The sequence below is a fragment of the Phyllobates terribilis genome, unplaced genomic scaffold, assembly GCF_046119375.1.
Source record: "Phyllobates terribilis strain yellow unplaced genomic scaffold, ASM4611937v1 Scaffold_8__6_contigs__length_399053987, whole genome shotgun sequence".
Classification (NCBI taxonomy): domain Eukaryota; kingdom Metazoa; phylum Chordata; class Amphibia; order Anura; family Dendrobatidae; genus Phyllobates; species Phyllobates terribilis.
Window position 1 is genome coordinate 313,602,875 of NW_027362768.1, and position 72,089 is coordinate 313,674,963.

The window sequence follows — 72,089 nt, forward strand, 5'->3', positions numbered from 1 at the left end:
GAGGTTTACCCAGAGAAGGCCCGAGGCAGCCGGACAGAAGCGTGGTCACTGGTGGGGTATGACAGGCCAGAGGAAGGATACGCAAAGGGGGTCCTGCGAAGCGCTCCAAAATTATCTGGGAGTTGGCCGAGCCCCCCTCACCTGGTGAACATGGTGCGACGCGGGAAGTCACAGCCGGCCGGAGTAACGTGGAATAACGAACTGTGAGTAAAGATCCTGGACTGCATTACAGAGACTCTGAGTCATTATTCCCGCGCACCATCACCCCCATCATCTACCTACACTGCCCTGGGGCTACACTCCTCCCGTGGGGAGTTATACCATTCCTGTGCTGCTCACCAACACCAGCCCCAGCGGTCTGCCCTGCAGCGGCGGTTCACTCTGACCGCAATCCACGGGTGGCGTAGTCGGACATTTGAAAATAATGAAAACCACATCAATAGACTGCCGCTGGTTTGACCACCCTGAGCCACGGGACCGGGTCATCGCCACGGTGACTACAATCCCCAGCATCCCACAAAAGGCCCGGTTCCGGGTTCCCCACACGGCCCAGGGAGCGCGTCAAATACACACTTGTGTCTTGGGATTAACACCTTAATGTTTGGTGTTCTCTACTCTTTGTGCATACAGTGCTTTAATTGCTCCCTTCCATGCTGGGTTCCACTTCATCCATCCTGCTGCTCCTGAGATTCCTGAATGTGGCAAGTTCTCACTTCCCACATGCCTTTCTGCCTTCTGCACCAATGCCCGGGGCCCCTATCCCCACCCGGACCTTTGGCTTAGAGGATCCACCTCACCATATCAACCTACAAGGTATATTTATAAATACCATCTGATTCTTACAGTGCTAACTTAACTTGTTTTCTGTGGACAATCCCTTCATCAATCATCCTCATCCTCATGATAGCTGTTAACTTATTGATTGGTGGGAGTCCAACTGCTTGGACCTGCACCAATCGGCAAAGCGGGGACCTTTTATCCCCAGCGGGGAATGTTATCCCTGTTGTAATGGAGCAGCAAAGTGGATGCTCGATCGTCACTCCTTCGAGCATCCACTTTTCGTCATTCCTTCTTCATGGAGCTGCCAGAAAAAGTCAAACGCAGCACTGGCAGCCCCATAGGGTATGAATGGAGCAGCATTCAAGCGTGTGCATTGATGCTCCTTTCTATCGGGGTTAAAAGTTCCCCATATTACAGATCAGTGTGAGTCCCAGTGGTGAGGCACCTGCATATCCCATGGATAGATGATAACTTGTTTTCACCTGACAACCCCTTTAAGGTCCCCATGCACATTAGATATGACAGCTTAGCCTTACTATTTCAGGGGGCTGGTGGATCATCTCATCTCATGGAGCAGCTTTCTCTGCTCTCCCTGTTGAAAACACTTGCATGCTCGACCATTGGGGAAAGATGGGAGAGAAAAAAGTCTCAATTTTTTTGTGCAAATTTGCTCCATTACCCCTGGATTATATTTCTTAATTACTTAATTTTTTTTTTTTCCCCAATTGAAAACATGACATGACAAGGGCACAACGACTCCTACTCATGAAATTTGTGTCCCTGACAGGAGTAAGATTTGTGGCGATGCCACTTTGCACCTTGCCAGATTCATTAGAAGGCGTGCGCCTCTTAATGAATGAAGAACCTTTCACTACACACTGCTCCCTCATCAAGGCCGGCATGAAAAAAGCCAGTCGTGATGAATCGTGGCCATTGTGTGCAATTTTGATGAATTTGGCAAAGAATTCACCAAGGTTTAAAAAAAAAAAAGAAAAAAAATCTCTTAAAGAAGCACTCCTCTTCCTATCAAAATGTTATCATCTCAATATATTGCAATAATCATATCATACAGTACTGTGTAATTACAATTGCTCATTTTGCCTTTCAACCCAGATAATTCTTCTCTTTTCCCTGCATGACTCATCATTACTCATAGAACTACAATTCTACATCACTGCAAAGTCCCTGGCAGGGGGAAGAGCGAAGCAGCTGGGTCAGCAGTTGATGATTGGGATGATAAATGCAAGGAAAAGAGAAGAATTAACTGGGTAGAAAAGCAAAATGAGCAATTGTAAGTACACAGTGCTATATAATATGATGACTGAAATATATTAAAAGGATAAACATTTTGATGGTAGTGCTTTTTTTAAAAAGAAGCACAAATGATTTGGGCCTATACCTTTCTATATGTGCAATGGCATACCGCCAATGGCGGCAGGCCCTTGAGCCACGATGCCAATACAGTTGAGAGCAATGTATAAGAGCAGTGGGGGAATGAGGAGTAGAGGTGAGTATTGTATTTTTTTTTAAATCAGTGAATATATTGTGGTGGCCAGAATACTCTATGGAGAACTGTGGGGGTGCATTATATTTTATGGAGAACTATGGTGATGATTTATACTATATGGAAAACTGTGGGGGTGCATTATATTTTATGGAGAACTATGGGGGTGCATTATACTATATGGAGAACTATGGGGGTGCATTATATTTTATGGAGAACTATGGGGGTGCATTATACTATATGGAGGGTTATGGGGTGCATTAAGCTATATGGAGGACTACAGAGTGCACTATATGGAGGACTATGGGGAGTACATTATACTATATGGAGGTCTATGGAAAGTGCATTTTTCTCTATGGGGAGTGTTTTACACTGTATGGAGAACTATGAGGAGTGCATTATACTACAGTATATGGAGGACTATGAGCTATGCATTAGAACTGTGGGGGTGCATTATATTTTATGGAGAACTATGGTGATGCATTATACTATATGGAGAACTGTGGGGGTGCATTATATTTTATGGAGAACTATGGGGGTGCATTATACTATATGGAGGACTATGGGGAGTGCATTATACTATATGGAGGACTATGGGGAGTGCATTATACTATATGGAGGACTATGGGGAGTGCAGTATACTATATGGAGGACTATGGGGAATGCAGTATACTATATGGAGGACTATGGGGAGTGCATAATACTATATGGATGACTATGGGCTGTGCATTATACTATATGGAGGTCTAGGGGAGTGCATTATACTATATGGAGGACTATGAGGAGTGCATTATGCTATAAAGAAGCCTATGGGGGTGTGCATTATACTATATGGAGGACTATGGGGAGTGCAATATACTATATGGAGGTCTATGTGGAATGCATTATACCATGTTGAGGACTATGGGGAGTGCATTATACCATGTCGAGGACTATGGGGCGTGCATTATACTATATGGAGGACTATGGGGAGTGCATTATACTATATGGAGGACTGTGGGAAGTCCATTACACTATATGAAAGGCTATGTGGGGGCCATTATACTATACTGTATGGAGGGCTATGTGTGGCCATTATAATATTTGCAGGGCTATCTGGGGGGGCATTATAATATTTGGAGGGCTATGTAGGGACCATTATAATATTTGGAGGGCTATGTGGGGGGCATTGTAATATTTAGAGGACTATGTGGGGGCCATTATACTGTATGCAAGCAATTGTACAGTGTGAAGGTTTGTGTGGGGTCCATCGTACTGTGTGGGAGCCATTATACAGTTTAGAGGGCTAGTGCGGGCCATTATACAGTGTGGAGAGGTATGAGGCCCATTATACTGCATGGAGGGCTGTGTGGGGTTCACAGTTGGGGGATCATAGTGTGTTAGGGTCACCATATTTTGCCAGGGGTATCACACAGCAGTTGTGGGGCACTTTTGTTAGCATCATACTTTATGGGGGCAATGAAAGGGAAATCTAGGGCTTCATTAGGAGAAAAATTACTTAGTAAGAGCTGCAAAGTTTTGAGATATGCTCTTCTGTAACCACAACGAATATTAATATATTTTTTTTGGGGGGGGTGGGGGGGGTTAGAACTTCTGTCATGGGGTCACATGATTTCACTGTACGCCCCTGCATATGTGCTCTTTTTTACATATATATTCTTTGGTCTTTGACTGTAAGAGAAAATTATGATCTTCAAACCTGTTCGGACATGATGTGTCATTATTAAAAGCCGGTCTGGTCACATTTTTGCAAAACTATGACTTAAGAGTCTATAATAAGCTTTATTCTCCCCACCCAGACCTGTCTATCTCTAGACTTTTAGTATTTGTTACCAATATTGCAGTGTTTTTCCTAATAAAACCCCAATTTTTGCATTTCTTTATTGTATGAAGTGTTTATTATCTTTGTTGAACTAGGTCAAAATCTGATAATGATTATTGAGGGTCCCATCTGAGGATGCCTTCAGCACTGATCAGATTTTTTGGGTGGATTCCATACAAGTGCTGTATTTATACTGAGTGTTATTTCCTTTTCCACAATAATAAAGTTTTATAATTTATTATGACCGCTCGCGGACAGCTGCAGAGCCGGTTGGTCTAGCTTGGAGTCACTCTGCATGCTTCCTATAATGTGACATTACTGGAGCAGTGAGTAAGACGCTGGAGCCGGAAGATGCAGGCAGACAAACACTGAGCAGAAAATTCTTCATATCAAGACTTCTCTCCTGCTCACAGGTAGGTGCTACAATAAATTCCAGAGATGAAGGCACTTTATACCTATTTCTATGTGACTGGTCAGGTAAATTGATGCATTTTATGAAATGTAACATGATAACGTAAATATTTACAGTGTATTTTGCTGTTAGTTGGAATTTTAAGGAAGTACACACTTTCCATCAGCCTCCCATAACTTCCTGAAATTACGTTAACTAAGCTGAATGTTTCAAGTTGCATTAGAAGAAAAGTAAAATGTCAGAATTGGCAACAATCAGCCAGTGTGTAAATCTATGTAGAATAGTCACTCTATGGATGCATTTATTTGCAATGTATATGTGGATAGATAGAAAAACAGATGGATCGATACAGATAGATATAGAAGGACAGATAGATAGATATAGACATAGAGGGATAGATTGAGGGATAGATAGAGGGTTAGATGGATAGAGGGATAGTGATCTATATAGATGGAGATAGATAGATAGATAGAGTTGGAAGGGACCTCCAGGGTCATCGTGTCCAACCCCCTACTCCATGCTGGATTCACTAAACCATCTCAGACAGATGTCTGTCCAGCTTCTGATTGAAGACTTCCATTGAAGGAGAACTCACCACCTCTCGTGGCCGCCTGTTCCACTCATTGATCACCCGCACTGTCAAAAAGTTTTTTCTAATATCTAATCTGTATTTTATCCCTTTCAGTTTCATTCCATTGCTTCTCATGTTTCGATGTGTAAATGAAAATAAAGATGATCCCTCTGACTCTGAAAGTCACAAAGCCTATTTTTATAGGGCCATCAGGCGGCTTTTAGTATTCTAAAAGGGCCTGCAGTCTGCCCTCACTATTGTTAGAGAGCCATCAGCCGGCTATGCTTTGTTGTTCCCATTATTAACGAGTGGGTCTCCTATACTGTTATTGCGTATACAGTGACTGCAACGGCTGCCAAAAATTTGGAGGAATTCCAATGCCCCTTTCAAGAGATGTAGAGGTCGGAGGGTCTCCTACAAAAAATGCTCAAATTATTAGGAAGTGTGTCTCCCATACTGTTTACCTATGCAGTGAAGCAACAGATGACAAAAATTTGGAGGAACTCCAATGCCCCTTGCAAGAGACGTACTGTAGATATGTTGATATGGTACATATGGTGGTGATATGGTGGTGGAGGATGAGGATGCAGAGGAGGAGGACAAGAGCAAATAGACAAAATAAGGAAGTGTATACCCATGTCTGGGTGTGAAGACAGAGGTGCATGGGAATAGAGTTAGACCTCCAAAAAAAAAGACATTGTATTTGAGTTTATGTTACGCTGCTATCATTCAGTGGTGTTGAGAAGTCTGGCCAAATCCAGCCCTTGTTCATTTTTATAAGAGTCAGCCTGTCAGCATTTTCAGTTGACAGGCGGATGCGCCTATGGGTTATAATTCCACCAGCGGCACTAAAAACCCACTCTGACAAAACGCTAGCGGAAGGGCAGGTCAGGACCTCCAAGGCGTAGAGAGCCAGTTCATGCCACGTGTCCAGCTTGAATACCCAATAATTATAAAGGCACAGAGGAATCACGGAGGACGTTGGTATGGTCGGCAAGGTATTCCCTCACTATCTTCTGAAACTTTTCCTTCCTTGGAAGAATACCCCACGCCTCAGGGCCTGTGTGATAGTAGGGTCTGAGAAAACTGTCCCAGAACTTTGACAGTGTTCCCCTGACTCTGCTGGATTGCATTTGTGTCTCTCTCGCCTGTACTCCTTGGTTGTCCAACGAACTATGACCTCTGCCGCCAGCGTTTTCAGATGGGAATTTTTTTAATAATTTCACAACAAGGGCCTTCTGGTACTGCCCCAATTTAGTAGACCTGTCCACCTCAGGAATAAGAGATATAAAGTTCTCCTTGTAGCGTGGGTCTAGAAGTGTCACCAGCCAGTAATGACTGTCACCCAAAATTTGGACAATGCGAGGGTCACGGGAAAAGCAGCGTAACATAAATTCAGCCATGTGTGCCAGACTGCTAACTGTTATGTTCTGCAACTTAGAACTAAGGAATAGGAGGGAAAAGCTGTCCCTGCACTGAGACTCAGCTTTACCCTACGCTGGGGTGGGTGCCCTATTCCTTATGAATAGCCCCACCGAAACTCCTGCACTAAACACAAACAAAGACCTGTAGGAAAGGGAAAGGGGTCCCTAAAACATCTAAGGACTGGGAGCAAAAGCAGGAGACCTCCTAACAGAAAAGTCAGTTGCAGAAATGAAAATTAAAGGAAACAAAACTGGTGGAACAAGAAGTCCCAGGATAACAATATTCAAAAGCAAGAAGAACTAAACCGGGCTACTTAGCCAGAACACGAGCGAAAAAAGCACATGTCCAGCAGGGAATGGGGGCCAGGTGCTGGGAAATAAAGAGTTCAGAGATCACGTGACCAAAAAACTCAGCACCAGAGGAAAAGACTAGAAGCCAGCAAACCACAACAAGATGGCCGATAGTAAAACAACATAGATTCTAACAGTACCTCCCCTTTTACGAGGATCCTCCGGATCCTCTAGGCTGAGCCTTACCAGGAAATCTCCTGTGAAAAGCCTTAATTTGCCATGAGGCCGAGACGTCCTCGGCCTTCACCCAGGAATTATCCTCGGGGCCGAAACCTCTCCAGGACACAAGATACTGTAATCTTCCTCTATGTCACCTGGAATCCAAATTGCGAGAAATTTCAAATTCACCGTCCTCATCAACAAGTGGAACAGTTGGGAACAAGGGAATGCCCAACCTCACAGCTGCCGAGTTGACAATCTGAACCACTTTGAAAGGACCCACAAATTTAGGCCCCAGTTTTTTAGAAGGAATTTTCAAACGAAGATTCCTAGAGGACAACCAAACCATATCCCCAACAGCAAACAAGGACTCCTTTCTTTTTTGTCAAAATACCTTTTTGATCTCCTGTTAGCCTCTTTAAGGTTCAGGCGTACACTGGTCCAAATCCTCTCCAAATCACCAGAAAAATTGTCCTCCTCCGGTATAGCAGCCCCAACTTTGGAAAATGGACCAAAAGATGGATACCTGCCAGTACAACAAAAAAAAGGAGAACAACCAGCCGAGGAAGAAGTATGATTATTAGGGGCAAAGTCCGCAAGTGGTAGAAATTCTGACCACATTTCCTGATTATCTGCCGCAAAACATCTCAAAAACTGCTCGACATCCTGGTTCTTCCTTTCAGTCTGTCCATTGGACTCTGGGTGATACCCCAATGAGAATGACAAATGAATTTTCAATCTGTCACAAAAAGCATGCCAAAAGCGAGCTACAAACTGTGGTCCTCTATCAGAAACAATGTCCGTGGGAACACCATGGAGCCTGACAATCTCCTTCAAAAAAGCCTTAGCAAGAGTCTTAGCGCAAGGTAACTTGTTGAACGGAACCAGATGACACATTTTACTAAACCGGTCCACAACAACCCAGATGGCAGAAAATCCCTCAGATAAAGGCAGATCGGTGATAAAATCCATGGCAAGGTGCGTCCATGGCGAACTAGGAACTTCCAAGGGGCATAGCAACCCCGCAACCGGAGCGTGAGAGGCCTTCGACCTAGCGCACACAGAACACTGAAGCACCCACTAAATGACTTCCCTTTGCCACCCTGGCCACCAGAAACTCCAAACAATAGACTTCCTAGTTTCCGAAATCCCTGGGTGACCCGCCAACCGAGACTCATGACATTCAACAAACAACGCTCTCCTCAAGGCTCTAGGCACAAACAATTTACCACACGGAGTGTTAGTTGGTGCCGCACTGTGAGCTTCCAGGATGCTATTCTCCAACTCAGAATCCAATGCTGCCACCAGCACCCCTCTCTGCAAAATACACTCCTCCCTCTCAGCATTCACCGCTGGAGAGAAACTACGAGACAAAGCGTCAGCCTTAACATTCTTTGTCCCCGGGACAAAGGTTACGGAAAAATTGAACCGGGCAAAAAACAGTGCCCACCTAGCCTGACGGACATTCAAACGTCTAGCTGCTTCCAGATGAATCAAATTCTTATGATCAGTGAAAACCTGTATAGGATGTCGAGCCCCCTCCAAAAAATGTCACCAATGCTCGAACGCGAGTTTAATACCAACAACTCACGATTCCCAACATCATAGTTGAGCTCTGTCTTAGAAAAATTTTTTGAAAAGAAAGCACAGGGATGCACCCCATCCTCACCCTCCTGGGACAGAACTGCCTCTATGCCTATAGATGAGGCATCCACCTCAACCAAAAATGGCTTGGTCTCATCTGTCCGGATAAGAACAGGAGCAGAGCTGAACCTCTCCTTGAGATACTCAAAAGCTTCAATAGCCTCAGTGGACCATTGGACTGTATTAGCACCCTTCTTGGTGAGATCAGTGATGGGTTTAGCGATGACAAAGAAATTCTTTATGAATTTCCTGTAATAATTGGCAAACCCAGAAAACCTCTGTACGGACTTCAAACCCTCAGGCCTCGGCCACTCCAGCACAGCCTGAACTTTCACCGGGTCCATCTCAAAACCATCACAAGAGACAAAGTAACCAAAAAAACTAATTTTCTGGACAGCAAACTGACACTTCTCCAATTTAGCAAAGAGTGTGTTATCTCTCAGTATCTGAAGAACTTTGCAGACTGTCTGCCAATGAGACTCAATATCCAATGAATAAATCAAAATGTCATCCAGAAAAACAATAACACTCCAACCGATCAAGGGTCTCAGAATGTAATTGATGAAATTTTGAAAAAATGCAGGGGCGTTAATAGGCCTAAAAGGCATCACCAAACACTCAAAATGTCCTTCCGGGGTGTTAAAAGCTGTCTTCCATTCATCTCCGTCCTTCACCCGCAGCAAATTATATGCCCCACGAAGGTCAATCTAAGAAAACCATTTAGCTCCAGTCAATTGGTTAAACAAATCCGGAATAAGTGGTAACGGGTAAGGATTGCGCACAGTAATCTTATTAATCTCCCGAAAATCCAGTCATGGCCTAAGACCCCCATCCTTCTTTTTGACAAAAAAGAACCCAACCGCCACAGGAGACGTAGAGGGTCTTATGTGACCTGCAGCTAAACTAGTCTGAAGGTACTCCTTCAAAGCCTCCCTTTCGGGAATTGTCAGATTAAACAACCGGCTCTTAGGGAGCTTAGCATAAGGGACGAAGTCAATAGTGCAATCGTAATCTCTATGAGGTGGTAAAGCTTTCGACTCCACCTCTGAAAAAACCTTCCAAATCCTGAAACTCCCCCTTCACAACAGCCGCAATGTGAACATTACAACACTTACCATAAAACACCTGACCCCAGGATCTTATGGAACCAAACAACCAGTCCAGCAAAGGATTATGCACTGTTAACCAGGACAACCCCAGGACGACCGAGGAAGGCAATTTAACAAGTACAAATAAGTAAATCTGCTCCTGATGTTCCATATTTATAGTAAGCGGAAACCCAGTGGCCTTTCGAAGAATGGTCCCATGCTCCAGGGGATTTTTATCAATCACACAGGAAAAGGAGACGACAAAGGTTCAGAATCAAACTTATACTTTTCAAGAAATTGTTGATCAATCAAATTAAGTGCAGAACCACAATCCACCATAACCTGAAACTCAATCAAACGACTCTGACCCCTGACAGGTGGTATTACCAGGAAAAAGCACCCCAGCAAAACGTAAAAAAAAATGCAATGCGAACGGGAGTGTTATTTCTACTGACCATTTTTTTTTCTATCCTTAAGCGAACCTCACATTGCTTTAAAAAATGATCAGCCTTACCGCAATACAAGCAAAGTCCCTCAGAGAACCTCCTGTCCCTCTCCCTGGAACGGGATGACATTGCCCCGACCTGCATAGGTTCCCCAGTGTCGGCAGGAATATCGTGAGAAACAGAATCCAACAGCACAGGAAACTTCTCCTAATTCCGTCAAGCCCTCAATCTTCTATCCACACGGATAGCTAACTGCAACTTGCAGAGTATCAGGTGCAGGGAATGCAATGAGCAAATCTTTAACCCTTTCATTCAAGGCTGCCAGAAACTGAAACTTGAGTGCAGGGTCATTCCACCTGACCTCTGCAGACCATTGTCTGAACAGGGTGCAATAACTCTCAGCATCAAGAGAACCCTGTTTGAGACGTTTGAGCTCTGCCTCAACTGATGTAACCCGATCAGGATCGTCATATAGCAAACCCATGGCATCAAAAAATGCCTCCACAGACCTCAGACAATGATCATCAGGAGACAGGGAAAACGCCCAGATTTGAGGTTCCTTACGCAATAGAGACATAATAATTCCTACACGCTGTAGTTCACTACCAGAAGATCTAGGTCTGAGCCAAAAATACAACAAACAAGCATTTTTAAATTTAAAAAAATCCTGTCGTTTCCCTGGGAAACACTCAGGTAATCCTATCTTAGGTTCTTCATAGCGTTCTGCAGGATATTTACTCACTTACTGCTGAAGATTGGCAACCTCCACAGTCAGCCCTTTCAAGCATTGAGCAAGCTCCTGGATGGTACACATACTGAAGAAAATCCAAGAAGAGGAGAGAAGAAAAAAAAACCATTTTTTTTTTTCTTTTTTTTTAAACGCGGCTGGACATACTGTTATGTTCTGCAACTTAGAACTAAGGAATAGGAGGGAAAAGTTGTCCCTGCACTGAGACTCCGCTTTACCCTACGCTGGGGTGGGTGCCCTATTCTGTTATGATCTACAACATGTACTAAGAAAAGATAGGGGAAAGCTGTCCCTACAAGTAAGACTAAGCTGAATCCCTACGATGTAGTGGGCTGCCTGTTCCTAGCGAACAGACCCACCTTAGTCCTCGGCTAGTCTGAACGAAGACCTATAGGATTAAGGGAGTGGTCCCTAAAAGAACTAAGGACTGGGACAAAAATGGGACACCTCCTAAATAGAGAAGTTATTGCAGAACACAAAAAGACAAACTGACAAAAGGTTCTAAAGGTCCCAGAAGGACCAAGCGAACTGACAGAGAAAGGCACCGAAGCACCTGGCTAGAGAAACAGTCAAACACTGAAGTCCAGCACAGCCAGAAGGGCGGAGCTGGAATATAAAGGCAGATGGTCACGTGACCGCAAACCACAAGATGGAAAAAACAAACAGGAGGGTTCTAACAGTACCCCCTCTTTTATGAGGATCCTCCGGATCCTCCAGGCCCAGGCCTATCCGGAAACCTCCTGTGGAAAGCTTTAACAAGCCTAGGAGCAGAGACATCATCCGTCCTTACCCAGGAGTTGTCTTCAGGACCACAACCCTTCCAGGAGACAAGATACTGTAATCTCCCTCTATGCCATCTAGAATTCAAGATATGAGAAATTTCATATTCGCCGTCTTCCACCACAGGAGGAACTGTGACTATCAGATACATCAGCCTTTTTCAACAAGGAAACATGAAACACAGGATTAATCTTCCAGGAAGTAGGGACATCCAACCTAACAGCAGACGGGTTAACAAATTGAAGCACTTTAAATGGGCCCACAAACTTAGGACCCAGTTTTTTAGAGGGAATCCTCAACCGCAGGTTCTTCGAGGACAACCAAACCATGTCACCTACAGTAAACAAAAACCTCCTAACGTTTCCTGTCAAAATACTTCTTGGACTTCTTGTTAGCCTCTTGAAGGTTGCACCGTACATTAGTCCAAACTCTCTCCAAATCACGGGAAAAATTCTCCTCCTCCGGCACCGCCGACCCCAATTTGGAGAACGAACCAAAAGACGGATGTCTCCCAGTACAACAAAAAAAGGAGAACACCCAGCAAAGGAGGATGTTTGATTGTTAAGAGCAAATTCTGCGAGAGGCAGAAACTCAGACCACACCTCTTGATTGTCCGCCACGAAACAACGCAAAAACTGTTCAACATCCTGGTTCTTTCTTTCAGTTTGTCCATTAGACTCAGGATGATAATGACAAATGGACTCCCAACCTGTCATAAAAAGCACGCCAAAAGCGAGCCACAAGCTGAGGTCCTCTATCAGAAACAATATCCGTGGGAACGCCATGGAGCTTGACAATCTCCTTAACAAACGCCTTAGCGAGTGTCTTGGTGCAGGGCAACATAATGAATGGAACCAAATGACACATCTTAATAAAACGGTCCACGACCACCCAGATGACAATAAAACCCTCGGACACAGGAAGATCAGTAATAAAATCCATTGTGAGATGCGTCCAAGGCGCACTAGGAACCTCCAGAGGGCAAATCAACCCCGCAGCAGGAGTATGTGAAGCCTTTGACCTAGCACACACAGTACACTGACGCACCCGTTTGATGACTTCCTTCTGCCATCCACGCCACCAAAAACTGGGACTGATAAGTCTCTTAGTCTCCGAAATTCATGGATGACCTGCAGACCGAGACTCATGACACTCCACAAACAAATCTCCCCTAAAGGCTCTAAGCACGAACAACCTCCCATAGGGAGTGCTAGATGGAACATCATCTTGAGCTTTCAGAATCCCATTCTCCAGAACGGAGTCCAATGCCGCTACCACAACTCCTTTCTGTAAAATGCTCTCCTCCTCCTCGGCACCGACCGTAGGAGAGAAGCTGCGAGATAAAGCATCGGCTTCAACATTCTTAGTACCAGGGATATAGGTAACAGAAAAATTAAACCGAGAGAAAAAAAGTGCCCACCTAGCTTGACGGGCATTCAAGCGCTTGGCAGCATCCAGATAGATCAAATTCTTATGATCTGTGAAAACCTGAATAGGAAATCTAGCGCCCTCTAAAAAATGACGCCATTGTTCAAACGCAAGTTTAATAGCCAACAACTCCCAATTTCCAACATCATAATTCATTTCGGTTTCTGAAATTTTTTTCGAAAAGAAGGCACAAGGATGTACTCCAGCCTTGTTCTCCTGAGCTAAAACTGCTCCGACCCTCATCGATGAAGCATCGACCTCGACCAAAAAAGGCTTGGTCTCATCAGGCTGCATAAGGATAGGGGCAGAACTGAACCTCTCTTTGAGATACTCAAACGCTTCAGTGGCCTCAGTAGTCCACTGTACCGTATTCGCACCTTTCCTGGTGAGATCGGTTAGAGGTTTAACAATTACAGAAAAATTCTTAATGAATTTCCTGTAATAATTGGCAAAACCCCAAAATCTCTGTATAGATTTCAAACCAATAGGCCTAGGCCATTCCTGCACAGCCTGAACCTTCACAGGGTCCATCTCAAAGCCCTCGCTGGAGACAATGTAGCCCAAAAAACTAATTTTCTGCACAGCGAACTCACATTTCTCTAGCTTAGCAAAGAGTGAATTATCACTCAATAATTGCAAAACTTCACGTACACTCCGCCAATGGGACTCTAGATCTGGTGAGTAAATCAAAGGTCTCAGGATGTCATTAATAAGGTTCTGAAAAAAATGCAGGAGCATTGGTAAGACCAAAAGGCATCACCAGATTCTCAAAATGACCTACCGGAGTGTTAAAAGCAGTTTTCCATTCATCACCCTCCTTCACTCGTAACAAATTGTATGCCACCCGGAGATCAATTTTAGAGAACCACTTGGCCCCCACAAACTGGTTAAACAAGTCAGGAATTAATGGCAATGGGTAGGAATTGTGTAATCTTATTAATTTCACGAAAATCCAGACATGGACGTAAACCCCCGTCCTTTTTTTTAACAAAGAAAAATCCAACTGCCACAGGAGACTTAGAAGGTCTAATGTGACCAGCAGCCAGGCTAGTCTGTATGTATTCCTCCAAGGCCTTTCTTTCAGGGATAGTCAGATTAAACAAGCGACTCTTGGGAAGAGTAGCTCCCGGAACAAACTCAATGGCGCAATCATAATCCCTATGAGGAGGTAAAACTTGCGACGTATCCTCCGAAAAAACCCTCCAAAAATCTTGAATAGGTACAGGTAATACCCCTTTTTCCACAGCCGCAATTCGACCATTACAACATTTATCATAGCACTTCGGACTCCAAAACTTAATCATATTAGTAGACCAGTCCAGTATAGGATTGTGCAGTTTAAACCAAGGCAATCCTAGAACGACCGGAGAGGGTAAATTATCTAAAACAACCAAGTCCAAAATTTCTTGGTGAACTCCATTGATAGTGAGGGGAAATGCAGCAACCTTGTGAGTAATACATTTCAAGGGAGTGTTATCAATTGCAACCACAGAAATAGGTGATGACAAAGGTTTGGATTTCAATTTAAGATTTTCCAAAAACCCTTTATCAATCACATTAAGTGTTGAACCACAATCCACAAATACCTGAAATTCAATCAAATCTCCCTGCAAAGTAGTACTCCCAGAAAGAAATACTCCTGCACAGCATAAACAAGCTATACAGGCGTAACTGACCTTTTTTTTTTCTTTACTTAAACGACGCTCGCAATACTTAATCAAATGGTCAGCTTTACCACAATAAATACACAATCCCTCGGCGAACCTCCGATCTCTTTCCTGAGAGGAGAGCGACTTCGCCCCAACCTCCATTGGTTCTCCGCCGTCAGAGCAGATTTTCTGGGGACTAGGAACTGACATTACAAGAGTCTTTACCTCATTAAGCCTGCACCTCAGCCTCCTGTCCACACGAACAGCTAACTGCATGGCATCCTGCAGAGTCTCAGGTGCAGGGAATGCAATTAGCAGATCCTTAACCCTTTCACTCAGACCAGCAAGAAATAAACATCTCAGCGCAGGATCATTCCATTTAACTTCTGAGGCCCATCTCCTGAAGTCTGTGCAATAATTTTTAACATCACCTGACCCCTGATTCAAACGCCTGAGTTCTGCTTCAGCAGATGAGATTCGATCAGGATCGTCATATAATAGCCCCATATCAGGAAAAAAAATTCTTCAACAGACCTTAAACACGGATCATTAGGTTGGAGAGAAAAGGCCCACCCCTTTGGTTCATTGCGCAAAAGTGACATAATAAAACCAATGCGCTGTGATTCATTGCCAGAGGACCTTGGTCTCAAATGAAAATATAGCAAACAAGCATTTTTAAAGGAAAAAAAATCTTGCTGTTTACCATAAAAAACATCAGGCAGTTCTACCTTGGGTTCGACAAAATGCACTCCAGAACAGCTAATCACGTGTTGCTGAAGCTCGGCAACCTCCAGAGACAATCCCTGCAGGTGTTGAGCCAAATCCTGGATGGAAACCATACTGATCCCCGAATTTCTTTCCTTTTAGTTTTTGGGCTGGACTTACTGTTATGATCTGCAACATGAACTAAGGAAAGATAGGGGAAAGCTGTCCCTACAGTAAGACTAAGCTGAATCCCTACAATGTAGCGGGCTGCCTGTTCCTAGTCAACAGACCCGCCTTAGTCCTCGACTAGTCTAAACGAAGATCTATAGCATTAAGGGAGGGGTCTCTAAAAGAACTAAGGACTGGAACAAAAATGGGACACCTCCTAAACAGAGAAGTTGTTGCAGAACACAAAAAGACAAATTGACAAAAGGTACTAAAGTTCCCAGAAGGACCAAGCGAACTGACAGAGAAAGGCACCGAAGCACCTGGCTAGAGAAACAGTCAAACACTGAAGTCCAGCACAGCCAGAAGGGCGGAGCTGGAATATAAAGGCACATGGTCACGTGACTGCAAAACACAAGATGGAAAAAACAAACAGGAGGGTAACATATTCCTTATGAATAGCCCCACCGAAACTCCTGCACTGAACTCAAACGAAGACTTGTAGGAAAGGGAAAGGGGTCCCTAAAAGATCTAAAGACTGGGAGCAAAAGCAGGAGACTTCCTAATAGAAAAGTTAGTTGCAGAAATGAAAATTAAAGGAAACAAAACTGGTGGAACAAGAAGTCCCAGGATAACAATAGTCAAAAGCAAGAAGAACTAAACCAGGCTACTTAGCCAGAGCACGAGTGAAAAAACTCTGATGTCCAGCAGGGAATGGGGGCCAGGTGCTGGGTAATAAAGAGTGCAGAGATCACATGACGAAGAAACCCAGCACCAGAGGAAAAGACTAGAAGCCAGCAAACCACTACAAGATGGCCGATAGTAAAACAATATAGATTCTAACACTAACAGGCAAGACTTCCATGTCCTCACCAAGATGACGACTGACCATGCTCTCCTCCTCATCATCCTCCTCCTCCGCTTTATTGTCCTCAGGCCATCCACGCTGAACAGACGGTATGACAGTTGTGCAGGTAGTACCGTCGATAGCGCATGAAACTAGCTCCTGTTCTTCCTCCTCCTCTTCCTCATTGTCACCCAATCCACGTTGGGATGAGATGAGGCTGGGCTGTGTGTCATCACCCTGTATGGTTCCTTGCTCCATCTCATCATGCTCCACCTGCAATGCATCCTCTTTAACTGTGAGCAGAGAGCGTTTCAGAAGATAGAGAGCATCATTGCAGCTCACCATCTTGGTGTAGTCCTCAAAGTTTTGGAGGATGGTACATATGTGTGACATCCATGTCCACTCCTGAGGTCTTATGTGTGGAGTCTGAACTGAATACCGACGGCCTTGTTGAAGCTGGTAGTCAACAACTGCCCTCTTCTGCTCACAAATTCTTCACAACATCTGCAATGTAGAGTTCCAACATGTGGGGACATCACACACCAGTCTGTGAGCCAGAAGCTGCAAAAGCTGCTGAAACACGGCAAGGGCGGCGGAATCTGTAGCTGCCTTTCTAAAATGGGCACACAGGCGGCGTACTTTAACAGGCAGATGCGGCAGATCCGGGTAGGTTTTGAGAAACCGCTGAACCACGAGGTTAAGCACATGGACCAGGCATGGTATGTGTGTGAGCTCGCCTCGCCTCAGAGCCGCCACCAGGTTCCGGCCATTGTCACACACGACCATGCATGGCTGTAGGTTCAGTGGTGTCAGCCACAGATCTGCCTGCTCTTTCAGAGCTGTCCACAACTCTTCAGCAGTGTGCGGTTTGTCACGTAAGCATATTAGCTTCAGCACAGCCTGTTGCCGCTTGGCTGAGACAGCTTGTGACTGATGTGGTTATTTCGGAGACAGAGGTTGAAGAGGATGAGGTGCAGGAGCTGTAGAATGTGGGGGCAACCCTGATTGACCAAGGGCCCACAATCCTCGGCATCGGGAGGATGTGTTCCGTCCCAAGGTCCGACTGGGTCCCTGTTTCCACTATGTTAACCCAGTGTCCCGTCAGCAAGATCTACCATCTCTACCCACAAGCAGTTGTCCACGTGTCCGTGGTTAGGTGGACTTTCCCAGTAACTGCATTGTTGAGGGCACGGATTATGTTGTGGGACACGTGCTTGTGTAATGCGGAGACGGCACACCGGGAGAAATAGTGGTGGCTGGGGACTGAGTACCGAGGGATGGCCGCCGCCATCAGGTTGCGGAAAGCTTCTGTCTCCTCGAGCCCAAAAGGCAACATTTTGCAATCGCGAAATGTGTGAATTTAGTAGTGTGGCCTGTGGGGCGTTGGCTGCGTATTTGCGCTTGCGTTCCAAGGACTGGGGTAGGGACAACTGAAGGCTGCGCTGGAACAAGGACGTGGACATGCTTGCTGATGATGCTAGTTGAGAGTGTGCAATGACAGGTGCAAGGCAGGAGGCATCTTCGCATGTGCCATGGACAGGGGATTGGCGTGCACGCACAACAGCGGAAGAAGCAATGATGTCACCTGCAGACACTGTTCCTGGACCCTGGGGTTCGGCCCACTTAGTCCGGTGCTTTGCTGCCATGTGCCTGATGATGCTGGTGGTGGTCAGGCTGTTAGTTTTGCTACCCCTGCTGATGCTGGCCTGGCAGGTGGTGCAAATTGCTTTTTTGGGGTTATCGGCAGGGTTTTTAAAAAACAACCAGACTCGGGAAGACCTAACAGTTGTACTGGCAACTTCCGTCGTGTTGATGTTACGGGGAACGGTTGCCCGTCTTCTGTCTGCGGCCAGCACACTGCATGTTTTTGCCTGTTGTGGTGCTACGCCTCCCTCCCCCTGTGTGTTGCTGTCCTCGCTCTGTATGTCCCCCTGCCAGGTTGGGTCAGTTACTATATAATCCACCACCTTGTCTTCCACTTCCGCACCCTGGTCCTCCTCCTGACTTTTTGGCAATTTGGCAACACTATCCAATTAGGATACAGTTGTGTTCTGTGAGGCTGATTTTCCATAGTGTGAGATCAGTCGTTTGCCATTGTGTGCTAAGCTACCAGACCACTGGTGTCCCCTTTGGCTGTGATGCACCCTTTATAACCCTGTATGGTATATGGCGATATATTTTTCATATAAAACTGGAAACTCATGGATTAACCCATCTAACTGAAGTTAATCACCTCTTATCTCTCAAATGTTTTGCATAGACTTACCTAATCTGTGATGTGTTCTCTATTTTGCAGAAGTTACAATGAGCTCTGCGAAGTTATCACTTCCTGTCCACACCCAGGAGGAGCAAGGTAAAATTGTGTAACTCTGAATCATAGTATCTACGGTGGTGAACACTGCCCTCATCATGGTTCCCTGAAGACGCTGCGATCAGCACCAGCAGGGACAATGATGAGGGTAGTAGTGTCTGATTTTGCAATGTCCCTGTGTAAGAATAAGATTAAATAATAAAATCCATATACTCACCTGAGTGTCCCCAGCTGTAATCCATGTGACCAATCAGCAGAGGAGCCAGGGAGAATGACTCCTGTAGCAAGCGGCCCTGTAGCTGTGCTCAGTGAGTGACAGGACACCACTCCTAAGCTCAGCTCCAGAGCCGCTTGCTGCAGGAGTCATTCTCCCCGGCTCCTCTGCTGAGCAGTCGCATGGATTACAGTGGGGGACATCTCCGGACAGGTGAGTATATGGATTTTATTATTTTAATCTTATTTTTACATAGAGACACTGCGGGAGCAGACACTACTACCCTCAGCATTGTCCCTGCTGGTGCTGATCACAGCACTGGCAGGGAACCATGATGAGGGCAGTGTTCGGCACCCGGCACTTGGGAACAGCGCTAACTGATAACCAGGCGCCGGTCCATGTGATCCTGATGCGGCACATGGTTGCCACATGTGTGATATACACGGACACACGGGACACGGATATCTCCGGTACCAGTTATATATGGAAATGTGAAACCGGCCTTACACTTACCCATCGCCGTCTTCACCTTTTATCGGTGCAGCTCTGGACCCGCAGTGCCTTCTTGTTGCCGCAATTTCTGACTGTCCGGAAGTCAAACGTAACAGTCACAAGCGCTCAGTGTAAGTATATGAGAGCAAGAACGAGGCTCCCATAGACATACATTGAAAATTGACCTCCGGCTCACTGGAGCGATATGTCAGGTCACAAACTGCTGGAGACTGACCGGAGCGGTGGCGATAGAAGGTGAAAACGGCGAAAGGTAAGTATAAGACCAGGGTCAGGGACCTTAGATTAGTAGCACCACTCCAACAGTGAAATAATAAAAAAAAAAAAAGCTGAAGTGGTGCTTTAACATTTCTGTATATGTTTAACAGAATAATTCTTTAATATTCATGTAATAATTCACTGTATTTTTACAAAGTATTACCTCTTCACTCCACAAAAGCAATATGAATTATTATTTTGTGTCTTATACTGCCCTTGTCATATCATTACCTAAGTAGAGTATGCAAACTATTTCATGTCACTTTTTGCTCCGTGACAGATACAGGTATGTACGTCATGCTAATCGCCCGATACTGCTTCTGCACTGGTGTGTAAATTGTCACTTATCTAATGTGCTTATTTATTAGAGAGGATTCAAGGATGTCACATTGCAGCAATAATCTTTATTTGAAATGATAATTTTCAAGCGAAATTTCCTTTGCTTTAGATATTTTCCAGAAAGCATTCATCAAAGATTTTGAGAATTTAAAGACAAATGCAGCCATTAGCCAATCCTTCTGTTATCTCTTTGTATCCATCTGCAAGATGTCGGCATTCTCCTTGTACACTGAGAAGGAAGCTCAGACTGTGAGTTCATACAATGTATCTGTGGTCTTTAGCATCAGCATAAATATTTGGTTACTATTGGATTGTAATTAAAACATCGCCACCTACTGGCTACATTATTGTAAAAAATTGTGGAATGTTTCTTGGTTGATAAATTTCAGTAGAGAATATTTTATTTATTTTACTCACCATTAATTAAACAGCACTTTATTATCACTGTCCCCATTGGGGCTCACAATCTAATTTCTCTATCAGTATGTCTTTGGAGTGTGGGAGGAAACTGGAGAACACCCAAGCAAACATGGGGAGAACATACAAACTCCTTGCAGATGTTGTTCTTGGTGGGATTTGAACCCAGGGCCCCAGCGCTGCAAAGCAAAGGTGCTAACCATTGAGCCACTGTGCTGCCTTATTTGACTATTTTTCAACGAGTCTATATGTTCTACCCGTGTTTGCGTGGGTTTCTTCCTGGTTCTCCGGTTTCCTCCCACACTCCAAAGAAATGCAGATAGGGATTTTAGCTTATGAGCCCCAATGGGGACAGTGCCGATAATGTCTGTAAAGCGCTGAGAAATATGAAGGCCCAAAATAAGTCATAATCGGACCTCATCTAGAGGATAGTACCATTTCACTTGACGCTATATAAAATAACGCATTTTAGAATTTGCTGTTTTCTTTGAAGAAAAGGAAGAGTTTGCAGATGAACCTACATTTACATTTTATAGAAAAAGAAAAAAAAATCCACATCAAAAACAACTTCAAACACGATTTGAAATATCTTCCTAATCCTTTAAAAGGAAAAATCTCAAGTGATTTGAGAGGGGTTTTTTTTTCAACAAAGTTTTGAAATCCTTGTCGCTGAAAAAAAAAAAGACCTGTCAGTTCTTTGAGACGGAATCCACTCCAAAATTGACAATGTCGGGTAAAAAGGCTACAAAACATTTTGTGGGAAAAAAAACACTTCTAAGGATATATGCATATGACATATTTAAGATGTTGGCATAATTGGCAAGGTTTTCTTAAGCGAAGCCAGTGGTCTTTTTCGTGAAGCTGCTTTGCTGGTAGTTTTGCCGTAATTTTTGAGCCTTATTTCTGTAATCTATACTAAAACTAGCCAGCAGCTTCCTAGAGGAGAAAGAATGAACACGTTGCTTCTTTTAAGGGCTCGTGCAGACGACCATATTTTCGGTCCGGGTGCGATCCTACAAAACACTGGATCGCACTCGGACCAATGTTATTCTATTTTTTACTCAGTCTAAGCAAAAAATCAGCACGATTTGCATCCTATAATCGGATCGCACTTGGCCATGCAAGTCAGTGGAAATCTTCAGGCTGCACTCGGATGACATCTGAGTGCAGTCTGATTTCCACAGACTGACAGAATCGAGAGGATACAGACATTTTATTTTTCCATCTTCTCCTCATCCGAGAGAATCGGATCACACTCTGACCACACTCTGACCACACTCTGACCACACTCTGATCACATTCTGACCACACTCTGACCACACTCTGACCACACTCTGATCAGAGTGTGATTAGCATAACTAGCCAGATTCTCTTGGATGAGAGAGAATATGGCCATGTGACCTTAGCCTAACTACTTCATGGTTTCTGAACCCCGAAGCGGTTATTCCCTAATATGTGAGCGTAGGTTCACCAAAGATAGACTCAACTTCAAGCAAAGAAAAAAAAAGAGGTTACTTACCCTAAGAAAAACTGGTTTCTATTGCAGATAGTTCAACTCAGTGACCCTCCAGGAAAGCAGTTGGCTCTCCTAAAGTCTATAGATGATAAAGGCTCGCAGGCAATTGCAATATTTTACCTGTTACTACACATGAATGATGAGAAAGCCTACGGAGAGCTCCCCAGCTGCAAGGAGAATGGTATTTCTTTGTTTGCATGTTTTGTATCGATAGCAGATCTCACAATTTTGCTGCCCTTACAAAGAAATTTTCCTACTACTGGAGCCCTAGATTCCCCTTTCATTGCACTCATAAAGTATGATGTCAACAAATGTGGCCCACAAACACTGTCAGAAACACCCACAGTGAATTCCTCCACAGTACCCTCCACACGCACAGTATGATGATCCTTACTGTACCTCATCACTCAACTCCCATGGAAAACTATGGAGACCCCAACACAGTATGATCCTCCACCTGTGACCCTCACACAGCCCTCCATGCCGTGTAATGGGCCTACATACAGTATAATGGCCCCACACCACTCCTCACTGTATAATGGCTCCCACATAGCCATCTAAATATTATAATAGCCCCACATAGCCTTCCATATACTATGATGCTCCCCATAGTCCCCCATATAGTATAATGCACTCCCCATAGTCCTCCATATAGTATAATGCACTCCCCATAGTCCTCCATACAGTATACAGTACAGACCAAAAGTTTGGACACACCTTCTCATTTAAAGATTTTTCTGTATTTTCAAGACTTTGAAAATTGTACATTCACACTGAAGGCATCAAAACTATGAATTAACACATGTGGAATTATATACTTAACAAAAAAGTGTGAAACAACTGAAAATATATCTTATATTCTGGGTTCTTCAAAGTAGCCACCTTTTGCTTTTCAGTTGTTTCACACTTTTTTGTTAAGTATATAATTCCACATGTGTTAATTCATAGTTTTGATGCCTTCAGTGTGAATGTACAATTTTCATAGTCATGAAAATACAGAAAAATCTTTAAATGAGAAGATGTGTCCAAACTTTTGGTCTGTACTGTAATTCACCCCATAGTCCTCTATATCATATAATGCACCCCACTGTCCTCCATAAAGTATAATGCACCCCACTGTCCTCCATACAGTATAATGTACCCCATAGTCCTCCATACAGTATAATGGGCCCCACATAGTCCTCCATACAGTATAATGGGCCCCACATAGTCCTCCATACAGTATAATTCACCCCATAATTCATACACTATAATGCACCCCATAGTCCTCCATACAGTATTCTGTATTTTTACGCATTGTGGATGGGTCCTGGAGCTACCTTTAACTACATGCATTATTCTGGTCCATATAAAGCAGTGCATGCTGCAATTTTCTTCCATGCTGACCATCGGTCCGCGTGGAAAATTGACCAGGTGCACTGGCACATTGGTTATAATGGATCTATGTGCTCTCCATGTGGCACACATAGGTCTGCACACGGGCCGATTGTTTTCATGCTTGAATGAGCCTTTAATCTCATGGCAGTAGGGTCAGGCATGCTCCTCATCCCATTTCATGCTGTTATATGTACTATAATGGCTTCTCCTCTATTTGTAGATGAGAAGATGGTACTGATATCGAAAATGAGAGACAAATTGTTACATTTATTGCAAAATAAAGTCTCAGAACTGTTACATACATCCAAGCCTTTACTTTCTCAAGGTAAGTTAGGCTTATTCATCTGTTCTTAATACTCAACCTTAGAACACAAATTCACGGTATTATCATCTTCTACATTTATAAAATATTGTCATTTAATGGTATAAATGTCAGATATATACAAGTTACAGGACTCCCACCTATCCACTTAGCATCAGCTTAGAGCACACAGTCCCAATTTTACATTTATTGTATATATTGCAGGCACTCACTTAGCACAGGCACAGGTTTTGGTGCAAAAGAAGATAAGCTTTATTGCATTTCTCCACACTCCGAATGAAAATGCTTTCCAAAGCATAAGAAAATAAAACATAACAACTTTTCTTCAGCCCAAAACGTATAATAAACCAAACAGTCCTTTTGTCACAGTAGGCATAGTACATTAATGCGGTTGAACTCACACCACAGCACGGGCATTATTTATTTCCGACACAGTCTGTAAATCAACACTGACTTCTCTCCAGCTCCACTACCACAGAGAGGTGTTCAACTCCCAGACAGCTCACATTTGCTGGTTACTCACCAGCTCCAACACACAGACTGCTTAGCTTCCATAGCTGACCGAACCCCAAATGAACACAGGGCCTGGCTCAAGTCATAGCTAACCAGGTGCACGTAATGAGAACCTCTAGTGCTAGGTTTTAACCCCGTCCTACCTGGCTTTCCTATATACCCTCCCCCTATGACCAAAGCTTTGGGCTGGGCACTGTCTACCAAGCCACAGTGCCTACAGGGGGCTAGTTTAAGCTCCTGAAATGCAGTCTCTGGAATGCTCTGACCTGGTAACTCCAAGAACCAGATCTCTATTTTTGGGTACCAATTATTGGTAGTGCTGTTTTTGGGAAGGTGACAAATTTCCTGCAACTTTGACTCCTGCAATGTTGACATCTGACTGAGCCAACCAGCAAGTAGTTTCTTGTGGTTACCTCTTTTTCCAGGGTTTTAGTAAGTTGCCATAATATATCGGGAAGGGCTTCCTTTTCCTTGGTCAGTGTATCTTATAGTTGACCTCTCCCACTTTTTCCACCACGTCCTAGGGCCCTTGCCAAATGGTAAGATACTTACTCTCCACTGTGGGCACTAACACAAGTACCCGATCCCCAGGCTTAAATTGTGTCTCTTGAACCAACCAATTATGCGCCCTGGATTGTGCCTCTTGTGCCTTGAGGTGATGCTCTTTTAAATGGGCCCTTCACTTTTGTCCCTCGACACGACAGATCATTATGCCTGGCCAATTGCTGAAAATGGTTATCTGCTCCCAGCTCCTGGGGAACACCATTTAACACACTTGAATTTTCCATAGTACCTTTTACCGTTTAGTCTCTGAGCTGGCCAGTCCCAGTGTTGTCTTGGGATTCCTCCAGGTCAGGAACATTGGTTTCAGGGCATGCTTACTCATCCTCCTGTCTAGCCAGTATAGTGATAGGAAATTCACAGTTTACATCATGTGATGATTTTGTTACCATAGCGGACTCATGGTCACGTACTGGATTACTGGGTGCTACAGCTTTAGCCAATAAGTCCCAGGAAAACAGTGATATGGCTGAACCCTAACACTCACACGGGGTTGAACAAACCAGGGAAAAAGTTAAACCTGCACACCACAGGTTCATATACAGACTAGGCAAATCCCTAACCTGACCCTGATTTGTTCCTGCCTGACCGCGGAGGTTGGCATCCTAAGATTACACAATGGTTCCCCCACTCAATGTTGGCTGACGCTAAGTGTCCTTAACTGCACCCTCAACTAAACACAGAGTGTAACTCAAAACAACTACAGAACGTAGTGCATACAGACAGAGGGTGAGAAACAGGGCTAAAGACACACTCAAACAGTCATGCAAGAAAGACAGAAGAAAAGAAAAGGAACCCAAAAAGACTTTCAGTATTCGTAAAAGCCCCCAGACCCTGAATGAGAAGAAAAAGGGAAGTGTGGTGAGAAGAGGAACATGCAAACAAACCGCAGGAGAAGCAATAGATAAAACTTCAGCAAGATAATCCTAGTCTGAAAAGCTGGGACTCCAAACATCCACCTAACTTGGAATATAGCCAGCAAAGACTGAATGTGCCAGGAGAGTATAAATAGCCCTTCCCAAGATGTCATAGGGCAAACCAAAATGTAGAAGTGAAAACACCTGATAGAAGCAACACAGCAAAGGGAAGAGAATTATCAGCAGTTGGACAAAGACAACACACACTGTGTATATATATATATTTTTTTGTTTTGTTTTAACATTTATAATTTGCCCCAATGCAAAATATGTCTCAGGCCCCTATAATAACAATCTTTATATGTGTAAGATAGGGCTTTGGGCACCAGGGTTTTGGTATGATTACTTTTTCTGCACATTTTTCCGATGTGTCCATAAAAAATGTTGGTTTTCTGATTTTCCGATAAGCTGTGCAGAAAAAAATATAATATTGAACCCTGGTGAACAGGTTATTTTTGCTAGGATTCCTTGTGTTGCTCAGTGCTTCACAGTGATATTTAGAGATGAGCGTTGTTCTACTCGAACTGTTCGCCAATCTCAAATTCGAGCTGTTTTGGGCGGTGTTCGAGCCGGTTGGCGAACACGAACAATTTGAGAAAAATTCGGCTGTTCGAGGTTATGTTCGATAACTGTTCGTGCACCAAAATCATAACTGGATTTTTTCTCAGTAATGATGAAAATTAATGTTAATACGCAGTTTGAGTGTACAGCGGGGCGGGGGGAGGGGCAGGGGATGGATCTCTGCAGGAACAATGAAGATCTCCATTTTTTTTTCTCTTTCCCGCATTTGCAGTGGGGAGGTGCAATCTGTCAGCCTATCAGCAGCGCACACACGGAGCGAAGTGCTTTTTTTCACACAAGCAAGGGCATGTGTGATTGGCAGTGTATGTCACATGTCCTTGCCCTATAAGACCAAGCCATTTTCCCCGTCGCCACCATTTTCTCACTGCTGCAGCTGCGTGTTAGACGGCACCGCTGTTGCTGTGTGCGCTATACCTTGTTAATTTCAAGCCAATTTTCGCACAAATATACAGATAGCTTGGGAGTAGGGAATAGTTGTGATTGCAGTCCTTTTAAGGACTAGGTTACAGCATTTCCTACGACTTTTATCAGGCAGGTCTGTGCTCTTAAATAGATAGATTGTGGGAGTAAAGACTAATTGTAATTGGAGTCCTTTTCAGGACTAGGTTACATCAGTTCCTATCAGTTTTTGCCAGGCAGGTCTGTGCCAGTGCTGTGCAAGTTTTTTTCACAGCATTTGGCTGAATCTAGCAAAGCTAATCCTTTTTGGCCTATTGCAGAGTGTGTTAGTCAGTGGAGTAGCCTATCTGTGTTGCAAGATATACCACCTGTGTATAGAATACCAATTTTTTTACTGCACCTAGTGAAGTAAAATCTTTTGGGCATAGCATCATTCTATTAGTCCATCTATACTGACCTCCATCAGGTTGCAAACTGAATATAATTTTTTTCTGCATCTAGCTCTGAAAAAATATTTGGGCTTCTAGCAGTGTGTGGGACTTGGTCTATTAGTCCATCTATACTGACCTCCATCAGGTTGCAAATTAAAAATAATTTTTTTCTTCATTTAGCTCTGAAAAAATATTTGGGCTTCTAGCAGTGTGTGGGACTTGTTCTATTAGTCCTTCTATACTAACCTCCAGCAGGTTGCAAATTGAATATAATTTTTTTCTGCATCTAGCTCTGAAAAAATATTTGGGCTTCTAGCGGTGTGTGGGACTTGGTCTATTAGTCCATCTATACTGACCTCCATCAGGTTGCAAATTAAAAATAATTTTTTTCTGCATCTAGCTCTGAAAAAATATTTGGGCTTCTAGCAGTGTGTGGGACTTGGTCTATTAGTCCATCTATACTGACCTCCATCAGGTTGCAAATTAAAAATAATTTTTTTCTTCATTTATCTCTGAAAAAATATTTGGGCTTCTAGCAGCGTGTGGGACTTGTTCTATTAGTCCATCTATACTGACCTCCATCAGGTTGCAAATTAAAAATAATTTTTTTCTGCATCTAGCTCTGAAAAAATATTTGGGCTTCTAGCAGTGTGTGGGACTTGGTCTATTAGTCCATCTATACTGACCTCCATCAGGTTGCAAATTAAAAATAATTTTTTTCTTCATTTATCTCTGAAAAAATATTTGGGCTTCTAGCAGCGTGTGGGACTTGTTCTATTAGTCCATCTATACTGACCTCCATCAGGTTGCAAATTAAAAATAATTTTTTTCTGCATCTAGCTCTGAAAAAATATTTGGGCTTCTAGCAGTATGTGGGACTTGGTCTATTAGTCCATCTATACTGACCTCCATCAGGTTGCAAATTAAAAATAATTTTTTTCTGCATCTAGCTCTGAAAAAATATTTGGGCTTCTAGCAGTGTGTGGGACTTGGTCTATTAGTCCATCTATACTGACCTCCATCAGGTTGCAAATTAAAAATAATTTTTTTCTTCATTTAGCTCTGAAAAAATATTTGGGCTTCTAGCAGTGTGTGGGACTTGTTCTATTAGTCCTTCTATACTGACCTCCAGCAGGTTGCAAATTGAATATAATTTTTTTCTGCATCTAGCTCTGAAAAAATATTTGGGCTTCTAGCGGTGTGTGGGACTTGGTCTATTAGTCCATCTATACTGACCTCCATCAGGTTGCAAATTAAAAATAATTTTTTTCTGCATCTAGCTCTGAAAAAATATTTGGGCTTCTAGCGGTGTGTGGGACTTGGTCTATTAGTCCATCTATACTGACCTCCATCAGGTTGCAAATTAAAAATAATTTTTTTCTGCATCTAACCCAGCCAATAGTTTTGGCCTAATACCACAGTTTGGCCACTCAGCTCTGCTCGGTTACCATCCATTGTTTTTTTGTGCAAACAACTCCAGAGTTGTGAATTAGTTAACCACCAAAATGAGTGGAAAAAGGCCTGCTGCTGGTGGAAAGGGGAATAGGCGTGTTGGGAAGGGGAAAAAAGGTTGTGTCCGTGGGGTAGGTGCAGAAGAAAGACCATCTTCCAGCCAAACTAAAATGTCTACTTCTTTTAGCGGACAATGTGATAAGATCCCTTTCTTACGGCCACGCCAATCGCTACAAATTCCAGATGAGGCACAAAAACAGCAGGTGCTTCAACGGATATCAAGTGCTCCTTTAAGTGGGCTCTCCTCCACATCAACTTCAACATCACAAATACTCCAGTCCTCAAAGGTGTCACCCAAATCGCACTTGCTTCCTCACAGCTCCCAAATCTCCAGCTGCCCGTCTGAGTATGAGGTAGAACAGATGGTTGAGTCTGCAGAGCTGTTTACTCATACTATAGCCTGGGAATCAGAGGTCGACTCCAGCGCTTCTGTGAATCCAGACGAGGAAATGATCTGCACTGATGCCCAGAATCTTTATGAGTCGGATCCAGGACCAGACGCAGAAGGTTCTGACCATAATGTAGACCCTCATTCCCAAACTGTAACTCCTGTTGGTGGAGACAATGAGGAAGACGATGATAAGACTCAAATACCTGATTGGAGCGACAACTTTAGTTTTTTGTCAGGGCAGGAACAGGTTGGCTCTGAGGACGACGGGTGTGATAACGCACAGGGTGATGATGATGAGGTCGGAGATCCCACTTACTGTCAACCCACAGTCAGCCAAGAGATGAGGTCAGCAGAGGAGGTGGAGGAAGATGCTAGTGACGACGAGGTCAGGTTGCGCCTTCCTGGACAGAGACGTAGTACTGGAAGCACGTCAACAACTGCATCCTCAAACACAACTCTGCCTCTCACCACAAGTCGTGGTGGCTCTTCAGGTCGCATGGGTGCTAAGCCTTGCATAGCCTGGGCATTTTTTCAGATCGATAAAGATGACCCAACTCGTGTTATCTGTAACATTTGTCAGCAAAAGCTAAGTAGAGGCCAAAAAATACATAGTTTGAGTACTTCATGCATGAACCGGCACATGGACATGAAGCATAAGTTGCAGTGGGAAGCTCAGTGTGCTACAATGCGGTCTAGCCGGCCGGGCCAACCACCGTCTGCCATATCTTGTGCATCCGCGGCCTTTTCATCCTCTGTGACTGGGGGGACAGCAGTCACACCTGTTTTGGGGCGCAGACCTGCCACCTCTTTACCCGCAACAGCCAGCGTGATTGGCAGGTCATCATTTTCTTTGGAGGTGGTAACACCAGCTGGTCTTGAGCGCTGTCCGACATCGATAGCACCACCTTTGGATCAAGGCAACCTAACATGTCCGCCTGCATCTTCCTCACAGACCGGCAGTTTGCCGGGGACACCCTTATCAACCCCGTCTAAGCACAATAGCCAGCCCTCGGTCCCTCAGATGTGGACAAGTAAAAGACCATTTCCTCCTAGCCATGAGAAAGCTAAGAGGTTGAATTTCACCATCTGCAAGCTCTTGGCTACAGAAATGCTGCCTTTCCGCCTGGTGGACACAGAGGATTTTCGAGACCTTATGTCCGTCGCAGTGCCCCAGTACCAGATGCCCAGTCGGCACTACTTCTCAAAGAAAGGTGTGCCTGCGCTCCACCAGCATGTCGCACACAACATCACCGCTTCTTTGAGAAACTCTGTGTGTGACAGGGTGCATTTCACCACAGACACTTGGACGAGTAGGCATGGACAGGGGCGTTACATGTCGCTGACTGGGCACTGGGTAACTATGGTGACAGCAGGACAAGGGGCTGCTGTCCAAGTCTTGCCGTCCCCACGAGTTGTGCGTCAATCCTCTTTATGTCATTTTTCCTCCACTGCTTCTGCCTCCTCAACCTCCTCTCGGTCTTCCACCTGCACCCAAAGCCTGTCTGGTCATGCCACAAGCTTTCTAACTGCGCAGAAGGGATCCTGCACACCTCCTTACTATGCTGGCAGTAGGGCTCAACGTCATCAGGCGGTTTTTACATTGAAATGTCTGGGAAATGTGAGTCACACAGCTGAGGAGTTGTGGTCAGCTCTGGAGAACCAATTTCATGAATGGTTGTCTCCACTGGACCTGAAACCAGGGAAGGCCGTGTGCGACAATGCTGCAAACCTGGGTGCGGCCCTTCGCCGGGGCAATGTCACACACGTGCCTTGTATGGCTCACGTGTTGAACCTGGTTGTCCAGCAATTTTTAGCCCACTATCCCAGACTAGATGGCCTTCTGCAGAGGGCACGGTCGCTGTGTGCTCACTTCCGCCGTTCGCATCCCGCAGCTCAGCGACTTACATCTCTACAGAAGTCGTTGGGCCTGCCACTTCACCGGCTAAAATGCGATGTGCCTACCCGGTGGAATTCAACTCTGCACATGTTGCAGCGACTGTGGCAGCACCGACAAGCCCTGGTGCAATACGTTCTGACATATAGCCTGGGCCAACGAGATTCAGAGGTGGGGCAAATCACGCTGGAGGAGTGGTCTCAGATCAGGGACCTATGCACCCTTCTGCACAGTTTTGAAATGGCATTTGGGCTTTGTAGCAGTGTGCAGCACTGATCCTATTAGGCCATCTATAATAAGCTTCACCAGATTTAAAATTAAAAATAATTTTTAGCTGCATCTAGCCCGGAAAATAATTTTGGGGCTCCGAGATGCGCAAGACACATAAGTGCCTTCTTGCTGCACTACCTGCAGCATGACCCTCATATTGTCAGAATTCGAAGTAATCATGACTACTGGGTTGCCACACTCTTAGATCCCCCAAACTTTTCGATCAACCTTTTCATTTTAATAAAGACCAAAAAAATGGTCATTTTTGAAATTATAAGCATTAGCAGGTTGTTAGAAACTGAAATCAAACAGTTTTCAACTCAAAACTTTATTCTAGGTGATGTTACATTTTCACATAGGACCCCTTGTTCGAAAGGAGCTTCTGAACTCTCTCGTCCATTGAATTTGTCAGGTTTTGGATGGTTTCTGCTTCAATTGTTTTGCATGAGGACAGAATACCCTCCCAGAGCTGTTGCTTAGATGTGAACTGCCTCCCGCCATCATAGACACTCCTTTTAATGATGCTCCAAAGGTTCTGAATGGGGTAGAGGTCAGGGGAGCATGGGGGTCACACCATAAGTTTGTCCCCTTTTATGCCCATATCAGCCAGAGATGCAGATGTTTTATGTGCAGCATGAGATGGTGCATTATCATGCAGAAAAATGATCTTGCTGTGAAATACACGGTTCTTCTTCTTGAACCATGGCAGGAAGTGCTGTTTGAGAAAATCCACATACATTATGGAGTTCATCTTTAGCGCCTTCAGGGATCCTAAAGGGGCCGACAATCTCTCTCCCCATGATTCCAGCCCAAAACATTACTCCACCTCCTCCTTGTTGGCGCTGTAGCCGTGTTTGCGTGGGGTGTCCATCAACCAGCCATCCTCCACTCCATTCATCTGGACCATCGAGCGCTGCACGGCACTCATCCGTGAACAAAACAGTTTTGAAATCAGTCTTCATGTAATGTTTGGCCCACTGGAGCCGTTTCTGCTTGTGTGAAGTGGATAGAGGAGGTCGACAGGATGGCGTATGCACAGCTGCAAACCTCTGAAGGACCCTGCATCTTGTTGTTCGGGGGACGTTGGAGGCACAAGCAGCTTCAAAAACTTGTCTGCTGCTATGACAAGGCTTTTTTGCCGCTGCTCTTTCAACCTGACGTAATTGCCTGTAGGAAAGAGTCCTCAATTTGCCCTTATCAGCACGCACACGTGTGTACTGTGAATCAGCTACATACTTCTTGATTGCCAAGACACTTCATCCTGATCATCGCACAATGTTGATTGTAGTCATGCCTTGACCTAAACACTCCACAATTTGTTGCTTCTCAGCAGCCGACACATCCTTTTTCTTTCCCATTTTGGCAGAAAATGTAGGCTGCTTAATAATGTGAGAGAGCCTTCTTAAGTAGTCTTGCCTTTCATTGGACACACCTGCCAAACTAATTAGCACAGGTGTCTGCAATTGCTTACAGTGATATAAAGAGCCCTGACACACATCACCATCAATGAGTTTAACTGACAAACAAACAAATTCTTCCCTTATCACTCCTAAACACTTTTTGCATAATAATTTGGAACGCGGTGTACATGTGCTTTTCCACAAAACACCAGTGGTTCACGTAGTGAATCTTACAGTTCTAACTTGCCAACCGTGGTCTGTATGGAATTGTTCAATAAAGGGCCCAAAATTAAGATAACATAGATGGGAGAGGTCTCTATGAATAGGAATTCCTAAGTATTTGATACCCTGTGAGGGCCAGGCAAAGGGAAAGTTGGACTGGATGGAATCCTATATGGATTTAGGGAGGGAGACATCGAGGGCCTCAGACTTCGCTGCATTGATTTTAAAATTTTACCATGTAACAAAGTGATCTATTTCAGCCATAACAGCAGGGATGGATATATGTGATTGAGTGATATATACTAGGACATCATCAGCAAATAGAGAGCACTTGTACTCGGTGCCTCCCACCTCAATCCACCTAATATTGGGGTTATGGCGAATTGATGAGAGCAGGTGCTCCGTCACTAGGATGTATAAGAGAGGGGACAGAGGACATCCCTGCCTTGTCCCATTGGTGATTGTGAAAGGTGATGAAAATGTTCTGAAGCACCCCCTGGGCCTTGGGACACCCGGAGCCGGACCCTTTTTGGTGGATGCTGGTGGTTGTAGTCTTCGTGGCGGCGATCCGGTTCCGTGGCTCAGGGCGGTCAAACCAGTGGCGGAACTATTTATGTGGTTTTGATGTTTAAATGTCCGACTACGCCACCCGTGGATTGCGGTCAGAGTGAACCGCCGCTACAGGGCAGACCGCTAAGGCTGGTGTTGTGGGTGCAGCAGAGCGTAGCATAACTCCCCACGGGAGGAGTATAGCCTCAGGGCAGTGTATGCGGAGGATGGGGGTGATGGTGCAGGGCAGCAGCAGTAGCGACACGGAGTCAGTGATGCAGTTCAGGGCCTTTACTCACAGTTCTTATTATCCAGACCACGTCTGCAGGTAACGGCTGCCCACGTCGTACTGTGCTCACCAGGTGAGGGGCTCAGACAACTTCCAGATAACTTTGGAGCGCTTCACAGGACCCCCTTTGTGTGTCCTTTGTCTGGCCTTTCTTACCAACACTTCTGTCCGGCTGCCTCGGGCCTCCTCTTGGTAAACTTGGCGCCAGTTTCCCTGACCCTATGTGGTGCCTTCCTAGCGGGTGGAGCAAGGGGCTGCGCCACATAAAATGTCAGAGCCTCCGGTTTCTAGCTGAGGGTCGTTTCCTGCCTCCACTAGTTCGGGGACCGGTCTCCCCCTTTGGCCTGACCCCTCCACGCAGGTGGATTCGGGCGTGCGGTGGCGACTCGCCCGTCCGCACCCCTGGGATCCCTTCATTCCTCGTTCCTGGAGCCTTCTCCGCTCCTCTTCCTTCCTTCTCCCTCTTGCAGGCCTGGGCCTCTGTTACTAGGCCCGCCTCCGGAGCAGAGCTCATGCAGAGCCCCTGCTCCCTGCCACTTCTGCTCAGACTTCTCTGCACTGAACTAAGATGGTGCCCACCTTTTATACTCCCTTCTCAATGCACCCAGGAACTGCTTCCTCCCTGCTCCTGCACTGCAGGGTTCCCCTTCCTCAGTGTTCCCTCCCCCCACTCCAGCCAGGGACAGGGACTGTCGTGCCCATCTCAGGGGCATATTGGTCGCCCTGCCCCACGGCAATGTGGTGTAATGCATGCAGGTGTCGGGTCCTGATCCACACTCCATCCTTATCTGAGAGTGAGATATCACACCTCTGGGTGAGGTGCAATACGTCTGTAGCAACCGAGCCCTCGGTGCTACAGTTCCATTTATCTTCAGCCTAGGTGACGTATTGTGATACAGGGCCGTGATTTTGGCTATAAAAGGGTCCCCTAGACCCCTACCCCAAGCTTTTTAAGAGAATCATATATGGCGTGCCAGGAGACTCTATGGAATGCTTTCTCAGCATCCAACGAGAGTATCTACTTACAAATTTTTAACTGCATCTAGCCCAGGAAATACTTTGTGCCTAGTAGCAGTGTCTGCTAGTCAGCGGATTATCCCGGCTGTTAAGCAAGCTACACCACCTGTAGTTTGGACACTTAATTTTTTCAAAGGAAATGCTTCGGGACCACGGGATACTTAGTGAAGAGCATCAGGAGGCACCCCAAGGCATAGGGGCTGGGACTGGCACTAGGATGCCTTGCGGTGGACAGCCGAGCTCGATCCTTATAAAAGCTTTTTAACTGCAGCAGCTTTAGTGGACGCTACTGGAGCTGGAATTACGCGGCTGCTGGCATGAGACTTGCCCTCCAATAGATCCTTGTAAATGGATTTAAAGTGTATTCATTCAAATTAGAGGGACAATTTAAATTAAAAAGCTTAGAGCTGCCTCCACCACAGGGGGGCTCTCTCGACCCACCAGCGGACAGGCACCAGTATTGGGAGAGGGGGGCTGGCCGTCAGGGTTCACCGCGGCTCTGGCACAAACCCGGCGACACGGAGGTGGCACAGGCAGGAGCGGACTGGCCGTCTCGGCTTCTCACTTTTTGGATTTTAGAAGGGCATGACATGCCTATATCTGTGTCTCCCCCTCCTTTTACTCCTCCACCTCTTTTCTTTTCGCATGACTATATGTACTTGTCACTTTTCCATGTGTTAGTTGTGTCTTCTGAGCAGTTTGTCAGCTTTTGGACACCTTTGAAGGTGTTTTCTATGTGTTTCTATGTGTTTTTGTTTGCCTGCCATTGGTTTTAACGGTGTTCGAAGGTGTTCGACGAACAGTTCGACGAACAGTTCGGCGAACACACGGGTGTTCGACGAACCGAACCGAACTCGAACACTACGGGGGTGGCTCAACACTAGTGATATTACAATATTCCTCAGAAACACTTCTATTACTTGGAAACTACAGTTGAATAAGAACATATTGGGGCAATATATAAATATACGGTCTGTCTCCTGTACTGCAGTTCAGATCCTTTCACTGGAATGGGGATGAGTTGCAATCAAAAGTTGCAATCAAAAACACAACCCAAAGGTCACTGTTATCATTAGAAATAGAAGTTAATCATTTTACTAATCAAGGTCAACCCCTTAATGCTATTTTTGCGAACATTCCCTATAGCTGCAGGAGCATCCATACTGTCACCAATGATGGTTCAGGACATCCAAAGAGCAGAATCAGATGATAGTCTTTCTGTTTTTACTTTTTTTGAGGGATGAAGAGGTAATACTTATTTTCAGGCTTGTATAAAAAAGGTTTATTAACTTTTATACATCTTTATGATTTATAGAATTCATTATTCTTAATGTGCAATTGTTTTTCTTAATTGTTCAAAAAACTCTAAGGCTGTGTGCCCACGTAGCGTTTTTCAAGCGTATATGCTGCAGAATTTCCGCAGCGTAAACGCTTGAAAAACGCATGTATATCCGCACCCCATGGTCCCCAATGGCATTCCGCAATGTCAATGCCCATGCTGTGGATTTTTCCGCAGCGTATATGCTGCGGTCAAAAATCCGCAGCATGTTCATTAATTTTGCGGAAGCGCAGCGGAATCAATGTGCGGATGGTACCCAAGTCTGGATGAGAGGAGACTCTCATCCAGACCTGGGTACCAAAGAACCTGTAAAAAAAAAGAATAAAATAAAGTTTATACTTATCTTCTGATGTTTTCCCTCCGTCGCGCTGTTGTCTGAAGGACCTGCCACGTCATTGAGTCATGTGACCCACCACATGACTCAATGACGTCACTGCAGGTCCTGCACACAACAGCGTGAGCCGCTCAAGCCTCCGGACGGGGCAGAGAATGCATCAGAAGGTGAGTATAAACTTTATTTTTTTATTTTTTACCATTCTGAACAAGTTGTCAAGCACTTTTCCAAGTGATGCTTGGAGAAGTGCTTGATAACCCGCATGCGGAAATGCATGCAAAGACGCCTCACAAACGCTTCTACCTGGCGGGAAAACCGCATGTAATATCCGCATGCGATTTTCCCGCCAGGGAGAAGCGTAAAAAACATGCTTCAGGTCCGCAACGTGGGCACATAGCCTAAATACAATCTAATAGAAAATATCTTACATTTCAGGACATGCCAGACCAGCTGCTTCTGTAGCCACAGTCCGGCCACTTGTACCCGCAAAGAAAGAGGAGGAAAATGTATCTACAAATGGTATGTCTCTATATTTGAAACCTTAGACTGCTTGGTTTGCAGGAGTTTTCAGTATATATTTAACAGCAGGTTTGGGGTCGGCACAGAAGCACCAAATGTACCAATGGTCAATGAATATCTGGTTTAAAGTGGTTGTCTGGTTTCTAACCATTATGTTCATATAAAGGGATATTCCCCTCTCCAAGATCCTATCCCAATATGTAGTGGAAGTAATAATAATATTAGCAAATACCTCAAATTAGAAATGTAGTATAGTTCTTCTGATAAGCTATGTCACTTACCCCATGTGCAGTAGCTTAGGTATCCATGTTTATGCCACTAACTAACTAACTGTCACTATATGAATGGTGATAACCATGGATACCTAAGCTACTGCAATGCCCTGCACATGGGGTAAGCAGCATAGCGAATCAGAAGAACTATACTACATTTCTAATTAGAGGGATTTGCTAATATTATTATTACACCTACTACATATTGAGATAGGCTCTTGGAGATGGGAATACCCCTTTTCTGCGGCACCTAAATGGTTGATTCAAATATTTAGTCTCAGAGCTGAAATCTCATGACTTTTGGATATGGGACGGACCCCCACTCCACCTTAAAACAATCATAACTACAGTAAAACTAGACACTGGAATAAATACAAAAAAAACATTATTTTGGTTGTCAAAATGGCCACAGCTTTATTTAAATCACAAGATTAAAACAATCAGGGCAGGAGTCAGGTGAAGTGCTAGTACATTGGGATTCACAAGTACTGCGATACCCCCAGCTGTCTGACGTATGGCACCAGGACAGACAGCCATAAAGGGGCGGCACACATTGACTTGCCATTAAACAGAGCCAGTAAACTTTCAGGGTACTAATGGCACCATTGATGCCCTGATTGACGTTAGCATTACGACATCATTCAGGTGGGACACCAAATCCGAGCCTGTTCAACACCATGAGGTTTTACATGCTCTAATAGTTAAAATTAGTCCACCTTAAGTTTTCTGAAACTTTCACTTGACTTCTAAACCGCAAAGCTGTGATGGATTATAAATTCCCGGCCACACATGACACTTTTTAGCCTTTTTTTAAATAAATTAAACACCTATTTTCATTTGGTAAACTTATAAAGTAAATGCCCCTGCAAAAGCATTAAGTAGACTAAACTTGAAAAACCTTTGACTTACAAAGAGTCATCCTACAGCTCTCAAGAGAGGAAAAACTCCCTGAGGAGGAAACCTCTATGGAACCATGGCTGAAGGATTGCCCTTCCCTTGAGTGTAGAAGGTTAATGCTAACATTAACATTTACAGACATAATCAAATTGGACATGGTACTAGATATATAAATACTAAATCAACAGATACAATAAAGCATTCATAACTATACAAGTAATGGTTAAATAAAGACTTATAGCAGGGTCGGACTGGGGTGTCTGGAGCCCACAAGGGGAACTGACTCTAGGGGCCCACCTACAGCAATATGCACATATCTGTTATCTGCTATCCCTGTTATAGTGGAGCATTGACAGGCTGCTCCTGCACATCTACTGTGCTCCACTATGACTGAGATGTACAATTCCGGTAATTTGCATTAAAGAGCTTCTTTGGTTAAAACAAGTTATCACTGATCCATGGGCTCCACAGGATAGGTGATCACTTATTGATCGTTTGGTTCGAACATTGGAAACCACACCGATGGAAAGAATGGGGATGTTTTATCCCTGACAGGACACTTATCCCCATTTTAAAATGCTGCGACAGGAGGGACGTATGACAACAGCTCCATTAATTCTCTTAGGGGCTTCCAAAAAAGAGTAGCGCTCACAGCCAGAGGGAATGGATGGATCAGTGGTCAAGTCACACATGTATTCATCCTAGCCCCCTTGTGTCCAACCTGCCCCCCATATTTCCTTACTGGTCCTATGTGTCCAGCCTGCCTCCCCATATATCCAACCATATCCAGGCCCGCCAATGTGTCCAGCCTGCATCCCCATATATCCATCTAGGACCCCATGTTTCCAGCCTGCCCCCCCATATTTTCTTACTGGTCCCATGTGTCCAGCCTGCATCCCCATATATCCAACCAAATCCAGGCCTCCATGTGTCCAGCCTGCCCCCCGTATCCCATCCTGCCCCCCTTATGTGTCCAGCCAGCCCCCCCTCCCATGTGTCCAGCCAGACCCCCCTAATGTGTCCAGCCAGGCCCCCCCTGCCATGTGTCCAGCCAGGCCCCCCCTGCCATGTGTCCAGCCAGGCTCCCCCTGCCATGTGTCCAGCCTGCCCCCTATGTATCCATCCTGGCCTCCATGTGTCCAGCCTGTTCCCCCATATATCCATCCTGCCCCCCCATGTGTCCAGCCTGCCCCCATATATCCACCCTGGCCCCCCATGTGTCCAGCCTGCCCCCCCATATATCCATCCTGGCCCCTATGTGTTCAGCCTGCCCCCCCATATATCCATCCAGGCCTCCATGTGTCCAGTCTGCCCCCCCATATTACCTTACTGGTCCCATGTGTCCAGCCTGCCTCCCCATATATCCATCCAGGCCCCCATGTGTCCATCCTGCCTCCCCATATATCCATCCAGGCCCCCATGTGTCCAGCCTGCCTCCTCATATATCCATCCAGGCCCCCATGTGTCCATCCTGCCCCCCATATTTCCTTACTGGTTCCATGTGTCTAGCCTGCCTCCCCATATATACAACCAGATCCAGGCTCCCATGTGTCCAGCCTGCCCCCCTCATATACCTCATATACCGAACCAGGCCCCCCCTGCCATGAGTCCAGCCAGGCCCCCCCGTCATGTGTCCAGCCATGCCCCCCTTATGTGTCCAGCCTGCCTCCCTATATATCCATCTAGGCCCCATGTGTCCAGCCTGCCCCCCCATATTTTCTTACTGGTCCCATGTGTCCAGCCTGCCTCCCCATATATCCAACCAAATCCAGGCCTCCATGTATCCAGTCTGCCCCCCGTATCCCATCCTGCCCCCCTTATGTGTCCATCCAGGCCCCCCTCCCATGTGTCCAGCCAGGCCCCCCCTCCCATGTGTCCAGCTAGACCCCCCTAATGTGTCCAGACAGGCCCCTCCTGCCATGTGTCTAGCCAGGCTCCCCTGCCATGTGTCCAGCCAGGCTCCCCCTGCCATGTGTCCAGCCAGGCCCCCTTGCCATGTGTCCAGCCTGCCCCCTATGTATTCATCCTGGCCTCCATGTGTCCATTCTGTCCCCCCATATATACCTCCTGGCCTCCATGTGTCCAGCCTGCCCCCTCCCATATATCCATCCTGGCCCCCCATGTGTCCAGCCTGCCCCCTCCCATATATCTATCCTGGCCCCCATGTGTCCAGCCTGCCCTACCATATATCCATCCAGGCTCCTATGTGTCCAGCCTGCCTCCCCATATATCCATCCAGGCCTCCATGTGTCCAGGCTGCCCCCCCATATTTCCTTACTGATCCCATGTGTCCAGCCTGCCTCCCCATATATCCATCCAGGCCCCCATGTGTCCAGCCTGCCTCCTCATATATCCATCCAGGCCCCCATGTGTCCAGCCTGCCCCCCCATATTTCCTTACTAGTTCCATGTGTCCAGCCTGCCTCCCCATATATACAACCAGATCCAGGCCCCCATGTGTCCAGCCTGCCCCCCTCATATACCTCATATACCTCATATACCGAACCATGTGTCCAGCCAGGCCCCCCTCCCATGTGTCCAGCCAGGCCCCCCCTGCCATGAGTCCAGCCAGACCCTCCCCCCGTCATGTGTCCAGCCATGCCCCCCTTATGTCTCCAGCCAGGCCCCCATCCCATTCTGCATTCACACACACACACACACACATACATACAACAAAAAAAAAAGATTCCTCTTACTTTCCTGCGCTCCCTTGCGGTGTCCTCCTCCTCTGCTGAGATCCAGGGCACTGGTAGCAGAGGCCGGCGGCTGAGTCACGCGCTTCCTTTGCAGCAGGTGCATGAAGATGACGTCATATGCCGGCTGGTGAAGGGAGACGCACAGCTTCAGCTGCTTCACCGGGATGTGCGCCACGGCGATTCAGGAAATCAACGTCGTGTGCGCGAGTCCCTGCATACACTTTGCTTGCGCTTTTACACGGTCCATGCCCCTTAAAACCGCAGTTTCTCTTCTTCCCCCTCTCCTCTGCAGCAGGGGGCGGGGCCCACCAGGGAAATTGCCGCGCCCCGCCAGCCCAGTCCGACCCTGAGTTGTAGGATAGTGATTATAACAGGGCAAGAGGGCTGGTAATGCTTCCTTCAGTTCTTCTGGTCAGAGACAGAGGGAGAGAGAGATAAGACCGAGAGTAGCATCCTCTTTATAAGGCCCACCTTCCTCAGAGTAAGACAACAGGCACAGACATACTGCGCTCCTTCCTTGTAAAGTAGAAGTTGAACTTGATGAACCTGCGTTTTAATTTTTTTCCTATGTAGCAGAGAAGAAGTCTTTGGAAGACAAAAATATCAATGAAGACGATGACATTTCTGCTTACGAGATTGGTAATTTGTTATTTTAAAAATTCTGACAAATTTAAAATGAATCAGCATAGTCTAGGACTGTATTCACACTAGGTTAGCATCGTCAGGGTTTCTGTCTTTTTGGCTGTGTTGAATAGTGCAGAAAACGGTGCCATTCCATACTGTGGCATCCAGCAGAATATTTTTTTTTCTTATGAAAAGCCCATCTGTAACAAATGTCACTCAGCTCTGTACACGGTTTAGGTGCCACTGTTGGGTACTGCACATCAGAGAATAGAAACCAGTACAGTTTGTACAGAGCCGTAACGTTCTATATACAGACCTGGAGAATTGGACAGTGACTTATCTGCCAGAGAACAAAAGCATTGGGCATTTAAACTCAAAGCACCTGATCATTTCCATGGGGAAGGGGGAAAATGTAGGAGCCCAATCCAATCCCAATTTTACGTGGTCAGCCGTTTCCTTTAAAATCAGAGAACCCTTTATGGAAGATTTTGAGTTTAATAATCATTTATGTCTCATGTTATACCTTTGCACTTTTTGGCAGAAAAACTTGACAAACCGCAAGGAAAACACCATGGAGGAGGAGGAGGAGGAATAAAGAAGGATGGTATGACCTCAGCTGATTTACTATAATCCTATATTTGTAGTAGTGCACCCACCGACCGACCTTATTAGGATATTAGTCTTCTGGTATTTGTTGACTATGGGATTTGTACTGTATGTGCATGCAGGAGTGGACGCAGACAGAAGCGGGTCCCTGCGCAAGAACAATATATGGGCCCTTTGCTGTACAAAGAATTCTACCTGCTTTGGAGGTAGACGTGGCCCCTTTCAATGTGAAGGCAAAGAAAAGTAAAGCGGCACTCACCAAAATTATTTTTCTTAAAAGTCCTTTAATCCATAAGATGAGCAGGGGGTATGTACGGGAGAAAAAGCAAGAGGAAAAGACTGCTTTCATCCTCTTGCTTTTTCTCCCGCACGTACCCCCTGTGCATCACAACAATGTCTCATCTCATGGATTAAAGGACTTTTATGAAAAATAATTTTGGTGAGTGCCACTTTGCTTTCCATTGCGTCACATTGACTTTGTTGATCTAAGCAGAGCACCACTGGTAACTTGGCAATGCTGAAGTGTTTAAATATGGAGGCATAGGATCTGGATAAGCGTGGAGTCTTTTCAAGACTGAAAAACTTCCTTCTTGGCATATAGAAGTGGTTCCCTTACATCTTTCTGCCCCTGTGAGACTACACAGGTTGTACGAATTGTGATCTCCCATCCAACCTGACATTGGACATAGAAAGACTCTCCAGTGTGCCGAGCAGTGCAGTTATCATGTCAATCGTACTATGCTCAGAGAATAGCATGCAGGGGTCCAGTTACGTAGAATTGGACTTGTGCATGATACTTAGCAGGTGTAGTACAGTCGCCACTAACTGTGCTGCCCAGCGTGCATGAGTGTCTCTCCACACCCTATGTCAGGTTGGATGGGAGATTTAATGCCTCCACACACATTATATAGATGTTATCTGAATGATCATTCAGTGGGCAGATATTTCTCCTGAGTCTACCATACTCAGGAGCACTCGGCTCCATGACTCCTCTTATCTCCCCACGGAACAAAAGAATCATGCGCTGAAATTCAACAAGTCGGATCCTTCTCTCCTCCAAAATCATTTCTTGGGAGGGAGACGGGGGGCTGTCATACTGATTAGATTATTGGCCAATCCTCCAGTGAACGATGAGTTTCAACAATTTTTCTCAATTTTTTTTGGAGAACCCTTAAAGTGTAGGTACTCATGATCTGATCATGCTTCTTCAATGCAGCTGTCATTTAAGGGAGCTCACTGCAGATATCGACATCTCTAGATCAACTCAGTGGAGGCAGGAAAAAAAAATTACTTTGAGCACCGTGTAGTAAAGAAAAAGAAGAATCTTTTGATTTTTATCAATGTCAGAAAAATGAAGCTGCAAATTTTCAAATAAACGTAAATTAACATATATTCCATAGATAGATACACTGTAGATAGATAGAAAAAGATATTCTCATAAAAAGGGATATTCTCATACGTTCTGATTCTTTCTTCATAGATGAGTTCTTTCACTTCATAATTGTCTGTTTTGCGCTGGGAGCAGTTCTGATATGTGAATACTACTACTCGGGTAAGTACGAAACAGCAATGCAATTGTAAAAATATGCCAAACTAATTTTTGCAGCATCCAGATGTAATGTTATTATTGTAATTGGTCTATTTTCAATCCAAAACAAAGAAAGCTGTAACATTTTCCAAAATGTTCAATCAAAACTATTGTTTATAAAACTTAATAAAAAAACAACTAAGAAATCCACTTTTGTAATAATGAATTTCTCATGTATGTTAGAGAACCTGCCACCTTATTCCTGAAGACAAACTGCATACATCATTAGGCCCCCTTCACACGTCTGTGTTTCCGGTACACGTGGTGTCATTCTTCACACGTACCGGAGACACGTACACACACACACCCATTATAATCTATGGAGCTGCCCACATGTCAGTCTTTTCATACAGACCACATGTCTGTGTGACCCACACGTAGACATGTCCTTTTTTTCCGGCACCGTCAATGACAATACATACAACACACGTGCACACGGATGACATAAAGTGTGACCTCCCTGTGCCGTCTGTGTGGCTCGTACCAGAATAGAATGCAGAATAAAAATTACAGATGTTTAGGTGTTAGATGTGCAAAGATAGATAGATAAATATGGGATAGATCGATAAATAGATATCTGTAATTTGTGCCTTGCGTGTGTAGTTGACTGTACATGTATTAAGCTAATAAATAAATGAAAAAAAACGACTTGGGATCCCCCTATTTTTGATAACCAGCAAAGGTAAAGCAGACAGCTGTGGGCTGATATTATCAGGCTGGGAAGGTCCATGTTATCTGATCCTTCCCAGCCTAAAAATACCAGCCTGCAGAAGTGGCACATCACATTAGATGTGCCAATTCTGGCACTTTGCTCTTGTCTTCCAGATTGTCCTGGTGCGGAGGCAATTGGGGTAATGGTGGTTGGGGTTGATGACAGCTGTGATTTGATGTTAGTAATGGAGAGAACTCACCCACACTTTCCCTGGTTCACCAATTTATAAAAAAAAACAAAACATGCAGGTCCGACATAGTCTACAAATGGAAACCTGAAAAACATAGAAAGAAACAAAAGCAAGACACTGTCCCTTGATCACCAGTTTATTAGAAAATAAAGTTCCCACACAGGTCCGACATAGTCCCACAACGTTGCCCAAATCTGGTTCCGGCAACTGTGAATAGCAGTAATGTTACTGCTATTCGCAGTCGCCGGCTCTTGCTGAGAACAGCATGAGCCGGTGTCTCTGGAGAGCGGTGACATACATACCCAGCGACTGTGAAGAGCAGTGAAGTCAGTAATATTAATGCTATTCACAGTCACCGAGTCTTGCTGAGCGCAGCGTGAGCCGGTGTCTCTGAAGAGTGGTGACATACATACCCAGCGACTGTGAAGAGCGGTGATGTCAGTAACGTTACTGCTATTCACAGTCGCCGAGTCTTGCTGAGCGCAGTGTGAACCGGCGACTGATGAGCAGTGACATACATACCCAGCGACTGTGAAGAGCGGTGATGTCATTAATGTTACTGCTATTCACAGTCACCAGCTCTTGCTGAGCGCAGCATGAGCCGGTGTCTCTGAAGAGCGGTAACATACATACCCAGCGACTCTGAAGAGCGGTGATCTTATTAATGTTACTGCTATTCACAGTCGCCGGGTCTTGCTGAGTGCAGCGTGAGCCGGTGTCTCTGAAGAGCGGTGACATACATACCCAGCGACTGTGAAGAGCGGTGATGTCAGTAACATTACTGTTATTCACAGTCGCCGAGTCTTGCTGAGCGCAGCGTGAACTGGCGACTGATGAGCAGTGACATACATACCCAGCGACTGTGAAGAGCGGTGATGTCATTAATGTTACTGCTATTCACAGTCACCGGGTCTTGCTGAGCGCAGCATGAACTGGTGACTCCGATGAGCGGTGACATACATACCCAGCGACTGTGAAGAGCGGTGATGTCATTAATGTTACTGCTATTCACAGTCGCCGGGTCTTGCTGAGCGCAGCATGAACTGGCGACTCCGATGAGCGGTGACATACATACCCAGCGACTGTGAAGAGCGGTAAATGTCAGTAATGTTGCTGCTATTCACAGTCCCCGTGGCAGTTGTGTGATTCAGGGTATTTGTGGCATGTGGCCGAGCTGTGCAATCATTTCTGCAAAGTATGCCAAAGATATCCCACAAGGTACATAGTCCTAATCTTTGTAATATCTTCTTATATACAGTGTTTCTTCGTTTTTATCTTTCAGACTGGACAGTGTCTGCCGGCGTTGGTTTAATTACATTTGCAACATTGGAAACAATTGGAATCTATTTCAGATTGAGTAAGGAGAAACTTTGCAAATAATCTTTGTATAAGGCTGCATTCACTCGTTGCGTTTTTTTCCTTCTTTTTTTTATGATTTTCCAAAATTGCATCAAAACTGTTGCAGTTCTACAGCGATTGTGTGAAGAAAATGCAATTGAACCAAATGTGTGAACACAGCCTAAATATCACATTCTATTGTCAGAACCTGGAGATTACACAGAGATACGTTGTTACACCTATTGTAGGAACCATTTATCTCTTACTATACCAACAGATCTTTGTTGTAGGACCTTCCTTCTTCTCTTTCAGCCACAGATCGACTGATGATCCAATTCGATTCATTTTGACTTTTGCACCTTTTTTCCTGGAAAAAAGAAGGTTCTAATTGTGACTTTTTTATTTGTAACTTTTTTATTGTGACTTTTTCATTTGTAAATATTCAAAAAATTAATTTCATTTGGGCCTGGTTTTGATTATCCAGATGTTTTAACGTAATTCATCTTTCAAGACTTCTTGAAATGTTGCAAAATTTTTGCGTGTTGGTAGAGTACAAAATCTGTCTATTTTCTTTTTGTGGGGGGGCAGTTGAAAACTAATGTGCTACATTTTATAGCCTACTGGAAGGAATACGAGACTTTTTCTCTAAAAAGGTGCAAAACAGACAAAATATAAGTATCTTTGAATTTGTGGCAATTTATCAAATGGTATACCAAACCAAAGACAAGACCAAAAAAACAATTATTGAAAAAAATAATGTAAATTATGAATCAAGTAGTAGTGATTATTCGCTTTTTAAGATAGAAGTTCTGCAGCAGCCGCAGTTTCTGTTGTACAGAGTGTCCCAACATACTTTAGCTGCTACCAAACCTCTTTTGAAGAAAATTATAATTTCCATGGTACATTATACCATATAATATTATCAAGTCATTGTTATTCACTCTCAATGTATAAAAATTATTGTTTTCTTTTTCCTTTCAGTTCATAGAATCCGGACTGTCGTGGAACAATTTTTGCCTTTAGTGGGAAGATTTACCCTAGGTAAATGTACTAGATTTACTCTAATTTTTTATGAACCAACTCATAAAGCAAGGCTGCTTCAGGGAAGCTGATTGTAATCTGGTATCAGCCATTTCCGGTTAGGCATTAGCTGACTGCAGTGTTCTTTAATTAGCATTATTATGATATGGTGTCCTAAAAAATGTCTTGTCCTGATGATCTCTACTTTATTTCACATATGCCCAATTTTAAGAACCTCCAGAAACCTATATATTAAACTTAAAGTGGGCTTATCACTATGTCATGAGTGGCCAGTTTTTGCTCTTATTATATTCTCATGGTTCCCCTGAGCATTCTGTTGTTTATTTTTCTAAAATCCACCATACAGTTCCAGAGATATGAGCCTTTTTATTTAGGGCTAATTTGATCTTTGCCAAGGAAGGCGTGGCTCACAGCATAATAAACAGAGTAGTCTAAAGACACGCCCTGGAGGATCTTATGAGCCACACCCCATTGCTACAGACCAATAAGCACCATATAAAAAGGCCCATAGCCCTGTATCCGTATGGAGGATTTAAAAAAAACAAAAAAACGGATTACTCAGGAGAGTAGCCCGAATAGAATAAGGAGCAAATTCTGTCCACTTTTGACCTGGTGACAGGTCATCTTTAACAGCCGTACAGAGCACTTGAGGAATACTAGAATAGATGAATTTGCATCCTATTATTAATCTTCATTTTATCTGTAATTTCTGTTGCATTTCCAGGCTTTAAAAAAAAGGAATAGCCAGTAAAGGGCCATACGACTTACCATGTAACCTCAGGAAAAACTACAAATGTGAACAGATTGTCTATTGGACACCAAACAGATATATCAGAAGACAATGTTATTCACCAGTCGTGACATATAGATCTGTGATGGAGAAGAGGGTTAATGGACCGGTAGCTCTCCTGGTGAGAAACTAGATGGAAATATGGCTGTATTGTGTAGACGTCTAAGCCAGGGTTCACATGACCAAAGTGCGGTGAAATCTTAAGACCCATTTTTGAAACCTGAACAACCAGACCTTCCTCTGTTACTAAACTATATCACCAAAATACCCTATAGTGGTGTAACATCAGTTTGGTGTAAAAGTGGAAAGGAATTTGGTTTTGAAATCTACACTGCAAACCAGGAAATACGATGATAAATCCCATTAATAATAAAGACTAGGGGGAGGAATTACACTTCGAGTACATCCCTGCGGAATATGTTGCCAGTAATGATCAATAAATAGAGAAAAAGTACTTTTCTGTTTTTTTATATTTGTTCTGTGTTTTATTATTTAGTATACTGGTACTGTCTATATAATACAATACACTTTATTGATCCCGAGAGAAATTACAGTATCACTGTTGCATGCACACCAATAGGTATACACACGTGGTCAAAATTGTTGGTACCCCTCATTTAATGAAAGAAAAACCCACATTGGTCACAGAAATAACTTGAATCTGACAAAAGTAATAATAAATTAAAAATCTATGAAAATGAACAAATGAACGTCAGACATTGCTTTTCAACCCTGATTCCACAGAATTTAAAAAAAAATGAAACTCATGAAATAGGCCTGGACAGAAATGATGGTACTCTTAACTTAATATTTTGTTGAGCCACCTTTTGAGGCAATCACTGCAATCAAACGATTCCTGTAACTGTCAATGAGACTTCTGAGCCTCTCGACAGGTATTTTGGCCCACACCTCATGAGTAAACTGCTCCAGTTGTCTCGTGTTTGAAGGTTGCCTTTTCCAGACGGCATGTTTCAGCTCTTTCCAAAGATGCTCAATAGGATTTAGGTAAGGGCTCATAGAAGGCCACTTCAGAATAGTTCAATGTTTTCCTCTTAGCCATTCTTTGGTGTTTTTAGTTTTGTGTTTTGGGTCATTATCCTGTTGCAAGACCCATGACCTGCGACTGAGACCAAGCTTTCTGACACTGGGCAGCACATTTCTCTCTAGAATCCCTTGATAGTCTTGAGATTTCATTGTACCCTGCTTAGATTCAAGACACCCTGTACCAGATGCAGCAAAGCTGCCCCAGAACATAACAGAGCTTCCTCCATGTTTCACAGTGGGGACAGTGTTCTTTTCTTGATATGCTTCATTTTTCCGTCTGTTAACATAGAGCTGATGTGCCTTGTCAAAAACTTCCATTTTTGTCTCACCTTGTCACGGGTGTGTTGCCACGAAGATCGTCACGAGTACACAGCCTGACTTCTCGCAGCTGACTTGTTGGTGCTTTGTGTTTCTCGGCAGTGAGGGAGTTAATTCTCTCTCTCTCTCTCTGGGCTAGATGAGGTCCAGCCTCGCCCAGCTGCAATCAATACTTCTGTAGTGAGACTCCTTCATATACCTGCTGGTCTGTTTGGGAGGTGTCGGTGAAAGCATTTCATTCAGACTGACAGAGCGGATCGTGGTGTTTGGAGTTGCTGAGATAAGTGTATTTGGAAGTGTTTTTTCCCTTTCCTCGCTTTATCATTTATCTCCTTTCCCGTTGGTTTTCCCTCTGTTGTAGTTGAGAAGTTGTTTGTATGCAAGGTGGTTTTGGTTTTTCCCTTGTACTGTCTCGTTCGTCTAAATACTGTGTTTGGGCATATTATTTCTTGTTCCCTTTGGTTGTGATCGGGGTCCTTCTCAGGACTAGATTACTGAGGTGCAGGGATCTTCAGGAGGTAGGGGTTACGCTGGCGGCCTGGACCTCTGTACCTTTAACAGTACCTCCAGGTTGAGGGATTAGTCAGGGCCCCAGCTTAGGGTCAGCTTAGGCCCCCTACCTCCAGTATACAGAGACAGCGTGACATTTTCACCGACCACTTAGTTTTTCTCCAGCTACTATGGATCCAGTAGCCGGTCTAGCTCGGCAATTGCAGAGTTTGTCCATGGAGCTGGCGGACGTTAGGTCCAAGGTTTGGCATCCTCAGGAGCAAGCCGGACCAGAACCTAAAGTAGCTCTCCCTGATAGGTTCACTGGGGGGCGGGACAAGTTTTTTGTTTTCCGGGAGGCATGTAAATTGTACTTTCGGCTGCGGCCTCGGTCATCGGGGAGTGAAGAACAAAGGGTGGGAATTGTCATCTCGCTCCTACAAGGGGACCCACAATCTTGGGCGTTCTCTCTTCCCCCGGGTTCCCCGGCTCTCCAGTCAGTGGATAGGTTTTTCGCTGCCCTGGGACTCGTATATGATGACCCAGATCGGATCTCCCTTGCTGAGTCTAAGTTACGTAGGATCCAGCAGGGAGATCGTCCGGCGGAGGAATTCTGTTCGGAGTTCCGTAGGTGGGCCACGGACACCCAGTGGAATGACCCGGCTCTTAGGAGCCAGTTTTGTCATGGTTTATCCGACAAATTACAGGATGTGTTGGCACAGTATGACTCTCCCGTGTCTCTGGAAGCCGCTATGGCCCTCGCTATTCGCGTGGACAGACGGCTTCGGGAGAGGTGCGGGATAACTCTACCCCCTGTGATGACTCCACCTCCTACAAGGTCCCCTCATATGGTGGTTCCCCTGGTCAGTCCAGAGGAGCCTATGCAATTAGGAGGGACATCTTTTCGGGGGAGGGGACCGGTGGTGCGCCATAAGGCAGGAAGGTGTTTCTTCTGCGGCAGAAAGGGACATTTTATTGGGGGGTGTCCATCCCGTCCCTTGCAGAGTGAAGAGTCGTCGGAAAACTGTTGATCCCAGGTTGTGTGGTGGACGGCAATCTGGGAGTAGGTATTTCGTCCCTAGGTTCGTCTCAGTTTCTCGTACCGGCGGAGGTGGTGGTGGGTACAAGAACTGAGAGGATATCTGTTCTTCTGGATAGTGGGGCCGGGGCTAATCTGGTTGATGCTCGGTTTGCCCGGGTTCAAGGTATGCGGTTGAGTGAGTTGGCTAAACCCATCCCCATATTCTCGATCGATGCCAGGCCTCTCGGGCAGGGAAGTTTTTTGCAAGTTGTGCATGACGTAAAACTTCAAGTGGGGGCAATACATAAAGAACTGTTGTCTTGCTACGTGTTGGAGGGTCTTCCCACTCCTATTGTGTTGGGCCTTCCTTGGTTAGCTAAGCATAACCCGGTTATTAATTGGCAAACCAGGGAGATAAGCCAATGGAGTAAATTCTGTAATAAAAACTGCATGAACACGGTCATTGGTGCGGTTACTCCTTGGGTCTTACCTCCATTTCTGGCGGACTTTGAGGATGTATTCTCGGAGAAAGGGTGTCAGGAACTACCTCCTCATCGCGTGTATGACTGTTCTGTAAAACTGCTCCCTGAGGCCAAGTTACCTAAAGCTAGGTTGTATAACCTTTCTGGTCCTGAGAGGCAGGCCATGAAGGATTATATCTCAGAAAGTCTGGCTAAGGGGCATATTAGACCTTCATCTTCACCGGTGGCTGCGGGGTTCTTCTTTGTTAAGAAGAAAGATGGAGGCCTACGCCCTTGCCTGGATTTCCATGAACTTAATCGGATTACGGTCCGAGATCCGTATCCGCTCCCACTTATTCCCGATCTCTTTAATCAGATCGTGGGCGCCAAATGGTTTTCTAAGTTGGATCTCAGGGGGGCGTACAATCTGATTAGGATGAAGGAGGGGGATGAGTGGAAGACGGCGTTTAACACTCCGGAGGGGCATTATGAGAACCTTGTCATGCCATTCGGTCTGACTAATGCCCCGGCGGTGTTCCAACACTTTGTTAATGACATTTTTCGCCGCTTGGTGGGACAGTTTGTTGTCATATATCTGGATGATATCCTAATTTACTCGCCGGATCTGGTGTCTCATCAGGAGCACGTTAGGCAGGTGTTACAGATCTTGCGGGATAATAAACTGTATGCCAAGTGGGAAAAGTGTGTGTTCGCCGTACAGGAACTCCAGTTTTTAGGCTTCCTGGTTTCAGCGTCCGGTTTTCGTATGGACCCTGGGAAAGTGCGGGCAGTTCTTGAGTGGGATCGGCCAGAGAATCTTAAGGCACTACAACGTTTCCTGGGGTTTGCTAATTATTACCGAAAGTTCATTCGTAATTTCTCGTCCATGGTTAAGCCTCTCACTGACATGACTAAAAAGGGGACGGATTTTTCTAGGTGGTCTGACAAGGCTTGTCAAGCATTCTCCTCTTTGAAAAAATGTTTTGCCTCGGCGCCCATACTCATTCAACCTGATGCGTCTCAGCCATTCATTGTAGAGGTAGACGCTTCCGAGGTAGGGGTGGGAGCAGTATTGTCACAGGGTTCGTCCCCTGGTAAGTGGCATCCGTGCGCCTTTTTCTCTAAAAAATTGTCGTCCGCTGAGAGGAATTACGATGTCGGCAATAGGGAACTCTTGGCCATTAAGTTAGCTTTTGAGGAGTGGCGCCATTTTCTGGAGGGGGCAGTTCATCCGGTCACCGTCATCACCGATCACAAGAACCTGCTATATCTGGAGTCCGCGAAACGTCTGAATCCCAGACAAGCTAGGTGGTCATTGTTTTTTACCAGGTTTAATTTTGTCGTTACATATCGTCCTGGGTCAAAAAATGTAAAGGCGGATGCCTTATCTCGTAGTTTCCCGGGGGCCGGGAATACGGACGACCCGATTCCTATCCTTCAGGAGGGGGTGGTGGTTTCGGCAGTATGCTCTGAGCTGGAGGAGGAGGTATTGGAGGCTCAGGGGGACGCCCCTGTTGGACCTCCAGGGAGATTGTTTGTTCCAGATCAGTTGCGACAAAAGGTGATCGAGGCACACCATAACTCAGTTTTTGCAGGACACCCGGGGAGTAAAGCAACTGTGGATCTCCTCTCGCGTCGGTTTTGGTGGCCTAATTTACATAAGGAGGTGGTAACTTTTGTCACGTCCTGTGGGGTTTGTGCGCGCTCTAAGACCTCACATACCCGTCCGTCTGGGGCCCTCTTACCTTTGAAGATCCCGGAGCGTCCTTGGACTCATCTGTCTATGGACTTTATTACGGACCTCCCTCCGTCTTCGGGTAAAACGGTCATACTCGTTGTAGTGGACAGGTTCAGCAAGATGGCACATTTTATCGCTCTTCCGGCTCTCCCTAATGCTAAAACTCTTGCGCAGGTGTTCATTGGGGAGATTGTGAGGCTTCACGGGGTACCCTCCGAGGTGGTGTCTGATCGGGGGTCTCAGTTTGTGTCTAAGTTCTGGAAGGCGTTTTGTGCACGGCGGGGGATGCAGTTGTCATTCTCATCGGCTTTTCATCCTCAGACCAATGGTCAGACGGAACGTATGAACCAGAGCTTGGAGACATATCTCCGGTGTTTTGTGTCAGAGAACCAGGAGGACTGGGCTTCTTTCTTACCTCTGGCAGAGTTTGCTCTTAATAATAGGCGGAGCGAGTCCACTGGTAAGTCCCCGTTTTTTGGGGCATATGGTTTTCACCCCCAGTTTTGTACTTTCAGTGGGGGGGGCTCTTCGGGGGTTCCTGAGGAGGAACGATTTTCCTCATCACTCGCTTCAGTATGGAGAGGGGTGCTGAAGAATCTGAATACTATGGGGAACCGATACAAACGTATGGCTGATAGGAGGAGAGTGTCTGGTCCGGACCTAAGTGTGAACGATCGGGTATGGTTGTCTACCAGGAATATAAAACTTAAGGTTCCCTCCTGGAAACTGGGTCCCAGGTTCATCGGGCCGTACAGAATCAGTTCTATTATTAATCCGGTGGCATTCCGTCTTGACCTCCCCCCTACGTTTAAAATTCACAACGTGTTTCACAGATCATTGCTTAAGAGGTATGTGGCGCCGGTGGTACCGTCACCTTTACCTCCCCCTCCAGTGGTTGTCAATGGTAACTTGGAGTTCCAGGTATCGAGGGTCATTGATTCACGCTTTAATCGCCGGTCCCTTCAGTACCTGGTTCATTGGAAGGGGTATGGTCCTGAGGAGAGGATGTGGGTTCCTGCATCGGATATTAACGCAGACCGATTAGTTCGGGCCTTCCACACGACTCACCCGGATAAACCTGGCCCTGAGGGTCCGGAGGCCCCTCGTAGAAGGGGGGGTACTGTCACGGGTGTGTTGCCACGAAGATCGTCACGAGTACACAGCCTGACTTCTCGCAGCTGACTTGTTGGTGCTTTGTGTTTCTCGGCAGTGAGGGAGTTAATTCTCTCTCTCTCTCTCTGGGCTAGATGAGGTCCAGCCTCGCCCAGCTGCAATCAATACTTCTGTAGTGAGACTCCTTCATATACCTGCTGGTCTGTTTGGGAGGTGTCGGTGAAAGCATTTCATTCAGACTGACAGAGCGGATCGTGGTGTTTGGAGTTGCTGAGATAAGTGTATTTGGAAGTGTTTTTTCCCTTTCCTCGCTTTATCATTTATCTCCTTTCCCGTTGGTTTTCCCTCTGTTGTAGTTGAGAAGTTGTTTGTATGCAAGGTGGTTTTGGTTTTTCCCTTGTACTGTCTCGTTCGTCTAAATACTGTGTTTGGGCATATTATTTCTTGTTCCCTTTGGTTGTGATCGGGGTCCTTCTCAGGACTAGATTACTGAGGTGCAGGGATCTTCAGGAGGTAGGGGTTACGCTGGCGGCCTGGACCTCTGTACCTTTAACAGTACCTCCAGGTTGAGGGATTAGTCAGGGCCCCAGCTTAGGGTCAGCTTAGGCCCCCTACCTCCAGTATACAGAGACAGCGTGACACACCTGTCCATAGGACATTCTCTCAGAAGCTTTGTGGCTCGTCAACATGCAGTTTGGCAAATTCCAGTCTGGCTTTTTTATGATTTTTTTTCAACAATGGTGTTCTCCTTGGTCGTCTCCCATGAAGTCCACTTTGGATCAAACAACGACGGATGGTGTGATCTGACACTGATGTTCCTTGAGCTTGAAGTTCACCTTTAATCTCTTTAGAAATTATCCTGGGCTCTTTTGTTACCATTCATATTATCCGTCTCTTTGATTTGTCATCAATTTTCCTCCTGCGGCCACGTCCAGGGAGCTTGGCTACAGTCCCATGGATCTTAAATTTCTGAATAATATGTGCAACTGTAGTCACAGGAACATCAAGCTGCTTAGATATGGTCTTATAACCTTTACCTTTAACATGTTTGTCTATAATTTTCTTTCTAATCTCCTGAGACAACTCTTCCCTTTGCTTCCTCTGGTCCATGTTGAGTGTGGTACACACCATATCACCAAACAGCACAGTGAGTATCTGTAACCCTATATACCAGCCCACTGACTGATCACAAGAAACCTGTGATGCTAATTAGTGGACACAACTTGATTTAACATGTCCCCTTTGTCACATTATTTTCAGGGGTACCATCATTTCTGTCCAGGCCTATTTCATGAGTTAAATTTTTTTTTAAATTCTGTGGAAGCAGGGTTGAAAAGTAATGTCTGACTTTCATTTGTTCATTTTCTGAGTGCAGTACGATGTTTCACACGTACCCATAGACTTGTATGGATGTGTGTGATCCGATTCTCACCGCCATTGTTTTCGTATGCCGAATCGGATGTGCACTGCCCCATAGTGTTACATTGGCCAAGTACAATCCTATTTTTTTATCGTATTGCACTTGGCCGATTTATTCGCTCCTGTGAGCGATCCCTTGTAATTTTTATAGATCATACTTTTGTGGACACGTTGATACCAAATGTGATTTTATTTTTTTGAACAGTTCTTTATTGTTCACTAGGCTAAAGGTTGGAGTGATTCCAATTTTTATCTGATGATGCTTCGTTTGAGCATCCCTGTAGGCAATGGGATTCTCAAATGAAGCGTCATCAAAAGGAAGCAGAAATAGAGAAAAGCTGTTAGATAATGTAGTTAAAGCACCACTCCTGCAGTTTTTTTTATTTCACCGCTGGAATGGCGCTTTAAACCTCACTCCCTTGCCAGTGAATGGGTCTGCGCACATGTCAGTGTGTTTCCACGAACCGTGTTTCCATGGGCAAAATACGCTGACATGTCCGTATTTTACCCGCTGCACGGACCTCAAAACGTCCCTCACTGATGACACGCAGATGATATCCGTGTGTTATCAGTGTGACACATACCGTCACCTGGGAATCTGTGTACAGTTATCGCTGTTCCCAAGCGCCGGGTGCTTAACGCTGCCCTCATCATGTCCCCTGCCGGCGCTGCGATCAGCATGGGCAAGGGACAATGATGAGCGTAGTAGTCTGCTCCCGCTGTGTCCTGGTGTAAAAATAAGAATAAAATAAAAAAAATCCTTATACTCACCTGTCCGAAGATGTCCCCCACTGTAACCCATCTGACCGATCACGCCGGGGAGAATGACTTGCTCCAGTGAGCGGGCCCCGGAGCTGCGCTGAGCTCAGTGAGTGACAGGACTCCGCTCGCTGAGCGTAGCATCGGGGCCCGCTTGCTGGAGACAATGGGGGACAATGGGGGACAATGATGAGGGCATTGTTCAGCACCCGGCGCTTGGGAACAGCACTAACTGTACACTGATCCCAAGCACTGGTATGTGTGATCCTGATGCGGCACACAGCTGCCACACAGGTGCACATGGACACACAGACACGGATATCTCCGGTACTGGTTTTTCCAGTACCAGAAATATCAGGACGTGTGAAACTGGCCTTACACTCTGTGTGTGGTGCACAGATCATAGTTACTCTGTAAGAGCCTGCAACGCGTCTCCAAGCATTTATTCTTAAGAATCAGAATCTTCTCTAGTGCCAGCAGATATCACAGCACTGACTGATGCAGAAATGACGTGTACAAACACTATGAGATACTAGACAGTAACACAGGTCAGCAATAACCAGGAGTGAGGGGCCGGTGCAGGCACTGACACTCTGAGGACATGGCAAAAAGCAGTCTGTACTGCTTCAATAGACGCTAATACAAATGAAAGTCTGTGTACGGCGGTACTTCCAGGGTCAGTAGAGCTTTAATTAGCTCCCTGACCCCACGTGCTGCAGCTGTCACGGCAGCGCGATGAAAAGATCTCATAACACTGCCGACATCAATGCAGGCAGAGCGCCGCGCAAGCTGAACCCTGGAGCAGGTAAGTGCTCACAGAGCCGAAGATGCAGCCTGGGGGGAAGCTATATGGAGAACCTGGGAAGAGGGGAGAAGCTGTATTTAGATCCTGTGGAGGGGGGGGGGGAAGCTGCATGGAGAACCTGGGGAGGGGGGGGGGAGATATATGGAGAACCTGGGGAGTCAGAGAAGCTATATGGAGAACCTGGGGAGAGGAAGAAGCTACAACCCCTGGCAAAAAATATGGAATCACCGGGCTCGGAGGATGTTCATTCAGTTGTTTAATGTTGTTGAAAAAAGCAGATCACAGACATGGCACAAAACTAGTCATTTCAAATGGCAACTTTAGGGCTTTAAGAAACACTAAAAGAAATCAAGATTAAAAATGTGGTACTCAGTAAGGGTAATTTATTTCAGACCAAGCAGAGGGAAAAAATTATGGAATCACCTGAATCAAATTAGATCTGCTCATTAGTCTGCATCTAAAAAGGAGTGATCACACCTTGGAGAGTTGTTGCACCAAGTGGACTGACATGAATCATGGCTCCAACACAAGAGATGTCAATTGAAACAAAGGAGAGGATTATCAAACTCTTAAAAGAAGGTAAATCATCACGCAATGTTGCAAAAAAATGTTGGTGGTCACAGTCAGCTGTGTCTAAAATCTTGACCAAATGCAAACAACATGGGAAGGTTGTTAAAGGCAAACATACTGGTAGACCAAGGAAGACATCAAAGCGTCAAGACCGGAAATTTAAAGCAATATGTCTCCAAAACAGGAAATGCACAGCAAAACAAATGAGGAACGAATGGGAGGAAACTGGAGTTAATGTCTGTGACCGAACTGTAAGAAACCGCCTAAAGGAAATGGGATTTACATACAGAAAAGCTAAACATAAGCCATCATTAACACCTAAACAGAAAAAAACAAGGTTACAATGGGCTAAGGAAAAGCAATCGTGGACTGTGGATGACTGGATGAAAGTCATATTCAGTGATGAATTGCGAATCTGCATTGGACAAGGTGATGATGCTGGAACTTTTGTTTGGTGCCATTCCAATGAGATTTATAAAGATGACTGCATGAATAGAACATGCAAATTTCCTCAGTCATTGATGATATGGGGCTGCATGTCAGGTAAAGGCACTGGGGAGATGGCTGTCATTACATCTTCAATAAATGCCCAAGTTTACATTGATATTTTGGACAGTTTTCTTATCCCATCAATTGAAAGGATGTTTGGGGATGATGACATCACTTTTCGAGATGATAATGCATCCTGCCATAGAGCAAAAACTGTGAAAACATTCCTTGAAAGAAGACACATAAGGTCAATGTCATGGCCTGCAAATAGTCCGGATCTCAATCCAATTGAAAATCTTTGGTGGAAGTTGAAAAAAATGGTCCATGACAAGGCTCCAACCTGCAAAGCTGATCTGGCAACAGCAATCAGAGAAAGTTGGAGCCAGATTGATGAAGAGTACTGTTTGTCACTCATTAAGTCCATGCCTCAGAGACGGTAAGCTGTTATTAAAGTCAGAGGTGGTGCAACAAAATACTAGTAATGTATTAGAGTGTTCTTTTGTGTGTTTGCTTTTCATGATTCCATAATTTTTTCCTCAGAATTGAGTGATTCTATACTTTTTTCCCTCTGCTTGGTCTGAAAAAAATTACCCTTACTGAGTACCACATTTTTAATCTTGATTTCTTTTAGTGTTTTTTAATGCCCTAAAGTTGCCATTTGAAATGACTTTAGTTTTGTGCCATGTCTGTGATCTGCTTTTTTTCAACATTAAACAACTGAATGAACATCCTCCAAGCCCGGTGATTCCATAACTTTTGCCAGGGGTTGTATATGGAGAACCTGGGCATGGGGGAGAAACTATATGGAGAACATGGCGATGGGGGGAAGCTATATAGAGAACCTGGGGATGGGGGGAGCTATATGGAGAACCTGAGGAATGGGGAGAAGTTATATGGAGAACCTGGGGAGGGGGGAAGCTATATGGAGAACCTGGGGAGGGGGGGAGAAGTTATATGGAGAACCTGGGGAGGGAGGAGAAGCTATATGGAGAACCTGGGGATGGGGAGAGATGATATATAGAGAAGCTATATGGAGAACCTGGGGAGGGGGAGAGATGATATATAGAGAAGCTATATGGAGAACCTGGGGAGGGGGAAGCTATATGGAGAACCTGGGGAGGGGGGGGGCGAAGCTATATTGGGAACCTAGGGAGGGGGATAGAAGATATATAGAGAAGCTGTATGGAGGGGAGGGGGAGAATCTATATGGAGAACCTGGGGAGGGGGGAAGCTATATGGAGAACCTGGGGAGGGGGGAAAAGCTATATGGAGAACCTGGAGAGGAGGGAAAAGCTATATGGAGAACCTGATGAGTGGGGAAGAAACTACATGGACATCTGAGGAGGGGGGAATCTATATGGAGAAGCCTGGGGAGGAGGGGGGAATCTTTATGGAGAACCTGGGGAAGGGGGGAGAACCTCTATGGAGAACCTGGGGGGAGCTATATAGAGAACTTGAGAAGTGGGGGGAAGCTGTATTGAGAGCTTGGGGAGGGGGGAGAAGCTGTATGGAGAACCTGGGGAGAGGGAGGAAGCTTTATTGAGATCCTGGGGAGGGGGAGCTGCATGGAGAACCTGGGGAGGTGGGGAGAAGATATATGAAGAACCTGGGGAGGGGGAGAAGCTATATGGAGAACCTGGGGAGAGTAAGAAGCTATATGGAAAACCTGGGCATGGGGGAGAAGCTATATGGAGAACCTGGGGAGGGGGGAAGCTATATGGAGAACCTGGGGAGAGGGGAGACGTTATATGAAGAACCTGGGGAGGGGGAATAAGCTATATGGAGAACCTTGGAAGGGGGAGAAGCTATATGGAGAACCTTGGAAGGGGGAGAAGTTATATGGAGAACCTGGAGAGGGGGGGAAGCTATATGGAGAACCTGGGGAGGGGGAGAAGCTATATGGAGAACCTGGGGAGGGCGGGACCTACATGGAGAACCTGGGGAGGGGGGAGCTATATGGGGAACATAGGGAGGGGGATAGAAGATATATAGAGAAGCTGTATGGAGGACCTGGGGAGGGGGGAGAATCTATATGGAGAACCTGGGGAGGGGGAAAGCTATATGGAGAACCTGGGGAGGGGGGGAAAGCTATATGGAGAACCTGGGGAGCAGGGGAGAAGCTATATGGAGAACCTGGTGAGCGGGAAGAAACTACATGGACAACCTGGGGAGGGGGAACCTATATGGAGAAGCCTGGGGAGGAGGGGGGAAGCTTCATGGAGAACCTAGGGAAGGGGGGGGAAGCTTTATGGAGAACCTGGGGGGAGCTATATTGAGAACTTGAAAAGTGGGGGAAGCTGTATTGAGAGCCTGGGGAGGGGGAGAATCTGTATGGAACCTCGGGAGGGGAGAAGCAGTATGGAGAACCTGGGGAGGGGTTGAAGCCATATGGAAAACCTGGGGAGGGGAAGGAGAAGCTGTATGGAAAACCTGGGGAGGGGGGTAAAATCTATATGGAGAACCTGGGGAGGGGGGAGAAGCTGTATGGAGAACCTGGGGAGAGGGGAGAAGCTGTATTGAGAACCTGGGGAGAAGGGGAGAGCTGCATGGAGAACCTGGGGAGGGGGAGAAGAAGTATGGAGAACCTGGGGAGGGGTTGAAGCCATATGGAAAACCTGGGGAGGGGAAGGAGAAGCTGTATGGAAAACCTGGGGAGGGGGTAAAATCTATATGGAGAACCTGGGGAGGGGGGAGAAGCTGTATGGAGAACCTGGGGAGAGGGGAGAAGCTGTATTGAGAACCTGGGGAGAAGGGGGGAGCTGCATGGAGAACCTGGGGAGGGGGAGAAGATATATGGAGAACCTGGGGAGGGGGAGAAGCTATATGGAGAACCTGGACATGGGGAGAAGCTATATGGAGAACCTGGGAACAGGAAGAAGCTATATGGAGAACCTAGGCATGGGGGAAAAGCTATATGGAGAACCTGGGGAGGGGGAGAAGCTATATGGAGAATCTGGGCAGGGGGGAGCTATATGGAGAACCTGGGGAGGGGGGAAGCTATATGGAGAACCTGGGGAGGGAGCTATATGGAGAACCTAGGGAGGGGGGGAGCTATATGGAGAACCTGGGGAGGGGGAGAACCTATATGGAGTACCTAGGGAGGGGGGAGCGATATGGAGAACCTGGGGAGTGGGGAGAAGCTGTATGGAGAACCTGGGGAGAGGGGAGAAGCTGTATTGAGATCCTGGGGAGTGGGGGGAGCTGCATGGAGAACCTGGGGAGGGGGGAGAAGATATATAGAGAACCCGGGGAGTGGGAGAAGCTATATGGAGAACCTGGACAAGGGGAGAAGCTATATGGAGAACCTGGGGAGAGGAAGAAGCTATATGGAGAACCTGGGCATGGGGGAGAAGCTATATGGAGAACCTCGGGAGGGGGGAAGCTATATGGAGAACCTGGGGAGAGGGGAGAAGTTATATGAAGAACCTGGGGAGGGGGGAGAAGCTATATAGAGAACCTGGGAAGGAGGAGAAGTTATATGGAGAACCTGGAGGGCGGAGAAGCTATATGGAGAACCTGGGGAGGGGGAAAAGTTATATGGAGAACCTGGGCATGGGAGAGAAGCTAGATGGAGTACCTGGGGAGGGGGAAAGCTATATGGAGAACCTGGGGAGGGCGGAGCCTATATGGAGAACCTGGGGAGGGGGAGCTATTTGGAGAACCTCGGGAGGGGAAGAGAAGCTATATGGGGAACCTAGGGAGGGGGATAGAAGATATATAGAGAACCTGTATGGAGGACCTGGGGAGGGGGGAGAATCTATATGGAGGACCTGGAGAGGGGGAAAGCTATATGGAGAACCTGGGGAGGGGGGAAAAACTATATGGAGAACCTAGGGAGGAGGGGAGAAGCTATATGGAGAACCTGGTTAGCGGGGCAGAAACTACATGGACAACTTGGGGAGGCGGGAAGCTATATGGAGAAGCCTTGGGAGGAGAGGGAAGCTTTATGGAGAACCTTGGGAAGGGGGAGAGAAGCTTTATGGAGAACCTGGGGGGACCTGTATGGAGAACTTGAGAAGTGGAGGGAAGCTGTATTGAGAGCCTGGGGAGGGGGGAGAAGCTGTATGGAACCTGGGGAGGTGGGGAGAAGCTGTATGGAGAACCTGGAGAGGGTTTAAAGCCATATGGAAAACCTGGGAGGGGAAGGAGAATCTGTATGGAAACCTGGGGAGGGGGGGAGAAGCTATATGGAGAACCTGGGTAGGGGAAAAAAGCTGTATGGGGAACCCGGGGAGAGAGTAGAAACTGTATTGAGATCCTGGGGAGGGTGGGGGAGCTGCATGGAGAACCTGGGGAGGGGGGGATATATGGAGAACCTGGGGAGGGGGAGAAGCTTTATGAAGAACCTGGACATGGGGAGAAGCTATATGGAGAACCTGGACATGGGAAAAAGCTATATGAAGAGAACCTGGGCATGGGGGAAAAGCTATATGGAGAACCTGGGGAGGGGGAGAAGCTATATGGAGAACCTGGGGAGGGGGGAGCTATATGGAGAACATGGGGAGGGGGGAAGCTATATGGAGAACCTGGGGAGGGGGGAAACTATATGGAGAACCTGGGGAGGGGGGGAACATATATGGAGAACCTAGGGAGGGGGGGAGCTATATGGAGTAACTTGGGGAGGAGGGAAGCTATATGGAAAACCTGGGAAGGGGGGAGCTATATGGAGAACCTAGGAAGGGGGGAAGCTATATTGAGAACATGGGGAGGGGGGTAAGCTATATGGAGAACCTGAGGAATGGGGAGAAGCTGTATGGAGACCATGGGAAGTGGGAAGCTATATGGAGAACCTGGAGGGGGGGGAGTGATATGGAGAATCTGGGGAGGGGGGAGAAGCTATATCGAGAACCTGGGGATGGGGTAGAAGCTATATGGTCTACCTGGAGAGGGGGGTAGTTATATGGAGAACCTGGGGAAGGGGAAACTATATGGAGAACCTGGGGAGGGTGATCAAGACTATATGGGGAACGTAGGGAGGGGGATAGAAGATATATAGAGAAGCTGTATGGAGGACCTGGGGAGGGGGAGAATCTATATGGAGAACGTGGGGAGGGGGGGAAGCTATATGGAGAACCTGGGGAGGAGGGGAGAAGCTATATTGAGAACCTGGTGAGCTGGGAAGAAACTACATAGACAACCTAGAGAGGGGGGAAGCTATATGGAGAAGCCTGGGGAGGAGGGGGGAAGCTTTATGGAGAACCTAGGGAAGGGGGGGAGAAGCTATATGTAGAACCTGGGGAGGAGGGGAAAGCTGTATGGAGAACCTGGGGAGGGGGAGAAGCTATATGGAGAACCTGGGAAGTGGGGAGCTATATGGAGAACCTGGGGAGGGGGGAAGCTATATGGAGAACCTGGGGAGGGAGCTATATGGAGAACATGGGGAGGGGGGGAAGCTATATGGAGAACCTGGGGAGGGGGGGAAGCTATATAGAGAACCTAGGTATCGGGTTCTATATGGAGAATCTGGGGAGAAGCTATATGGAGTACCTGGTGAGCGGAGGGGACATATATGGAGAACCTAGGGAGGGGGGGAGCTATATGGAGTAACTGGAGAGGACGGAAGCTATATGGAGAACCTGGGGAGGAGAGAAACTATATGGAAAACCTGGGGAGGGGGGAGCTATATGGAGAACCTGGGAAGGGGGGAAGCTATATGGAGAACATGGGGAGGGGGGTAAGCTATATGGAGAACCTGTGGATGGGGCGAGCTATATGGAGAACCTGAGGAATGGGGAGAAGCTGTATGGAGACCCTGGGGAGTGGGAAGCTATATGGAGAACCTGGGGAGGGGGGGTTTATGGAGAATCTGGGGAGGGAGGAGAAGCTATATCGAGAACCTGGGGATGGAGGAGAAGCTATATGGTCAACTTGGAGAGGGGGGGTAGCTATATGGAGAACCTGGGGAAGGGGAAGCTATATGGAGAACCTGGGGAGGGGGATAGAAGATTTATAGAGAAGCTGTATGGAGGACCTGGGGAGGGGGGAGAATCTATATGTAGAACCTGGGGAGGGGGGAAAACCTATATGGAGAACCTGGGGAGGAGGGGAGAAGCTATATTGAGAACCTGGTGAGCTGGGAAGAAACTACATAGACAACCTGGGGAGGGGGGAAGCTATATGGAGAAGCCTGGGGAGGGGGAAGCTTTATGGAGAACCTAGGGAAGGGGGGGAGAAGCTTTATGGAGAACCTGGGAGGGAGCTATATGGAGAACTTGAGAAGTGGGGGGAAGCTATATTGAGAGCCTGGAGAGGGGGGGGGAGAAGCTGTATGAACCTTGGGAGGGGGGAGAAGCTGTATGGAGAACCTGGGGAGGGGAAGGAGAAGTGGTTTAGAAAACCTGGGGAGGGTGGGAGAAGCTGTATGGGGAGAGGGGGAGAAGCTATATGGAGAACCTGGGAAGGGGAGGGAGCTGTATGGAGAACCTGGGAAGGGGGGGCTGTATGAAAAACCTGGGGAGGGAAAGCTATATGGAGAGCAAGGGGAGGTGGGAAGAAGCTATATGTAGAACCTGGGAAGGAGGGGAAAGCTGTATGGAGAACCTGGGGAGTGGAGGGAGAAGTTATATTGAGAACCTGGGGAGCAGGAGAAGCTATATGGAGAACCTGGGGATGGGGGAGCTATATGGAGAACCTGGGGAGGGGGGAAGCTATATGGAGAACCTGGGGAGGGAGCTATATGGAGAACCTGGGGAGGGGGGAATCTATATGGAGAACCTGGGGAGGGGGGGAAGCTATATAGAGAACCTAGGGAGGGGGGTCTATATGGAGAACCTGGGGAGAAGTTATATGGAGAATCTGGGGAGGGAGGAGAAGCTATATGTAGAACCTGGGGAGGGGGGAAGCTATATGGAGAACCTGGGCATGGGGGAGAAGCTATATGGAGAACCTCGGGAGAGGAAGAATCTATATGGAGAACCTGGGCATGGGGGAGAAGCTATATGGAGAACCTGGGGAGGGGGGAAGCTATATGGAGAATCTGGGGGGGGAGCTACTGTATATGGAAAACTTGAGAAGTGGGGGAAGCTTAATTGAGAGTCTGGGGAAGGGGGAGAAGCTGTATGGAACCTGGGGAGGGGGAGAACCTGTATGGAGAACCTGGGGAGGGGTTGAAGCCATATGGAAAACCTGGGGAGGGGAAGGAGAAGCTGTATGGAAAACCCAGGGGGGGGGAAGATATAGGAAGAACCTGAGGAGGGGGGAGAAGCTGTATGGAGAACCTGGGGAGAGGGGGGAGAAGCTGTATTGAGATCCTGGGGAGGGGGGGAAGCTGCATGGAGAACCTGGGGAGGGAGGGAGAAGATATATGAAGAACCTGGGGAGGGGGAGAAGCTACATGGAGAACCTGAGCATGGGGGAGAAGCTATATGGAGAACCTGGGGAGAGGAAGAAGCTATATGGAGAACCTGGGCATGGGGAGAAGCTATATGGAGAACTTGGGGAGGAGGGAGAAGCTATATGGAGAACCTGGGGAGGAAGGGAGAAGCTATATGGAGAACCTGATGAGCGGGGAAGAAACTACATAGAGAACCTGGGGAGGGGGGACGCTATGTGGAGAAGCCTGGGGAGGAGGGGGAAGCTTTATGGAGAACCTGGGGAGGGGGGGAGAAGCTGTATGGGGAGAGGGGGAAAGCTATATGGAGAACCTGGGAAGGGGAGGAAGCTGTATGGAGAACCTGGGAAGGAGGGGCTGTATGAAAAACTTGGGGAGGGAAAGCGTATGGAGAACATGGGGAGGTGGGGAGAAGCTATTTGGAGAAACTGGGGAGGGGGGGAAAGCTGTATGGAGAAGCTGGGGAGGGGAGGGAGAAGCTATATGGAGAACCTGGGGAGGGGGAGTAGCTATATGGAGAACCTGGGGAGGGGGGAGCTATATAAAGAACCTGGGGAGGGGGGAATCTATATGGAGAACCTGGGGAGGGGGGAGCTATATGGAGAACCTGGGGAGGGGGGAAGCTATATGGAGAACCTGGGGAGGGAGCTATATGGAGAACCTGTGGAGGGGGGAAGCTATATGGAGAACCTGGGGAGGGGGGAAGCTATATAGAGAACCTAGGGAGGGGGGTCTATATGGAGAACCTGGGGAGAAGTTATATGGAGAATCTGGGGAGGGAGGAGAAGCTATATGGAGAACCTGGGGAGGGGGGAAGCTATATGGAGAACCTGGGCATGGGGGAGAAGCTATATGGAGACCCTCGGGAGAGGAAGAATCTATATGGAGAACCTGGGCATGGGGGAGAAGCTATATGGAGAACCTGGGGAGGGGGGAAGCTATATGGAGAATCTGGGGGGGAGCTACTGTATATGGAAAACTTGAGAAGTGGGGGGAAGCTTAATTGAGAGTCTGGGGAAGGGGGAGAAGCTGTATGGAACCTGGGGAGGGGGGAGAACCTGTATGGAGAACCTGGGGAGGGGTTGAAGCCATATGGAAAACCTGGGGAGGGGAAGGAGAAGCTGTATGGAAAACCCGGGGGGGGGGAGTTATAGGAAGAACCTGAGGAGGGGGGAGAAGCTGTATGGAGAACCTGGGGAGAGGGGGGAGAAGCTGTATTGAGATCCTGGGGAGGGGGGGAAGCTGCATGGAGAACCTGGGGAGGGGGGGAGAAGATATATGAAGAACCTGGGGAGGGGGGAAGCTATATGGAGAACCTGGGCATGGGGGAGAAGCTTTATGGAGACCCTCGGGAGAGGAAGAATCTATATGGAGAACCTTGGCATGGGGGAGAAGCTATATGGAGAACCTGGGGAGGGGGGAAGCTATATGGAGAATCTGGGGGGGAGCTACTGTATATGGAAAACTTGAGAAGTGGGGGGAAGCTTAATTGAGAGTCTGGGGAAGGGGGAGAAGCTGTATGGAACCTGGGGAGGGGGGAGAACCTGTATGGAGAACCTGGGGAGGGGTTGAAGCCATATGGAAAACCTGGGGAGGGGAAGGAGAAGCTGTATGGAAAACCCGGGGGGGGGAGTTATAGGAAGAACCTGAGGAGGGGGGAGAAGCTGTATGGAGAACCTGGGGAGAGGGGGGAGAAGCTGTATTGAGATCCTGGGGAGGGGGGGAAGCTGCATGGAGAACCTGGAGAGGGGGGGAGAAGATATATGAAGAACCTGGGGAGGGGGAGAAGCTACATGGAGAACCTGAGCATGGGGGAGAAGCTATATGGAGAACCTGGGGAGAGGAAGAAGCTATATGGAGAACCTGGGCATGGGGAGAAGCTATATGGAGAACTTGGGGAGGGGGGAGAAGCTATATGGAGAACCTGGGGAGGAAGGGAGAAGCTATATGGAGAACCCAATGAGCGGGGAAGAAACTACATAGAGAACCTGGGGAGGGGGGACGCTATGTGGAGAAGCCTGGGGAGGAGGGGGAAGCTTTATGGAGAACCTGGGGAAGGGGGGAGAAGCTTTATGGCACCTGGGGAGGGGGGGAGAAGCTGTATGGGGAGAGGGGGAGAAGCTATATGGAGAACCTGGGAAGGGGAGGAAGCTGTATGGAGAACCTGGGAAGGAGGGGCTGTATAAAAAACTTGGGGAGGGAAAGCGTATGGAGAACATGGGGAGGTGGGGAGAAGCTATTTGGAGAAACTGGGGAGGGGGGGAAAGCTGTATGGAGAAGCTGGGGAGGGGAGGGAGAAGCTATATGGAGAACCTGGGGAGGGGGAGTAGCTATATGGTGAACCTGGGGAGGGGGGAGCTATATAGAGAACCTGAGGAGGGGGGAATCTATATGGAGAACCTGGGGAGGGAGTTTTATGGAGAACCTGGGGAGGGGGAAAGCTATATGGAGAACTTAGGGAGGATGGGAAGCTATATGGAGAACCTAGGGAGGGGGGAGGCTGTATGGAGAACCTGGTGAGTGGGGGGAAGCTATATGGAGAACCTGGGGAGGGGGGAAGCTATATGGAGAACCTGGGGATGGGGGAGAAGCTCTATGAACAACCTGGAGAGGGGGGTAGCTTTATGGAGAACCTGGGGACGGGGAGAGATGCTATATGGGGAACCTAGGGAGGGGGATAGAAGATATATAGAGCAGCTGTATGGAGGACCTGGGGAGGGGGAAGAATCTATATGGAGAAACTGGGGGGGGGGAGTTATATGGAGAACCTGGGGAGGTAGGGAGAAGCTATGTTAAAGCCATTCCCTTGTTATAATTCACAGAGGTCCTTTGGTTAAAGTAAGTGCTGTCTCAAAAAACTAGCGCTCCGAGTGTCATTGTGAACACGCACACAATGAGCCTACAGGCGCGTTCTGATGACTGATTGCTGCCTGCTTTTGGCTGAGGAGGAAGGGCGTTGAAGTGAGCAGAGAGCACATCACAACGCCTTATCCCCCTCCTCACTGAAGTTGCTCGCTCACTGCTTCCAAGGGAATAACTTGAGAATCTGCTTAGAATTGTATTTGAGACTGACACTACAATTGATTGCTGTACTAAACTTGGCAATGTATACATGTACTGATGGAGGTTCTGATGTTTTACTGCACTGACGGAGGTTCTGATGATATATTACTGTACTGACTGGTCCTGGTGATGTATTACTGCACCGATGGAGGTTCTGGTGATGTTTTACTGCACTGGTGGAGGTTCTGGTGATGTTTTACTGCACTGACAGAGGTTCTGGTGATGTATTACTGCACTGACGAAGGTTATGGTGATGCTTTACTGCACTGATGGAGGTTCTGGTGATGTTTTACTGCACTGGCAGAGGTTCTGGTGATGTTTTTCTGCACTGGCGGAGGTTCTGGTGATGTTTTACTGCATTAGCAGAGATTCTGGTGATGTTTTACTGCACTGACGGAGGTTCTGGTGATGTATTACTGTACTGACTCATTCTGGTGATGTATTACTATACTGACAGTGGTTCTGGTGATGTTTTACTGTACTGACGGTGGTTCTGGTGATGTAGTCATGTAAATGTTGTAATCATTAATTTGTAAGACTTGATGCTAAAACATAAGGTTAGTGCATGTTGGACTAAAAATACAACTGTCTGAATGTCTGTCAGCAGAACAAGAAATTGACTAAAGCCCCCATACAGTCATGGCCAAAAGTATTGAGAATGAGACAAATAGTAATTTTTCCAAAGTTTACTGCTTCATTTTTTGCAATGGCAATTTGCATATTCTCCTGAATGTCAAAGAGTGATCAGCTTAACAGCAATTACTGTACTTGCAAAGTAAATATTTGCCCAGAATATGAACTTTAACCCCCAAAACAGATTTCAACATCATTGCAGTCCTGCCTTAAAAGGAGCAGCTAACACCGTTTTAGTGGTTGATCCATTAACACAGGTGTGGGTATTGATGAGGACAGGGCTGGCGATCAATCATGATTAAGTAAGAATGATATCACTGGACACTTTAAAAGGAGGCTGGTTCTTGGTATCATTGTTTCTCTTCAGTTAACCATGGTTATCTCTAAAGAAACACGTGCAGCCATCATTGCACTGCACAAAAATGGCCTAACAGGGAAGAGTATCGCAGCTACAAAGATTGCACCTCAGTCAACAATCTATCGCATCATCAAGAACTTCAAGGAGAGAGCTTCCATTGTTGTCAAAAAGGCTCCAGGGCTCCCAAGAAAGACCAGCAAGCGCCAGGACCATATCTTAAAACTGTTTCAGCTGCGGGATCGGACTACCATCAGTGCCGAGCTTGCTTAGGAAAGGCAGCAGGCTGGTGTGAGTGCTTCTGCACGCACTGTGAGGCGGAGACTCTTTGAGCAAGGGCTGGTTTCAAGGAGGGCAGCAAAGAAGCCACTTCTCTCCAGAAAAAACATCAGGGACCGACTGATATTCTGCAAAAGGTACAGGGAGTGGACTGCTGAGGGCTGGGGCAAAGTCATTTTCTCTGATGAATCCCCTTTTCGATTGTTTGGGACATCTGGAAAACAGCTTATTCGGAGAAGAAGAGGTGAGCGCTACCACCAGTCTTGTCTCATGCCAACTGTAAAGCATCCTGAAACCATTCATGTGTGGGGTTGCTTCTCAGCCAAGGGAATTGGCTCACTCACAGTCTTGCCTAAAAACACAGCCATGAATAAAGAATGGTACCAGAATGTCCTCCAAGAGCAACTTCTCCCAACCGTCCAAGAGCAGTTTGGCACCCAAAAATGCCTTTTCCAGCATGATGGAGCACCTTGCCATAAAGTAAAGGTGATAACAAAATGGCTCATGTAACAAAACATAGAGATTTTGGGTCCATGGCCTGGAAACTCCCCAGATCTTAATCCCATTGAGAACTTGTGGTCAATCATCAAGAGACAGGTGGACAAACAAAAACCAACAAATTCTGGCAAAATGCAAGCATTGATTATGCAAGAATGGACTGCTATCAGTCAGGATTTGGTCCAAAAGTTGATTGAGAGCATGCCAGGGAGAATTACAGAGGTCTTGAAGAAGAAGGGGCAACACTGCAAATATTGACTTGCTGCATTAACTCATTCTGTCAATATAACCTATTGGTACTCATAATATGATTGCAATTATATTTCTGTATGTGATATAAACATCAGACAAACACTAATAAAAACCAGAGGCCAGCAGATCATGTGAAAATATAATTTTGGTGTCATTCTCAAAACTTTTGGCCATGACTGTACACTATAGACATCTGTCCGATCATTCGGTTGGCAGCTATCTTGCCCCTGCTCTCCCATATACAGGATCATTCACTCTGCCGAGCATTCTCGTGTTCTCTATGAGAGCCGCTGTTAGACATCTCTGGCAGCAGCTTATCACTTAGAGAAGGAAAGGATCTACAGTCCTGAGGAGACAATTTGCATATTCTCACTGCATTTTGGGATAAGTGAAGAGTCTCCGCGAGCTCAAAGAACACTGAATTTTGGCCGTTGGAGCTGAAAGGAGAACATCGGTGAACCAGGGAAGGAGTCCTGAGGAGACAATTTGCATGTTCTCACTGCATTTTGGGATAAGTGAAGAGTCTCTGCGAACTCAGAGAACACTGGATTTTGGCCGTTGGAGCTGAAAGGAGGACATTGGTGAACCAGGGGAGGAGTCCTGAGGAGACAATTTGCATATTCTCACTGCATTTTGGGATAAGTGAAGAGTCTCCGCGAGCTCAGAGAACACTGGATTTTGGCCATTGGAGCTGAAAGGAGGACATCGATGAACCAGGGGAGGAGTCCTGAGCAGACAATTTGCATATTCTCACTGCATTTTGGGATAAGTGAAGAGTCTCCGCGAGCTCAAAGAACACTGGATTTTGGCCGTTGGAGCTGAAAGGAGGACATCGGTGAACCAGGGGAGGAGTCCTGAGGAGACAATTTGCATATTCTCACTGCATTTTGGGGTAAGTGAAGAGTCTCCGCGAGCTCAAAGATCACTGGATTTTGGCCGTTGGAGCTGAAAGGAGGACATCGGTGTACCAGGGGAGGAGTCCTGAGGAGACAATTTGCATATTCTCACTGCATTTTGGGATAAGTGAAGAGTCTCCGTGAGCTCAAAGAACACTGGATTTTGGCCGTTGGAGCTGAAAGGAGGACATCGGTGAACCAGGGGAGGAGTCCTGAGGAGACAATTTGCATATTCTCAATGCATTTTGGTGCGTGAATTTTAGAACGTTTTTCACTGTTTTCATAACATATCAACAATAAGAACATGGAAGAGCCAGGAGCCATTTGGTGAGCTGCATATTCTGCTACATGTTCACCGACTTGCCAGTGGCAAAGCCAAACTTCACATGCCAGAAATGCAAGCTTGTGTCCCTGTTGGAGGAAAAGTTGCGAAATCTAGAAGAGAGGTTAACTACCTTGAAAATCATTAAGGAAGGTGAAGAGTTCTTAGACAGAGCAGAATTATCTCTTCATGATACAGAAAGAGAAGAAATTCGAACTGTGCCTGACGAAACAGAGGAATGGAAGCATGTGACCCCGAGAAGCAGGAGGATCGAGAGGCAGTCAGCACCTATACTGCTCAGGAACCAGTACCAGGATCTCACGCAGGTGAACCGTGAAGAAATACAGCAAGATAAGACTTTGCCCACAATGAATAACCTTGTAAGCCCTCAGAATCCTCCTGGATGGAGAAAGAAATATGTTGTGAAGAAAAAACGGAGAGTGGTGGTCATGGGGGATTCCCTGTTGAAAGGAACAGAGGCCGCTATCTGCAGACCAGACATAACCTCAAGAGAAATGTGCTGTCTTCCAGGAGCAAAAATTAAAGATGTGTCTGA

The 72,089-nt window shown here is 46.3% G+C and overlaps 1 protein-coding gene across 1 annotated transcript; it reads left to right on the forward strand.

Annotated features, from left to right (window-relative positions):
* The first annotated feature begins 4,373 nt into the window (after window positions 1-4,373).
* Window positions 4,374-48,126, forward strand: TMEM40 (transmembrane protein 40). Its single transcript, XM_073642745.1, has 12 exons — window positions 4,374-4,519; window positions 18,820-18,876; window positions 20,265-20,404; window positions 22,119-22,269; window positions 23,686-23,790; window positions 36,843-36,926; window positions 41,364-41,429; window positions 41,956-42,018; window positions 43,501-43,572; window positions 45,793-45,867; window positions 46,830-46,889; window positions 47,614-48,126. The coding sequence occupies exons 2-12, from the start codon at window positions 18,828-18,830 to the stop codon at window positions 47,631-47,633; spliced, it is 885 nt and encodes a 294-aa protein (XP_073498846.1). The 5' UTR covers window positions 4,374-4,519; window positions 18,820-18,827; the 3' UTR covers window positions 47,634-48,126.
* The last annotated feature ends 23,963 nt before the right edge of the window (window positions 48,127-72,089 follow it).

What these genes read in the sequence shown, in the direction of transcription:
- TMEM40 (XM_073642745.1), top strand. Translation starts at nt 18,828, where the DNA reads ATGAGCTCTGCGAAGTTATCACTTCCTGTCCACACCCAGGAGGAGCAA. An exon ending in CCCCAGCTGCAAGGAGAATG is followed by an intron (nt 22,270 to 23,685) that starts GTATTTCTTTGT and finishes CTCTATTTGTAG; the next exon opens with ATGAGAAGATGGTACTGATA. An exon ending in AGTGGGAAGATTTACCCTAG is followed by an intron (nt 46,890 to 47,613) that starts GTAAATGTACTA and finishes TTGCATTTCCAG; the next exon opens with GCTTTAAAAAAAAGGAATAG.